Consider the following 60,948-nt stretch of genomic DNA (forward strand, 5'->3'; position numbering starts at 1 on the left):
TTCCATATTCTTCACCTTGCTTTTTTTTTTGGAGTGTAATGGTAACTGATAACATTTACAACATGAAATTTGGATAATTACTGAGGGGAAATTTGGCCACCACAGCAGCGGATAAAACGCTGACAATAATGGAGAAAGATTATCAAAACAAATAATTACATGTTTCCCCCGAAGCCCTCAGCAGAATAACCCAAGCTATTGCAGTGAAATTCACGGTAGTTTCCTGACTCCACAGTAAAGGCTACACTGCTGCTGTGGGATTTCCTCCAAAGCTCATCCCACAGATAAAGTGACAGTGTTGGGAAAGAGTGATTAGAAATAGATGGGATTTCTTCCAGCCTTAGTTTTTGAAGTTTGTCAATAGGTACCTTTCCAGAGAAGCTGATGACAAAGAACATGGAGCAGCAGAAGAGGATCCAGTATTTCACCAGCAGCCCTTTCACCCCTGAGATCACCATCGCTACGAGAGGGGACGTCTGACCTTCCTCCGCTGATACAGAGGGCATCAAGTAGAGAAGGAGAAGAATTGATGTCAGGATGATTTACATGAGTAGTCTACACAGATCATACAATACTTCAAACTATCTGTCTCTAACACAGTAAAAAATAATCTCGATTCTTTAATAAAGAAAAGAGAAAATAAATTACGTGGTACGACTTTGACTTCATCTAGAGATTCCTCCTTCAAGCTCTGCTCCTCCTGTCTCTCCTTTAGCTGCTGACGAAACATCAACCAGAAGCTGAAGCTGTAGAAGAGCTGCAGCACACACAGTGTATCATGAGCACCAAACATGTAGAGTAGAGTAGAGTAGAGTAGAGTAGAGTAGAGTAGAGTAGAGTAGAGTTTGTGTAACAGCATATATACAACCAGGTGAGTAAAAAGAAGTGTTAATGTGGGAGATTGTATGTATGACTAATGTTCTCACCACTGGTCCAACATGTGGTATTTTCATGCAACAATCAGAATTAAAATCAGAACATAAAAATCTAAATCAGAGTCTGATGACAGTAACTGGGATGATTTCTCTTGTTGAACACACACAATCCACATGAAGCACTATAAGTAATTAATGAGACTGTATTCAAAGCTTTGTTTCTTAATTTAACGTAATCTAGAACTACTGACTATGTAAAAACAGGTGTTATGTGCTTTAACACGGAGGAACTAGGCTACATCATGCTTTATCTGTGAACTTTCAGCAACAACAACACACAGTCTCTTTTTTTCAGTCACCTTTGCTCCAAGGTGGACACAGGGCGCAGGGTGATAACTGTTCAGGTCGAAGTCCACTATGACAGCCGGGGGGAGGCCCGGGTACAGCTCGGCCCTGCTCAGACGCAGCCCGCTCAGGAAGCCCAGCACCAGCAGGACGGTGCCGTACACCGCCAGCACCGGGGCGGACATCATGGCGTACCGCCGCCGGTCTCTCATCATCCAGATGATGCAGGACCACACCAGCAGCGCGAAAGTCAGCCAGTTGTTGTAGGTGATACTCCACACCTACAGATACAGAGGTTTCATATGGGGACATTATTGCAGCCGGAGATATATTCCTGCACTAATGATAACTATTGTCTGCCAATTCATTTAAAGTTTCACCTCATTTATTGGTATTTTGTTTAGATAATGTTAGCTGGTTAGCAATTAAATTGTTTTAAATCTGCTCAATTAGACAATGTTGCTAATATCAACATAGTGTATCAGCTTTTTATTACCCAAATTTACCCAAAACAGTGTGTTTATAGTTAACTGCTGTTATTTAATTAGTTAGTCAAAGAAAACTAATCACCAACATTATGACACAAATGCTTCTAATCTTCATTGTAAATTAAATATATTTGGGGTTTTGGGCACCTCCTGGAAATTGTGATGTGCACCATTTACTATAATAAATTAATTTAAAAATAATTAATTCACCTATATTGAGAAGACAGTCACATAAATGTATTAACACATCTACCTGACAGTGGTCTGGAGTATTTCACTGTATGCTGCTTCTTTAATAGAGTTTGTATAGTAGGGATGGTCTCATATAAACGTGGCTTCACTTCACTGACCCGAAACTCTGTCCACTAATTATATAATTTTTTGTATTTTATACTGATCTGTACCTTCTTCTTCATTCAGTCCCTCCCTTTGGTCGGCTGTAGCTTATAACTGAAACATACTTACCTCATTCGAGCTTATCAACAGTACTTTCCTTTTACCTGTAGGCCTATTGAGAAACCTACACTACACCTACACCAGAGCCTATTAAATATATAGTTGCTAAAATACTCGAGGGACAAACTCAAAAGCTTCATAAATCAATGTAGTTTACCATCATGATGATAAGTGCGCTGACGTAGCTGTGTTTTTGCACCAGCCGTCCAAAGACGACCAGGCCACTCGGGCCTGAGGGGGGAGACGAGGCCTCTGTCGAAGTCCTCAGGTCTTCTTCACACTGCTCCATTTCCCCCATTTCTCGCATTTGTTCTATTTCTCCCTCGCCTTCTGTCTCTAGCACGAGAGAGAAAGTTAAGGATGAAATGAAAGAGTTTAGTAAACAGACCAAACAGACTCAGAACCCGAACACAAGGTGCACGTATTGCTGAGGTTTCAGAAGAACCACACACAGATATAATAAAAATCATGAAAGCAGTGACGTTACTGTTGTTGCTGAGGTCATGTATTTAGAGATGTGTAATGATTACCATTAGAGGGTGAGTCTTTGCCTTCATACTGTGGTGGAGGGTAACAGTTTGTGTACTCTGCCACTCCTAACAGAGAGCCCAGATCGCTTGTATCGTGCCAGGAAGTCCTAGTCATTAAAATCATTGGCTGAGGAGAGAGAGTGCATCTTATTGTGAATTTAGACCAGTATTCACACATCCCGCGTTATTACCATTCAAAAGCACGATTTCTCTTGAAAACAATATCTACTAATCAAATGACATACCTCATCAGGTAGATAGGTTTCCTCATCTGTGCTGCTTAAGAGCTGAAAATAGAGAGAATCTTAGGATGGGTATGTCTTTAAAATATTGCAAAAGTTGAAATGAAGACTTGTGTAGGTAAAACTAGAGTAAAAGTAAAGTAAAATAAAGGTAAAACTATGATGTCTGTGTTTTATTTTCCAAATGTTACTATTATCTAAACCAACTAACAATGAGCACAACAGTAGAATACAGATCACTGACATAACACATTAGCAAAATAATCAAGAAACATGTTTGTTGGTTACCTCCTGCGTGTCTCCTGAGACGTAGATGACCCTGGAGAAGCTTGGAGGAGCATCTGGACTTTCTGCTGGACTCTCCTCACCATCAACAATATCCTGATGAACACAACTGATATTAAAAGCCTGTTGTGTAAGTTTATATTGTCTAAATAACTGTGAAGTTTATGTCTGCATGTTTAGTGTGTAGAAGTATTGACAGTGGTTGAAGCAGTAGCAGCAGAAGGCACAGCAGAAGTTGTAGTTGTAGTATTGCAGTTGCCGACCTCCTTTAGCTACGAGACTCTGAAAATTAACATATGTAGGTTCTGCTGAGTGGTGCAGGAGATTTTGTATTCATTATTTAAACCCTCACCAACCCAAGGAAAACAAATAGAGAGATGGCAACCCAGCAGTGGAGGTGCAGGTTTATGTTTTATTGTACAGTAACAGCGTGGTACCAGCAGGAGTTGTAGCTGCAGCAGTGCTACTAGTAGCAGTAATGTTTGCAGACGTTGCAGAAACACTAGTAATAAGTTAGTATAAGTGGCAGATTAAGTATAAAAACACCTGTTGAAGCACCAAGGTTACAGCCATCTAACATCTGCCTCTGAACATGATTTCCCTGTCACACATACAAACACACACACACACACACACACACACACACACACACACACACACACACACACACACACACACACACACACACACACACACACACACACACACACACACTAACCTCCTCCGTGATGTGGACCCATTTGTGGAGCAGAGCCACCAGTGTGTAGTAGAGCAGTAGTAGAACCAAAGGGTTGATGAAGTCAGGCCAGCTGACATGTGGGTGCAGACAAAGAGTGTGCGGTTCTGAACTGTTGGTTCGGATCACTCCCGTCATACCAAACAACCTGAGACGGGTGGAGGGGAAGGAAGAATGAAAGAACAGATGGTGGGAATAGGAGGAACGAAAATAAATATGAGCAAGTGAAAAATAAACCAACTTGGAAGAAAGTCATGCTTCTTGCATGATCATGCTAAAATATGTCAATTTTTTCTAGCTCCACAGCCTATACTATATAACATAAATGCAAACGTAAAGCCAAAACAAAAATGAATGACGCAAAGTTAATTAAAATGGTCCCACACTAAATAAAAACACATTTATTCTTTTTCATAGGGTGCAAGCCAAAGACTAGTGTTGGAGTGCAGACTCAAAATGGATTAACTTGATGGCTTAATTTTGAAATGTTTGTTTGCATTCAGTAATTAACAGAATAAACAGAAGCTGATAATTTTTATTTGCATTGGGCTGAGACTGAAACCAACATGACATTGCTGATACCTCCGGTTTAATGAACCAGTCTAATATTTCAGTCTAATCCTACTTAATTAATCGCTTCTCTACCTGGCGTAGACGTCATCTGGTGGCACAAGCTGCTGGGACAGAGGCAGCTGATAGAGGTAGAGAGCCAGCAGGTGTCCTCCGCTGAAGATGGCCATCATCACACACAGGGAGCTGAAGAGTAGCAGACTGATGGAGCGGCTGAACACCCACCACCAAACCAGCCCGAGAAACAGCCCGAAATACACACTTGAGGTGAGGGAGGGCAGCATGATACCTGTGCACACACACACACACATACACACAGTCAAGTCAAGAGATAAAACGTATCAACATTTTAAAACAACAGTACACCTGCATGCTCACACCAGCTGCTGTATTGTACCTGCCAGCCCCAGCAGTAAAGTCACTACCACTTTCCCTGCTGTGTTCATGATTGCTGACAGCAGCAGCCTCAGGCCGGCTGCAAACACAATCAGCTTCTGGACAAACTGGGGTGGCCCCGACTGCACCGGCATCGTAGTCACATCTGAGCTGTCAAAGGACGAGCCCTCTGTGTCGCTTCCTTCCTCAGACTCTGTGTCAGAGGTTTCCACTTCCTGCCAGACCCATGAAACAATCAGATTGATATCACTGTATTTTTAAAGTAATGAAAAGTTGTAAGAGCTGCTGAGCATCAGAGTTACCTCAGGGTCAGAAGGTGGTATTCCGTTTTCATGGAGATTGACTTGGGGCACAGGGCGCAGTAGTTTTTTGCACAGCCTCAGTATGAGGAGGGAGAAAAACAAGAGGCCAATATCTGGAGCCAGGAGACGCACAATGTTCCCAGCGTCAACCGAGCTGAATCTGGAAAAACACACAAAGATTTTTATAGTGTTGATCTCCATTCACTCCAGAAAGGTGCTGAGACTTCCTTGAGATAGAAATCAAGGTGTGCTCCTGTACCTTACAATGCCCAAATGGTAGAGAACATCTTCCCAGGGGTCGCTAACTGTTAAGAAAAACACATGGTCATCAAGCTGGGAACAAAGCAATTCTCAGTTCAACCAATAAATCTTTCAAGTCCAGACTGACATAATTTTACAAAAACACTGTTTTCTTCTCTAAGAAGTGTTACAAATTAGTTTTTACCATGCGGAGGGATGTAGGCGAAGGGGATCTGCATGAAGCACTGCAGGCTCAGGAAGGTCAGACTAATATAGGCGATCAGCCGCAAGAACTGACCCGTTTTACCTGAATAGAGCAGCAAATGAGAGAAACCAGGAGGGAACAAAAGTTACCAAACTAATTTCAAAGTCAGGTCTTTTTGATAAATTCAGAGCAAATTATATATCTTGACAATGTACTAAGCTAGAGTTAGTTCATTACACACACACACACACACACACACACACACGCACACACACACACACACACACACCGTAATTGATGGACCCGGTACTTCTCTTCAAGACATTTTTCTGTAAAATATTGTCTCCTAGATACTTGGCAGTATTTTAAATTGAACTGGTTCTGTCTCTGTGTGAGCACTTTTAAAGATCAATATGCTAAAGTGAGATATGTGAGTCTGGGTATTCGAGTACGTTCTAGTTATGTAGCTGGAATATTTAAGCAGAGGTTCTTTACAAAACAATGCTCTATAAGAGTCAGTCAAAGTCATTCATCACAGGTCCTCCAATGGATTGCTCCCATCCTGTTTCAAACAGACGGATGGCACTTAAGGTTACCTGAATGTTGAAGCAAGAGTTATGGCCGGTAGTGAGTCCAGATAACGCTTGGTGACTGCATGGAAACAAGTCCCATTTCAACACTTGCTCTAGCAGCCTCAGTGTTTAACAAGATTACAGCCATAAGGCGGCTCTGTGAGGCTATGCTCACATCAGGAAGCTAACATCCTCACAATCATAATGCTAACATGCTAATGTTTAGCAGGTTTCACATTAGCTCATTGTAGTTATTTTCTGTTTAAGTAGATTACAAGAAGGAGCAGATTTAGTATTGCTTGGCGGTCGTTGCCCTAAACTTCTGATAATTCAGTGGATTTTATTTTTTGGTCCTGTAGAGGAAGTGGATAGAAACCTAGTTTAATGTGGTTTGGCCCATTACTAAGTCTTCAGTATTTAAGACATTATTCAAGGTCATGGTTCAACTCAAATTAGTTAACCCGGCACTAGCTCGTAGTTACTAAGAAAGTAGGAAAGACTAAAGACACAAACAGTAGTAGTAACAGTAGTAATAGTTATTGCACCGTGCAGCCCAATCCAGAAGTGTTTGAGTTAAACTGCCTTTAAAACAACCATAAACTTACATTTCATAAAATGCACCTATCCAGACAAAATAATAATAAATGTGTGTGTGTGTGTGTGTGTGTGTGTGTGTATGTGTGAGAGCAGAGCCAAAAATCCACAAATGCAATACATTTATTCAGTTTCATTAAGGATAAGAAGATGCACCCTTTTATAATCTCAGCCTAGAGTTTGATGCGTCTCTAAAGGTCGGAGTGACACAAGCATTAATAGCTGATGTGGCTCAACATTTGCTGAGCCAGCATATGTGCGTTGTTTCACTTAAACCTCCCAATAAGGGAGTTACATATTTACGGACACATGCTCTCCCAAGTAGAGGTGGACGTACAAGAACCCATGAAACAATTGCACACAGGATGTGCACACACTTGACCACTTAGCCCAAGGAGAGCGGGATCATATAAAGGAGATGAAGATAACTGTGGGATCTATGGAGCCTTCAACCACAGGCTGAAAGGCAAACAGTTTTAAGCTGGAGAGATGTAAAGTAAGGAAGAATAAATGCTGTCAAAATGCTGACATCACATCTTTTAATTCTTCACTGTAATTACCAGGCTATGTATAATTGATTTGACCGTTCCAACCACATCCCCTTTACAAAGTACTTTGAGGGAGGGGTATAGATACTTTAATTCATCAGAATGGAGAGATCAATACAAAGAAAGCACATGCACATGCAGTAAGCACACATACGGACACTTTTTGTCTCAATATAATCTCTCGTGCTTTATCTCCGCTCCTCTACCTCTTTGTTTCCACATCAAACTTCAACCTTAAAAGTTTATTTTAGTTTTATTTTATTTTACTCATTTCCTTTGCTTAGGCTCAATTTTCACCACTTAGTTTATAGTTCAGCAAATTAATATTAAGTTCATATTATATATATATTTTTAAATACTTCACAAGATTTAAGCTATTTTATACTATTAATAGTATTAGTATAATATCTTGCCAAAACAAATGACTAAAACTTGGAAAAGAACCTAATGAATTTAAAACCTGGCATCGTGTAGAAGTTTGCATCAAGACTTTTATACTCTGTGTGTGAGAGAAAAAACTTTTAAAATCCTAAATATTATTTAATTTGCCTCTTGATCCAAATATGATTTAAGTTGTCTCTGGATCCCCTCTCACCTTTCATGGTGGCCAGGGTGGGGTTCGGCAGCAGCGGCAAGGTGAGCAAAAACAGGAAATACACCACTGACAGACCATTGTAGCGGAACGAAGTACCTGAAGTGCAGAGGAAAGAACACACATACTTCATCTGTTTAATAGAAATCACTTATCCACAGAAAACTATTTTTTATCATTTGAATCTATTCTATATATCAAAAAAAGATCATTAACAACAAAATAAACTCTAAAAGAAAACAAATAAGCAAATAATCTATGTAGGTGTAACCTGCCTCTCTCCTAATTTTGAATAGTTTCAAAATATAAATTAATAGTTGACATGATGAAACTGGAAGTCCTCTGCAGTGACTTTATCTTCTATTCTAATGTTGGACACCAGGTTAAACAAGTGGACATAAAATTATTAGTGACAAAGGACATTTGTTAAATGAACTTATCACATCATATTTATTTTTCATGCACATTTACGTAACATAGCTAGATAAAGCTTTTTTTCCACACTGTATATCATATTAATTCTTTATCTGCTTGAGGGCTTATTGTATTAAACTTTCTATAACTACACTATTACCATTGTTACAGGGAAAAGTGTAGATGACTTGTGATTAATTATATTCTGTAAAATTAGATTATATTTGGTAACCCAAAAACTTAAAATTGAACAGACAATAATGTGACACTGAACAATGCTTAGCCAATGAGAGGTAGGTAGGGTTAACAATTAAACATCACAAAAACAGTCAGGAACAAATAAATACAAGAAAGGGAAAGATAGTGATGTATTTATTCATCACAGCAACTTGTAAATATAAACATTTTTCCCATCAGCAAATCTTTTTACCTTTCCAAAATTAAAAATTATTATCTACTGTAATACACGTATGCCTAGTGAGCAAACTGAATTTGTGTGGTCAGCTTTACAGCACATAGTGGCGCACATGGGTACAAACAGACCTCAGACAACATCTGTAAGACAAGAGTCAAAGTTACACTTAACTATTTTACTCACAGTAGATACAACAATACAGGTAAATCTTCTGTCTCAGAACATGCTGCTTCTTACAAAACGCTGGCTTGATTGCAACTCTCAAGACTCAACTCATGTATCATAATCACTATAATCATATCACTAGCTAAACTACAATAACTCCCAACCCATCGGTACACCACTGTCAATATAACCCGTCTCCACTAAAGGAAGGAATTATGCTGAAACCATACAGAAATAGAAGAACCACAGACAGCTTGTGGGGAAAGGATTAAAGACCAGTTGATCACATAAGAAATGGTAGCAGTCAAATGTATCAACGGTTTACAGTATGGCCTTCAGACCACAGCTCCTGTCTATTGAAAACAAAAAATAGTGTAATATCTGGCATTTTCTTAAGTATTGAGAGTGAACTGAAACAGGCCAACTAGTCTGAAGACAAAAGACAAATTTTTCTGTTGGTGCTTTACTTTTTCATCTTCCTGAGCAGTTTTAGCTGTTTGTAAAACACTTCATTGTACACAAAAAGTACAACAGAAATTGTTTTATTTAGCAGGTTTTTAACATGTACAGCATCTCCACAGGACGCCTAAAGATTAGTCTTATTCTGATCTCAACATAATAAGATCTGAAACTGCTGCAGAAATATTATTTCTATCAGTAAAAATACATATGTATGAAATTATTAAACATCAACTCACCAGTCAGCAGGAGCAGAGGTAGTAATAAGTTATAGAGCGCCCCAACCACGAGGTCCCCTGCCATATCTCCTTCTCTGTGTCAGAGACACCCACACTGCTCCCTTCAGACACTATCACCTTCTAGATGTCCACACAAATAATTAAATGTCTTTTGGCAATGTGAAGTGAAACTCCAACCTGCTCACACATTTCTCAGAAGAAAATGTATGCAGCCTTGTTCAAAAGCATCCTCCAATGCAGCAGTGAAAATACAGGAAATATAGTTTGAGTCCAACACTTGGAGAGGATGTCCATCCACTGACAGGCAGCACTGTGAACAAAATTCACCAGAGAGAATCTGGACTTAAAATTGTGTGAAGATGATGACTCCCTCTGCTCTTTGCTTGTGTCTCTGTCACACCCTCCTTTCCCTCCCTTACCTCTCTCTCTCTCTCTCTCTCTCTCTCTCTCTCTCTCTCTCTCTCTCTCTCAGACATAATGGGTTGTAACCCAGCATCTCTGTTACTATGCTCATATTGAGGCTAATCTCACACAGGAGAATATCCGCTATCATTATATGACTAAAAAACATTCTCCCATTAATACATAAAACCAGAGCAACAAACAACAGCAGCAGCAGAGAGAAACAATGACTTTTACACACAATGTTATGAAAGCTTTCACTGGGATTGAGCTTTAAATAGTTTTTAGAGTGTATTAAATGTTTCTGCATGTGCATACAAGCATTGTTGCATTATGTTTAAATCACAGTCTAATTTCTTTATTTCTGTAACCCAGACGGATACTCATACAGCACTGTGTTTGTCTCCGCACAGCCGCGTCAGGCTGGCTCATCATATTTGTGCTGTGGGGTGAAGGGAAGTGTATCTAATATTCATGGCTGTGAGGCCATTAAGAGCTGGTGTGACTACAGAGGAATGATCAATGCAAGGATTGAGACTAGCAAAAACATTAACTTCTACTCCAAAATGTTAGAGAAAAAACTGCAGCATTCTCCAAGGAAAATGTAATGTGATGTTTTTGTGTGTCAAATTACTTTTTTTCCCCCTTCACAGCATAAACTAACAACATTAACCTGCTAAAATAGCAGCTGTGACTGTGTCTGTATGAGGCACGACTGTTAGAGCAGTGAGTTTAGGGAATTGGTTAATTACTGTTTTATTACCATTGTTAAACAAGAGTCTGTTAATTTAATTAGTTACCATTTCCATCAGGATTGGATGCTGTAAAGTGTATTCAATTGGAAGATAGGGAACGGCTAATTATTCGGTGTTGTAATGTTTAGTGTTACTGTAAACCTTAATCTTAAAAATGAAATAAGACAAGTATTGTGTCTTGAATTTCACTCAGTAGTGGCCTGAAATATCCAAATGTTGTTCTTATTGACGTTTTGGAAGTGAGCAAAAAACCTATGAAACAGTTACCAGATAAAATTCAGATTTCAGGTAGATTGAATCCTCCCTAGAGCTTTATAAAACATAAAATAAACTTTTATATTCTCTAAAGTTTGAATTCAGACTCATTCAGAGACCTTTATGTTGAGGGTGTAATCAGCTGAGTTGTAAGTATTAATATTTACTGTATAAGGTTACAGAAAAGCCATATTTCTATGCAGACAATTGCGAGTAGAGTTCCAATAATTAGCCAATTAACTTATTAGTCAGTCGACACAAAAATAATCAGCAACTATTTTTACAATCAATTAATCAAAAGTTTCCCAAATTCCAGCTTGTTATTAGAAGATTTGCTGCTTTTCTTAGATCTTAGGTGATGGTAAATTGAGTATATTTAGATTTTTTATTTTTTATTTTTTAAAAAACAAGCTATTTGATTGAGTTTTAGAAAATAGTGATGGGCATTTTTCACATTTTATAGACCAAACAACTAATAATTATTAATGAAAATAAGTTAGTTGGAGCACTACTTGCAGCCAATGTATGTAATGACAAACACTTTGTGAACAAGGTGGTGTTAAAAAGAAGCAATGTTATGTTAACACGGTTCAAATTAAGAAGAGAAACCATATTAAGAGGAAAAGAGTTGGCAAAAAAGGAGATTAAGTTGTTTTCTTCTCAACAGTTTTACCAAAACATCTAATATATTAATTTCCATTTAATCATCTTAACACCAGACAGTCCTAACCTTGTTAACTAAGCCCAAACTAAACTAATAAATTCCTTGTGTGTATTTGTCTGTAGATTATCACAGATGATGTTCCTCTGTGGGCAGATAAACCCTCTGACTCAATGAGAGGAAAACACACACATTCAATTACTCCTCAGCAGTAGATCTGAATTGATTATGATGAGAATGAGTGCTGAGTAGGCAGCTAACATTTCATGACAGTGCAGTTAAAAAGAGCTGCAAGCAGACATGCTGAAGAAGGGTCTTGAGTGGTGATGTTGGGCGAGAAAGTGAGTGTGTTTGGCTATTTATGAGACCAAGGGGAGAACCATAAGGGGAAACTATTTACAAAGTTGTTTTCACTTTCACACACAAGTTTTCAGGATTATGGTCAAAGCTTTGGTTTAATTTTAAGGTCAGAATTATGTTAAGGTTACAGTGAGTCAAAGCTTGATCAATAATTTGTGCTCTTGCTTGTGTTCAAGAGGAAGTGCGGAAGCGAAGGTCTGAGAATGTAATCAGCTTTGTTTAAGCAAAAAATGGCTAACTGGCTCGCTGACGCATGATTGGGAAATTCTTACAGTTTAGTGGCCTGGTTTGAGTGCCGAGCCAATATTGATCTGTGGTAGGAATTATCTCACACCAGTTCCTTTAACATTTACATATGGTCATTTACATATGGTCATTTAACTCACACCCCTGTTACACTTCTTCCTGCCACCTTCAACAACACAAAACTGTGTCAAACCTCTTAATACAACACACTAACAGTGTGCAAATTGAAGTATATGTACCATTAGTATGCAAATGTACCAAAGAAAAGTCTGAGAATGCAAAGGACACATAAGAGAAGAGGGAAGAGCAGAAGCCAGTATTTGGACATTTTAATTGAAAGGCATGTTTTGTCTTAACAGTTAAGTGATAACGTGTTTACCACAACAAAGAGCTAAATAGGAAGCAATAAAGTTCTACAAAGGGCCACTGCAATTTACATTTTTACCCTGTATGCTGAAACTAATAACAATACAAAGCATAGGCTGTGGATATAAACACAGCCACAGAACTTATGTTTACAAAACAAGCACGGCGGTGGAGTGAAGGAATGCGATGGGGAGACAGCTGACGGTTGGCTGATGGCAGATTGTGATTCAAAGCTCGAAGTTTTGACTTGTCTTCACGATCAATTTGAGACTTTTCTTCGTTACGCATATGCAAAGAAAGGTTAACTTTTCCAGGTGTGTGTCTTGTAGTCCCCCTAAACTCAAAAATATGTTGTTCTTCTTGTTCCTACAGTGTGATGTTTGAATGATGGATGTGCAGAGTTTGACACTACAAGGTTGTTTTCACATTCATCTGCTGAAAGTGGAAAGTATCTGTGTTCATTGAATCTGATTTTTAAAGGGCCTACGAGCATGATAGTTTGGAAGTCAATCATAGTCCAGTGTGCAAACACTGAGAATGGACTTAACAATGAAGGAGGAGACATCTTGTGTCCAGAATGAAAACTTTAGAAATAAACAACATTTGTATTTTCTTAGATTCCTGACTTTTTAACGAGGTAGAAGGAGGAGATGCACATTATTTGTCCAATGATACTATCTGTGTACATGTCTGGAGGGGAATTTTACTTCATAGAGCTGATGCACAGACATATTTAGAGAGAGACGTGGCAGTAATGTTTTTCATGCTTGTCTAACAGATGGGAGGCTGCTCTACTCAGAGATTTTGACTGATTTGGCCTCAAGCTCCGGAGAGCACCAGGTCATCACAACACTCACTACCAAAGCCCACCGCAAAACCCGAGGGACATCCAGGGGATTCAAATACAGAGCTTTCCACGGCTTTTAGTCTGCTCACAGATGCATTTCACTTTTAGACAAACTATGCTACGCTGGTCCTCTGTCCTGCTTTTGGCCCTGGTTGATTGTCTGGGTGGAGTTAGAAGGTTTGGCTATGGAGGAAATAGATCAGCTGCTTTTCATTATAGGAACAATGATGCATTATAGTTTACAGAAGCTTTGTTTGCTTCAACAAACAACAGATTTACCAAAGGCATGTTAGTGTTTTTAATAAGGTCACAACATAATACATTTTAAGATGGACAGTCCACAATAAACAGTAAACACCTATTTAAATCCAGAAATGTTTGTCACAGTCCAGAATAGTTATTTTTTAATTTATATGTAGAATATAGAATTATAATTATGTTATTCAGCAATTTACTGCCAGAAAATGGCTCCTACAATCAACCTATATCATAATAACACATCAGGAATGAAAGATTCATTATTAAACATATCATGTGAATTAATGTCTGAGAATGATGCAATTATTTGGTTTGACAGCACTGAAATCCCAACCTGCCTCTCAGAGTTAGAAGACTGATGCCACCTAGTGTTTAACAGACCTAACAGCAACAGAGCCGATGGGCTCCTATAACATTTATCAACCTTTGAATAAATATCATAATCAATATCATAATTAATTTGAAGAACTATGATTTCCTTTAACATTTATAGAATTTCTAATATAGCCGAGAAAATGTAGGGAAGCTTCATTAATTGTACAAATATACATTTTATAGGGTCTAAAGGTAATTGTTAGTATTGTATTTCAACAGTTATATTTTACAAACAATTACACATTTGTTCATTCTCAGAGGTTGATTAACTTCTTGTTGATACCTTGTAATATTTCTACGCATCAATAACATCGGTCAGTAATTTAGAGCAGAAGATTAAAGACATGAAAACAAGTAAATATTATATTTATTATTACATTATACTGTAAGGCTGTTGTATCGGTATGCAATAGACTGTTTTCCTAATAAACAGTTTTTTGTTGTTATTGTTGCTAACCTGCGAGGTCTGTACATTGTGAATGCACAATGACGCCTTCATGCATCCACACAGAATGAAGCTCCTGGTTTCAGGTTTGTACTGTGTGCAGTCTCCTGGCTGTGTCAGCGGGTTTCCTCCAGGTGCTGCTGTTTCCTCCCACAGTCCAATGACATGCAGGTTGGATAAATTGTAAACTTCTGCAGCACACACCTATGTAAGTGTAAATGTGTGTCTGATTGTTTTACCCTGTGATAGATGGGGCCTGAGTGTAATCTGCCTCACATCCAAAACATAGATGTACACTGTGAACCCATCATATTTACCCATGTGTCCTGATACCAGTTTGAATATAAAAGATACAAATTTCTGCCCACATGTATCTGTAGGAACATTTCTTATTGTTTTTTTGTATTAAAGTGTGTTTAAAAACTAATGCTACTACAACTTGAATTCAGATTGTACAACACCATTATAGGTTCATTTATATCACTAATTGTTGTAAACACAGCTAAACAGATCACTGGGAAGCTCATTTGTCATCTATACAGTCCAAATCCCATTATATTATGAATATCCATTCATGTAGCCTATGTCACTGTGTGTGTGTGTGTTGTGTGTGTGTGTGTGTGTGTGTGTCTGAGATAGAGAGAGAGTTTATGTATTATTTGTTGCTTTATTTGCATTATTTTGCATTATCGTGGTGTCCTCTGTGACAGGCCGTGTAACCACCTCTGTGAACCCCCACCCCCTCACCCTTGCCCGGCTGCAGTACATGTCTGTCTGCTACCCTCCAACCCGTGTGCTGTGTCTTTCTTTGAAGAGGGCGCCGTTTCCTCCGCAGAGCGTCGCCGCTGACGCTGCTCCGCGCCCGGGCAACGTGACCAGGCGAGCGGCCTCTCCTCTCCTCCTCTCTCGGTCCTTCCTTCCCAGGGTTCAATGAGCGCCGTGTGGCCCCACCCCGTCTCTGTTCAGCGCTGTCTATCTCCTCAATGCGGGCTAGTCTCTCTCTCTCTCTAGAGAGAGAGAGAGAGGAGAGAGAGAGAGAGAGAGAGAGAGAGAGAGAGAGAGAATTGGTTATTCCTGTCTTTCACCTTCCTCGACCAGCGGCCGGGAGGGGAGCGGCCTCCGCGGTGGCAATGTGCTGCTACAACCCCGCGTCCTATTTTATGTAAATGCACATGTAGTCTCAAGCCTGTAGCCTATTTACCCACCTCGGATTCAAGAGGAATATATATGTATATGTATGAGTGTGTGTGCACATATATAGGCCTTATCTAGGCTATGACACAGAGGCTGACAGCAGGGGTTGATTATTCACCTGCAACAAACAAATACATTCCGAGGGATTTTCACATCTTGGTCACGTTATCTTTTTTTCTTTTCCTTCTTTTTTTTTTTTTTTAATTATTTTTATTTTTAAATCTTCTTGAAGGGATTCATCGGAGCCGAGCCCTGGGAATTAAATATAATCATATATATGTAGCGGCCCCATGGACTTATTGATTAAGACGCAGAGTTTCAAACGGGTGTCAATTTATTTCTTCCTCTCAACGAGCACCATGAACACCGTGAAAACTACAGAATAAAACAGAAGAAATACAAAATGCTTCTCTGTAGTTTCACAAATAATTCGCACATAAATCATGTTCACATATTAATCATGTTTACACCCAATACAAATAATTTTAACCAACTAATAACCAATATGTACGGAAGCGTATTGCATTCACTTGAAAAACATTTTTTTTGGCTGTTTTTCGGAGTAATTATTTGTGTTTTTCTGAGTAATTTTTTTTTGGTTTTCCAGAGTAATTTATTGTAGGTTGGTTTTTCGGAGTAATTTTTTTCTGATTTTCTGAATACATTTTTTTTCCTGTATTTCTGACAAATTTTTTACTAGTTTAGAGAGCATTTGAAACAATAGGGGTCCTTTACTGAGAGCTCTATTTAACGGGGTTTAAGACACTGGGAGATAGTCCTGTCTTTAAGTCATATAGATGGTATTATCATTAGTTTGTCGACTCTACGCAGGCACCTGAGGACTTTGGGGTTGTTCAGAAGGAAAGCCCATTCTGATCTGCTAGACATAGCAATATATACATAGCAAAATTGACCCGGTACGGTAGATAGTTGAAGATGGGGCATTATGTGCGGGCAGGAGTCACCATCGGTCCATGGGAGTCACTTGCAGGTTGGAGGTTCTCGCGGGAGTTTGAAGTATCTCGATAATTCAGAAAAAAAATTACTCCGAAAAACAGGAAAAAAATTACTCAGAAAAACATTTTTTTCTAAAAAACAAACCAAAAGTTGTTTTGTTTTTTTCAAGTGAATGCAATCCCCCTTTGTAAATATGAAATATGAAATGAAATATGTTTTTAAGCTATTATGACAAATGTATCATATGCTTCTTTTAAATGAAATACAATATATTATAATTGTTCACAGAAAGAATATATTGCTTTTATCCTGATGACATGTGCAATTAACTCATGAACAAATGAAGTAATGACATTCTCTTTTTCCTTAAACAAAATCCCATCTGATAATAATACACACTAATTAAAGAGTTTCCACCATCAGCTAGCTCGACACACCCTCACAGTTCAGAGCTCTGAGAAATAACAGGTACGAACAATACAAAAATAATAAAGTAAATCACAATGCAAACTCTTTCCTTGCAGGATTCAAATGGATGAACATGATAAATAACTAATGTGTTTACAAGTTCTTACTGTTCCTCCGACGATGCGTGAGCGCCACATTGTGAAGAGAGAGTAGCAGGAAGTTTATCATCACAAAAACATCAAAAAAAGAAAACGGCGCTCTTTAAAATAAAAGCAGAACAGACCACAAGGTGGCACTGTAGAACTACAATGTCTTGTTAACGCATAAAAATAATACTGTGTAGGAGAATATTAATGCGATTTATCAGACATTTACACTCCCACCAAATCCTAGTACAATGAATGAACAAATACACAAATGAATGAAGTAAATGAATTGTACAGGATTTCTTGACTGTATGAAATGAATAGCCTCAAGTTAAGCTATCAGAGGTGTAACTATATAGCATCATGGATAATAAAGCAGTGTGTAGTGTTGTCAATCGCTTTCTTCTAATCAGTTCTCAAGAAGGAGCACCAATTTTTTGATTGGTCTCTCAATAACTGAGGGCTTGGAGGGAAGATCTTGTTTTTTATGAGGTTTCCTCTCCCCAACTTTCACTTTAACTCGACGAACTAAGCTATCGCTACTTTGAACAGTCTCAATCACTTGTCCAAGTTGCCACTGATTTCTTCTTTAATAATGACAATATCATTCACTTTGAGGTTGCGCTGAGGTAAGTGCCATTTCTGTCTCATGGATATGTTCAACAGATACTTCTTTTTTCCAGCGGCACCAAAACTGTTCGATAAGATACTGAACTCTTCTCCACCTCTTTATCGCATACAGGTCCTCTTTGAGAAATACTCCAGGGGGAGGAAGAGCAACTTTAGATTTCATCATAATGAGGTGATTCGGTGTTATAGGCTCCAGTGCCTGAGGATCATTGATTCCATCCAGTGTTAATGGGCGGCTGTTAACAATAGCCATGGCCTTATATAGCAGTGTTCTGAGGGAGGCGTCATCAAGTCGACCTGGGCACTGTGCAAAGGTGGCATTCAGCACATTTCTAACAGTTCTGATCTGGCGTTCCCAGACACCACCTGCGTGACTGTCAGAGGGAGCATTGAAGACAAATTCGCACTGCTTCTGAGTCAGGAAGATTTCCAGTAGCTTAGTGTCACATTGTTTAAGTGCTTCCTTGAGCTCATTTCTGGCACCAACAAAATTAGAGCCTTGGTCACAGAGTAGTTGTTGAACAGCTCCTCTCAGGCTGATGAAGCATCTCAATGAGTTGATGAATGAGTCTGTTGACAAATCTTTGAGCATTTTGATATGAACAGCTCTAGAGTACAGACATGTGAAAATCAAGCTGTCATTGCAAGGATGTCATTGCAGTTTTTGACTTCCGTTGCAAGCACGTGAATTGTCCTGACTTCAGGATCACCAACGAGTAATTCTGATGGAGCTCTGGGTGTAAGATGTAATTCACGCTCCTAGAGTAACTTCGGTCCTCGCAGCCAGTTTGTTGAATGAATGTCTGAAGCACGAAGACCTCAGGATGCGTGATCAGCCGGGTTTTCTGCGGTGTCCACATAGTGCCACTGACTGGGATCACTGTTATCCCTTATCAGCTGAACACGGTTCACAACAAATATGTGGAACCTACGGGCATCATTGTTAATGTACCCAAGCACAACTTGTGAATCTGTCCAGAAAACCTCTTCATCCATCTTTATGTCAAGTTCACCTTTTAACATGACACTGACTTTTGTAGAAACCACAGCTGCCGCGAGTTCTAGTCTCGGGATACTTGTGACCTTTGAGGGTGCAACCCTTGCTTTTGCCAACACGAGACTGCAATGGACTTCATCCTTGTCATTTTTGTACCTGAGGTAAGAACATGCACTGTATCCCACGCATCCGGCATCCGAAAAATGGTGCAACTCTACTCTGACAATGTTATGGAAGTCATATGGGTGGTAACATCTCGGAATTGAAACCTCTTTTAACTTGTGAAGACCATTTATCCACTCCTCCCACCGTGGCCTCATTTCTTCTGGGAGTTGATCATCCCATCCGATGCCTCTGTGACACAGCTCATGAAGTATACGCTTTCCAGTTAGACTGAATGGAGCGATGAATCCAAGTGGGTCATAAAGAGAGGCAATGACAGACAGGCAACCACGCCGGGTTGAAGGCTGATCTTTCAAGCTGATGTTAAAGCTGAAAGTGTCAGTTTAAATCGACCATTGAATGCAGAGTGCACGCTCTGATAGGGTTGGATCCAGTCCTAGAGGTTCGATGGTTGCTGCTCTTTCTGAGGGATCTAAGCAGGCGAGGGCTGCTTCCTCATTTGAGTTGAATTTATGAAGGCGTAGGCCTCCTGTTTTGCACAACTCCTGTGACTCAGTGATCAGTTACTTGGCTTCCTCGACCGATGGGACGCTGACTAGCCCGTCATCAACATAAAAGTTTTTCTCCACAAATGTTGATGCAAGTGGATAGGTAGCTTTGTGTTGCCGTGCCAGATGTTTTAAGCCAAAATTGGCACATCCGGGAGACGAGGCGGCTCCGAAGAGATGAACTCATCATCCTGCATTCCTGTGGTTCCTTCTCCAAATCTCCACCTTTCCACCAGAGGAATTTCAGATAATTCTGGGATTCACGAGTGACGGAGAACTGATAAAACATTATTGCGATATCACAGATGATCGCTACGGCCTCCTACCAGAGGATTGATAAGATCAGGCCCAGTTAGTAGAGTGTCGTTTAGAGAAACACCATGGAATTTGGCCGAACAATCGAATACGACTCTCAGCTTGTCTGATTTTCTGGGGTGATAGATGCCGGTGATGCGGAAGGTACCACTCCGTCTCTCCCTCAGATGTTGTAGGGGCAGGCTCTGCATCACCCTTGTTAATTGTTTCTTCCATGAGTTTTGTATTGATCATAATATTGTTTATTGGGCTTTAATTTCTTCTTAAGACACTGCAGGCGAACTGTGGCTAGCCTCTTGTTGTTTGGTAGGTTGGGTCTCGGTGAAGTCTGATTCTAGGGCTTTTAGAACATCTGTCCCCGATTGAATTGGCAATTCTTTTACTGTGAGCCGATGCACAAAGCTCTGACTTCCTTGTCTGTCTAGGTGGGGGTTTGATGAGCCTATGATACCCCATCCTAGTTCTGGTCTCTGTGCAAACGGTTGATTTTTGTCACCAATGATAACCTCAAGAGGAGCTAGTGCTGATGGACAGTCATATCCAACCAGGAGCCCTACATCACAGTCTTGAAGGGGTGGTAGGTTATCTACCAAGTGTCTGAGATGAGGCCACAGTAATGCTGTTTCCTTCGTTGGGAGGTAAGACTTGTCCACTGGGATAAAGTCACGGCTGTAGGCCTGCTGTACTTGGATGTGGTTCTTAGAGTGCAGTCCTCGAACTTGTAGACCATGGACGTTCTTGCTAGATATGATTGTGTCAATAGCCGTCACACTATGTTTCAGTTTTACTGGTTGGGCATCAACATTCAGTTTGTCGAGTACATCTTCTAAGACCAACGTTGAGTCACTCTGTGTGTCCAGTATTGCATATGTAAGTACTTCTCTGTGTGGCTCTTGTATTGAAGACACAAGGACTGGGACGATACTTGAGGTAGCAGAAGCATGTTGTGTTGATGTATGGGATACGACCTTGTGTGTTTCCAAGCTTGCATGTTTTCCTGTGGAAGTGGAGCTATTCGTTGTTGCTTCCACAGGTCTTTGTTTTCTGTCTTCGTGCAAGCAGGTTCGGTGACGACGGCTGCTTATGTTGCATGTGTGTCGCCTCTTACAATCTTTGGTTATGTGACCCTTTCTCAGGCACCCAAAGCAGAGTCGATTTTCATGGATGAATGCCTTTTTGTCTTCACCACTCTTTGCTGCGAAGGTGGGACACTTGGTGATGTTATGAGCTTCACTTTTACAGCCGGAGCAAGGTGATTTTGGTTTACTGCCGTTTGTTTCTTGTTTCTCCTGAGCGAAACTCTTTGTTTGTGTATTTGTGTTGAGAACTTTGGCTCTCTTTGGTGATCTTTCATCTGTGGCCTTGAAATTTATCAACAATGGAGAAGCAATAGGGTTACAAGCTATCCGTGCCTCTTTGCTCAGGAACTTTGTGAAGCATGCAAGATCTGGATAGCTTCCAGATGTGTCAAGTTCCTCTACAACAATTCGACTCCACTTGCGTACGATCCATTCTGGTAGTTTTTTGAACAACTTGTGGTTTTCCTCACAATCGTTAAGGATAGCTAGTCCCTTGACGTGTGGGATCGCCTCAGTGCAGCCTTGGAGGAAGTCAGTGAACTCTTGTAGTGCTAGTGGGTCGTTTGTGTTGATCTTTGGCCATCTCAAGAGCTTATCTTGGAAAGCCTTTTGTATGATGAACGGGTTCCCATATCTGTACTGTAAGACTTCCCATGCTCCATTGTATGCGTTCTCTGAATCTCGATAAAAGAAACCTTCTACAGCTTTGCGTGCCTCTCCAGCAAGATAATTTTTGAGATAAAAAATCTTCTCACTTGGTGGGAGGGTTTTTCTGTCAATAAGAGCTATGAATGACATCTTCCAATCAGTAAACCGTAAAGGGTCACCACTGAACGTGGTTGGTTCAGGGACCGGCAAGCGGTTCATGCTTAATGAGCTGGCGATTGCTTGGGCTAGACTGACAGACTCCTGGGTCCTTGTCAGAGTTTCCATTCTGTAGCAAGCAGAGTTAGTTTTGTCATTAATCTTCTCATCATGGTTCTCAAAATCGTCCTATACTCTCACACGAGCTGCTGCTATAGCAACGTCTTTTGCTGCTTGTAACTGCTGCAATTTTGCTCTCTCTTGTTCCAACTGTTGTTGCATTTCCACCTCTTTTTGGTTAATTTCTGACAACATTTTTGCCTATTTTATTCTATTTTGTTTCCATTCACTCTCTAACTTGTGAAGATGTGCTTGCTGTGCTTGGATTTCTTTCATGGCTTTTGATTGTTCCAGCTTAGCCGCAAGCTCTGCTTTTGCATCTACTCTACTGCTGTGGGAACTGGCTGAGCTGGAGTGGTTGCTCAATCTCTCCGGTGACTCTGCTGAGCTTACCATTTCAGTTTTGGTGTGGCCAAAGACAGACCCATATTCATCTTTGTTTAATGTTTCTCTTACCCTTTCCTTCTAAAGTTGGTCATTATAATCTTGATTCATTGTCTCTAGACGGTTACTTATGAGGTCACAAATTTCTTTTGTTAGCGTAACACAGGCATCCATTTTTTTTGCAATCTCTGGTGTGGTGTTACTGTTACATAGGATAGGTTCATACTGCTACATAGGATAGGTTCATACTGCTGGCCTACGTTATCATGCTTTGCTTGAATGTCTTGCTGTAATTCATTAAGGTCTTCTGATGAACAGAGGGTTTTTAGTTTTGTCCAAGTCTCCCTTGCTACCAGCTTCCAAGAGTCATAGGTCTTGTTAAAGGCTTTCTCACGTTTTTTGGTGTCTTGGTCATGCATCTCTTGGCCTTTCTCTGTTTGCTTTCTTTCACGTGAGCTGGACCTGAATGGTGTGTCTTAAGGATTGTCTGTCTTCTCTGTCGGGAGTGACATCTTGTTTGTTTGTGCTGCTGCTTTAAGTCGAGTGTAATTGTCCTATTGTCCTATGCCTCAATTTACACTTGTAAACTGTAGTTATCTTTTACCACAGAGTAATATTTATGTCAAGCATTAACAGATTATGGACACCCAAAAGGATTTTTAGCATAAAACAGTAACAACAAATTGTCAGAAATAAGCGCTGCAAGCATCAATAGCTAAAGCACTTCACCCTTCAAACATTTTCATAAATAGACATGACACAAGCACATGGGCCAGTTTTCTTGAAGTAGTCACCATTTTTAGAAGTGTTAGGAACTGAGAATTAGCTCGCAAATTATTTTGACCTTACAATACCATGTTATTATTTAAGTCACTTCAGTTATGCTGTAAGCTCGCGTGTGTAGAAATTGTCCTTTTTCAGCCTTTTTGCTCCTTGGCATCCAGTGTCTCTTTTTGCATCTGTAGTTGTACCTTAAGCATGCCGTCCATTTTAAGTCTTGCCTGGGTGCAGAAGCTGGATGCAAGCAAAGTAAACTGGCTGGTTTCAGGTTGGTAGTTGGACCTCGGATGTGATGGTGTCAGCTTCTCACCAGGGGATGGCAGGGCTGGTGCAGCGATGAGTTTTCACTGTAGCGGCCCCTTGGATTTATTGATCAAGACGCAGAGAGTTCCAAACGGGTGTCGATTTATTTCTTCCTCTCAACGAGCACCATGCACCATAAGCATCATGAACACCGTAAAAACTACAGAATAAAACTGAAGAAATACAAAATGCTTCTCTGGAGTTTCACAAATAATTCGCACATAAATCATGTTCACATATAAATCATGTTTACACCCAATACAAATAATTTTAACCAACTAATAACCAATATGAAATATGAAAAAAAATTGTTTTTAAGCTATTATGACAAATGTATCATATGCTTCTTTTAAATGAAATACAATATATTATAATTGTTCACAGAAAGAATATATTGCTTTTATCCTGATGACATGTGCAATTAACTCATGAACAAATGAAGTAATGACATTCTCTTTTTCCTTAAACAAAATCCCATCTGATAATAATACACACTTATTAAAGAGTTTCCACCATCAGCTAGCTCGACACACCCTCACAGTTCAGAGCTCTGAGAAATAACAGGTACGAACAATACAAAAATAATAAAGTAAATCACAATGCAAACTCTTTCCTTGCAGGATTCAAATGGATGAACATGATAAATAACTAATGTGTTTACAAGTTCTTACTGTTCCTCCGACGATGCGTGAGCGCCACATTGTGAAGAGAGAGTAGCAGGAAGTTTATCATCACAAAAACATCAGAAGAAGAAAACGGCGCTCTTCAAAATAAAAGCAGAACAGACCACAAGGTGGCACTGTAGAACTACAATGTCTTGTTAACACATAAAAATAATACTGTGTAGGAGAATATTAATGCAATTTATCAGACATTTACATATATAGTGTATCGGTGCGCAGTTCTGGAGGCTCGGTGGTGATGTGAGGGGCTGATAACACATTTCAGCAACAAAAGCGAGGGGCAGGGAGAGAGAGAGAGAGAGAGAGAGAGAGAGCAAGAGAGAGAAAGAGAGAGAGAGAGCAAGAGAGAGAGAGAGAGAGAGAGAGAGCAAGAGAGAGAGAGAGAGAGAGAGAGAGAGAGAGAAGGCCCTTTGGAGGAGAAAACACAGCAAGGAACAGCCATCACAAATAAGGAGGACAAATCGGGGGGGATATTGGATCGTGTCGGAGTTGGAGGTGGTGGGGGACCCAGCCGTAAAGACAACCGCAGTGAGTTTGGAGCTGTTTCGGGTTGATTTGATGCAGCGACTGAAAAGGAGCCGGATGACGACGGAAGCAGAGAGAATATCACACATGTAGCTCGTTTGGGTGTAAATATTATTTTCCTTCCTCCTGTCCTGCTGGGCCCCCCCACTTCTCCCCGACGAAGACAGCCGTCGGGGGAGAGACAGAGAAGCAGATAGAGAGCATAAGTGTCCACCTATGGAAGTGTTAATCATGAAAGGAGACGTGGAAGCGAGCCGCGCCACAGCACGGGCGAGGTTTTCGGACACGCCGAGTTCGGCTCCTTGTCACGGGCAGCAGTGAGACGCAAGACCCGGGCTTTTTTTGGAGATGCAAATTAGGCTGTTTATTCTGCCTCCGTTTGAGGTGAAAAGCCGATTTTTGGTGTCTTAGCGGACGTTGTGGATTACAGTTCGTACACAGTTGACTAAGGGGGGAAAAGGAGTGGGGGAAAACAAAACAAAAACTATACTGCATGTGAAGGAGGAAAAAAAAAAAAAGCCCGAGCAGGATTCAGCAAACTGAGAAGGCGGCCTCGGTGTCGTCAGCAACAGTATCCTGCCCTTTCTCTGACAGCAAAATACGCGTTATGGACACATAATTTGTACAGTGCTGCACCGCGGACGGTTTTTTGGAGCAGGCCGGGTTCGTTAAAGGGTGTGAATGTGGGTGACATTGCTGCTAAATCCGCATGTCAAACGAGGGATCTAGACTAGTTTAGTTTATTTATTTATTTTTCTTTCTACATAACCCCCCCCCTCCTCCTCCCTCCCCTTCGTCCTCCTCCTCTTCCTCCTCTCCACCTCCACTTCTTCTTCCACCACCACCTCCTCCTCCTCCTCCTCCTTCCCCTGGACCCCCTTTTTTCTTTTTTCTTGCGGGAAGATGGGTTGTTTGGGCAACAGTAAGACTGAAGACCAGAGAAATGAGGAGAAGGCACAAAGAGAAGCAAACAAAAAGATAGAGAAGCAGCTCCAAAAAGACAAACAGATATACAGAGCAACACACAGACTACTACTTTTAGGTGAGTTTGTTTTATTTATTTATTTTTTGCTTTCTATGCTTTCTGCTTCACAGGCAAGTCCTCGGTGTGCACAGCTGAGGCTCTGCTTCCTCCCTGCATAACCTTCTGGGATGTTGTTTTGGGAAACATTGTCAACACTGTGACTTTGCCATTGCATAAGGCTAAAATGCAGCACTGTGTTGGGTTTTCAGCATGTTGCTGTCACATTGACAGACTACCACTACCAACACCAAAACATGCTGTAGCAGAGAGTCCATAGGTCGGTGTGAGAGTATACTAAAGTGACATAGAGGTAAATATGGTATATTGTGGGTAAACCGCTGTCAGTGGTCATCATAGGATAAATAGCCCCTCAAAACTAGTTTTATATAGTTAATTTAAGCATGATTGTTTTAACAGAACGTATTATTATTCAGCTGTAGTAGCCTGGGACTACATATCATACTCTACAGTGTTCATCCAGCATGTAGGCCTTAAAAGTTGGCTGCACTGACACAAGTTTTACATTACATGCCATTTTGTGGGTGTGTTGACCAAACGGTGTCTTAAGATAATGTGACTGTAAGGAAAAACACACTGAAACCTTAATGTGGAAATGAACATGTGTAAGACTCAACATGTGGTGGTGTGTACTCAGAGAGTGAACTGGAGGTGGGCTGGGTCTCTACATTACATAAGAGACAAATAAGAGTGTCTAACTTTTCCCTGCCGTGCTCTGCTCCTATGTCCATTCGCAGGCTCACCACTTCTAAGAAGCCGTGGTGTTCTTTGTAAAAAATCATAATATCTGATTACAGAAATGCCAGTGAGAGCGCGTATTGTACGACACGCCTGTATTTATGTTGGGGAGGAAGTCGTGGTGACTTTAGGAAAGCAGAAGGACAGGAGGACCCACACGAAAACAAAAACAATGATGTCTGCCGTAAAGTTACCTACTTTTCAATTATATGATCTAGTAGTTTGACGTTATCGCAGACCTGTGGACCTGTTTGGAGGAGATGTTTAAACAGTGGACAAAGACAAAGGAAGCCCAGAAAAGGCTCTCTATCAAAAATGTATGCTCTGCCTTGTGCTTGGTTTGTATCCATGTCGGGAAAGTGTATCTGAAGTTATACAATCCATATTCTTAACGTAAAGAAATAGCAGTGAAAGTGGCAGCCAGGAGCTAAAACAAGGTCAACTGTGGTGTCAAACTTTGTGCTAAGTGCAGGTTTCATACACATGTTGAGCATTATCATGTCTGTTCATCAGGCTGAAGTTGTTGATCATTGGATTATGATGCTGAGTCTAATTGTAACCTGCAACCAGAACTACACTGGTCATTGGATTAACTAGATCACCTAATTAAAGTGTTAATGGGCTTGTGGTCCACACTAACAGAGTTTGTTTCACTTTGAAGACTCACACCTACAAATGGGGAGATGACACAAATATGTCTTGTATTAAAGGGTAGTAAAGTCCCCAGTTGACAAAGTGACACTTTTACAGTCTAGATCCTCAATACTCAAGCTATGGTGACCTTAAGGTAACATTCAAAATCAATCTATCAATCTCTCTTTATGAATGTAACATTTTTTATTGAACTAAAACAAATATACTACCTAAGTTGTATGCATCTGCACCTTGCATGAGGATAAGTGAATCTCATAAACCTCGCAGATGGCCTAAAACATTTATCCAACAAGTTACTTTCTTACATTTTTATCATATTTCCTGTCATGTTTTTATAGTATGTTCTAGATACATTCTTTCTTTCTTTCTTTCGTTATTTGTGGATCCCCATTAGCTGTCAGCAAGGTAGCAGCTATTCTTCCTGAGGTCCACACACAACTAAACATTCATACATAATCAAACATATAATACGTAGCACATTTCTAGATTACCATGTATTTAGCAAGAAAAAAACGAAGCATATTTTTTTACATTATTGAGATTATTGTGAAGTTTTTATTCGCCACAAAATTCTGTCACACAATAAATGAAGTGATGATGGTGCAATTATTACAAGTATTTGAATTGACAGTGCAATTCTGTGTATCACCACAATATATGCAAATGAAAGGGACAAACTTGAGTGCACAAAGCTCAGTCAATGCTTGTTATATGATAATGTAAATATACAGTCATCTTGTATTTAACATTGACTAAAGGTTTTGCATCCTGCCCCAGAGATCATTCACATTGTAGTTGATCAGAGTTCATGACTGTTGTATAATTTACAATCTGTATCTGCATTACAGTGGCAACTTTTCTCCTTGTCTCATGTAGATCGATTTACCACTGATGTTATCAGGAAGTTCAGGTTATAAATCGCTCCGAGCCAACCAGATCTAACAGCAGCCGTGCTACAGTAGCTGTTAACATAACACACGTGTTTTCTGATTTCTTAACCTCTCCCACAGAAGAGAATACAGGTAGATTATAGTGTCTTACTCTGTATCTCATCTGATGAAAGTTACACACAGTTTTGGTAATGTGTGTTGCAAAAGTCACCCAACTTGGGTTCACGAAGGTCCTTTCACAATATAAACACATTTTTGAATTGACATTATTTTTGGAGATATGACTTTATGACTCTTAAGAAACAGCTGTAGTATGCAACCAAAATCAATTTCTGGTACAATTCCTGTTGTACTTTTCTATTTAATGCAGTTCTTTTGCCAGATGTTATGACGTTTCTGCTTCATCAGACGGTGTGGTGTGGGAAGAGACGGGTTTATGGGAGAGAAAGCGGAGAGCTGACATTGTGACATGAGGTCATCAGTCAGATTTGAGAGCATGATGTTACGAGTTCATGGTATCCGCTGTGGCTTGCAGAGCCACCAAAATGCCCAAGTCCAAGACTCTAATACCAAACTGTTGCATACTGCCAGTCAGTCAAACCACTTTAAATTGACATTGTCATTAAATAAGTGTAACAGTGTTGGTACATTTAATCACTACTCCAAAAGTCACCAAAAACTCTTCAGGGGCTCCAGTTCACCTGTAAGGAACACAAACCACAGCATGTCTGTCTAAACATGCTCCGTTGTCACATTTTGAGGCTTTTGAGGTTTTTATAGATTTAGTTTGACATAACCAATGTTGTCTTAAGATGAGACACATGGCTGTACAAAGATTATATATAATAATATAGACACACTGCATTGTGAATATTATTTATGTATTGGTTTATTTAACAGGGATGCTGGACATAAATACATATTGCTTTAAATGGGCCTGAGTTAGCCAAATGACCATCTGTAATCCATGGACAGATGTTACACACCTAACAATGAATTTAAGATTAAAATTAAAGCATTTATTGAAATATATAATAATAAAAATCATGTTGGCAAGATAAATGTAGCCTCACTGTCTGCACTTTGTTTAAATGACTTGTTGATGTTTTTGCAGATTGGTGAATGTTTCAGCTTCATACTCTGACTTTTATACCAAATACCACTTTATTTTTGATTTCACATAATCTGTAGAAAGTATTTGGATCCTTTGCTTATGACATCAAATGTATTTGATTCAGGGAATGTTATGCGTCATGGTTAATTAATAAGATAAAGAAGAGGAGACAGAATTTAAAAAAAAAAAAGGAAGATATTTAAGGTCTGAGACAGGAAAGGCAAGGCGTTGAACTGTGTGAAAGAGCTGCAGCTTTTAAATGTTCAACTTTAAGCTGCTCACTCTTTGTGCAGTTGGGCTGCAGGTGTGACTTTACAGATCAGCAGATGTGAGTTTCATTCTCACAGCAGAGGCACACAGGCCATCCGGTCAGCATACAGCTGCCTGGCTAGCAAAGCTAATTGCAGCTAGTCTCTCTTAATGCCTTTCAGCAGCATTAGTTTAATCATTCTTGCATTTGTGTTGACAGCCTAACACCACAGACACAACAGTGATCACATTTTCCTCATAGGACATAAAGGCATATGATGAGCTTCTAAACTTCTATTTATTAGAAGAGAGTTGTGACATCCTTGGAGGGATGGGACTGAAAATGGATGACTGGCAGTGTATTCTAAACTAAACTGAATCTGACGAGGTGTCAGACTGCTGCTAAATACAGCTTAACACCTAAAAACACACAACAATTTTGTGCCTTTTTTTTTGGTGTCATTTGTTTAGTGGTACAAGTTGATGCAGTTGGAGGAACTAACAATGTCTTTAAACATTAAAACTCAAGCTAGTTATAACTTTGTGGGAGTAAAGCAAATACACAGTTTGCAATCAATCACATGACATTATTGTGTATTGGTGATGGTCATCAAGGCAGAAGCTAAAACCTTCGAGTATACTTCCTGTCAGACACTAAAAATGTAACACTACCACCTGTTTTTGAAGGGAAATGTTGAAACTTGCTTTCTATGGAAAAATCAGTCACCATCAAGTCTAAAAATGTAATCTTGTGATTGAGATCACAGTATCTAGTGGAATAATCCAGTTTATTATTTCAGCCATGACCATGCAGCACTGTCCTTGCCTCCACTCTCAGTTTTCCCAAATAAAGTCACAGTCATGTATGAAATTTTCTGTTTGTTCATTGAAGGTTTCCTGTATGTCAGAGTAAGGCACAGCTCATGAACATGAAAACCCTTTCAGTCAGGTACATTATGGGGAATAGGACTACTGTACACGTGCTGTAAAGTGGTATTTCAGACAAATGTGTGCAGTCTATATCCCAACGCTATGGGTGTGTGTATGTGTGTGGTTTTGTTTCACATGTCAACAGATCCTTAATATCTCTTTTTGTCCCTCTCTCTCAGGAGCTGGAGAGTCAGGAAAGAGCACCATAGTGAAACAGATGAGGATCCTACATGTCAACGGCTTCAATGCAGAGTAAGTATGATATGATTAAGCGCCTAGCAGTAGCTGAACATGAGCGTGTATCTAAAGTCTGTTCAAGCAGTATCAGCTGAGTGCACCAGATGATACCTCTGTCCCATTTCTGGGGCTGCACCCGGTCTTCTGGAAAACCCAGTCCAGGCTGAATCTGCATCTCCTCTCAGACCCTTAAGCCCAGTTTGCACTACATAGTTTTAGCCCTGATTTTCTGCTCGCAGACTATATTGGGAGATCGCCGACAAATGCCCCCAGTACGGAGGCAAATCATTGTGCGCTGGCGTTGTATGAACTGTACAACGATGTGACCTGCAGGCTGAGCAAGAGCTCACCGAGGCCAGAAAAGTATCTTGCAGGCTAAGTACCTGGTCGTGTCCGAGACGACTGGGGGAGCCATGCAATGAGCTACGCCCAGTGAGAGCAGACACAGGTAGCCTCGCTCTCCAGCACCAGACAGGGAGCAGCGAACAGTTAGTTACTTTGGTAGCAAATAAAAGATACCAACACACACATATTGGACAGTGAATTAACAACGTTATGAGTTGCTGTGTATCTGACCCCCAAACAGCATTTATTTTAGTGAGAAAAAAAAAATTTCGCAGACACCAAACTTATATTTGGTGATTCTCATCTTTAAAGTCAGAAATTGACATTGTTCATCTCAATGAAGCTGCAGGGAAAGTCCCACTAATGTGGTAAACCATGGCAGGTTCCATGATGCCTCAGTCCACAGTAAGAGCTGGGACATTCAATTTAACACAACATACACAGACAACTTGAAAATAATGCACTAGGTTAACAGCATATACATCAATATAACCTGTTTTTTATCTGTAACTCCCAGATCATTAACAACATATCCAAGCTGCCAACAAAAACAAACAGTGAATTACTATTTAAATCATGTTGGGGCATTTTCATTGCTCAGCTTTATTGTGTTATTGTGTTTTCACTGAAATCTGTCTACTTGAATGAAATACCTATGTAATACGTTGTGGTCATGTGATAAAAGTTTGAGTTGACTAGAATTAGCTTTATGCTGTGGATTGTCACTGTTGACAGCCCTGTCAACCCATCATGATTTGGATCTGGTTTATGAAGTGTGGACTTTTCTTTGGGTTTATATGTTGGCTTTTTGGATCAAATAAGACTAATCAGCCAAAACAGTATGAATTTATTTTATGGTGATTTGACCAATTATTCTCCCCTCAAATAAAACCCGTGTGTTGTCTCATAACTGGGGCTTTTATTTATGCGATTTCGCAACCTGGTCAGACTGTTGTGCAGAAATGGATGTTTGACCTCTGAAAAATAGGCTTACTCAAGCCTGCAGCGTTGTTGGTGACGTATTTAATATGATATGTCAATATTGGCAGGTAGAAATGATTGTTGATTGTTTTCATTGAAAGTGAGCTAATCTCTCTGCTGATAGCTGGCTAGCTGCTCCATGTTAAATGAACATACAGTAGATGCTAGTTAAGCCAATGCAATATAACCACAGTAAGGAGAATATTGAGTGCTGAATTAGTTGAGTCTAGTTGTTAGTATGGTTTTTATTTAACTCCATTGTGACGGGGACTATATCTTCCTGTGAGCTTCGTTGAATGCATGCAAACGAAACTCAGATCGGACCGTAAAACTAGACGGTGCCGATCAAATTTAAATCAAGATTCTGTTACTGCGTTGCTCATTTCTCACCTCAGATGTTTTCAGAAACATATTTTAGTCTTTGTTTAGCTGTTATGCAAGAATATTTGTGCCCAGTCCATTCTGGTTGTTGTAGGATTTCCATCTTTGGTCATGTTGCGCCATTTCTTGTAATATGCAGACAATATTTGCATATTTCTACTGCATAGTCAGCCCAGTTTTATGAAAAGACCAACAATGAAATTCCTCTTAAAGCTTAGAATAGAACAGAATATCTTGTCTGAACATGTAACAAACCTTCTCTGCAAAAATAAATTGTCACAGAGGGCAACCAGGAAGTAAGGTTGAATTGTGCTTTCTATAATGCCTCCATGTCACACCAATCTGGTGCCCCAAACACAGTAAAAACAAGCAGCTAGAATAATTTTTTCAGATACTATTTTACCTATTTAACATTGTTCTGTTTTTGTAGGTATAAATGTAATGATTTGTTTTTATAATAATAATATAATATAAACTTTATCTATAAAGCACTTTTCAAAGCACAAGTTGCAAAGTGCTTTACAGAACAAGATGGTCACACAGTCAAAAGCGTTTGAGTATAAGTAGGTTTTGGGGAGTGATTTAAAAGAAGTTACTGAAGTAGTAAGTTCTACTGCTGCAGGGCGTTAACGAAAAATGCTTGGTTTCCTTTTGTAACGAGTTAAGGTGGTCCTACCTGAGTGGGGGAAGGCAGCAGCTAGGCTCATAGAGTGTGAGTAAATCTATGATGTAGGTAGGAGTGAGGCCTTGTAGGGCTTAAAAAGTAATTGGTAAAAGTTTAAAATCAGTTCTATACCTAACAGGTAGCCAGTCTCTAGCATTGTGAAGTTGAGAGCGATGTGGTCTTGTCTCTTAGAATTTGTCTGATGGAGATGGTAGATGGCCTTTTGGTTGAGTCCCAGATACAGGGAATTACTATAATCTAGTCATGACGATATAAAAGCATGGATGATTTTTTCAAGATCATAAGATCAATCTTATGATCTTGAAAAAGATCTTAAGATCAAAGTAACATTTGCAATGTTCCTAATTTGGATACCTTGCTGCTTAGTATGTCAGCAACAAAGCAAAGTCAAAGATCACACCCAAATTGTGGGCTGAATGCTTGATGTTGGAGGACAGGTTCCCAAGACAGGTTTTTGGCATTCTTTTGTTGTCAGTTCTTGAATTTAGTCTCTAGACAAACTCAAGTATTTCTTCCAAAAGATTACAATTCTGCAGCTCTCTTTTTCTTGCTTTTTGGTTTCTGGATCACATCCTTCACTTGTGCTTGTTTCAATAAGCAAATCGTGTGTGTGTGTGTGTGTGTGTGTGTGTGTGTGTGTGTGTGTGTGTGTGTGTGTGTGTGTGTGTGTGTGTGTGTGTGTGTGTGTGTGTGTGTGTGTGTGTGTGTGTGTGTGTGTGTGTGTGTGTGTGTGTGTGTGTGTGTGTGTGTGTGTGTGAAAGCATCTTTGCAAGGTTAGACTAGAAAATCAGCACCTAAGGCAGACAAGAGCGTATGACCCAGCGCGTGACTCCACAACACTGAGCTGTGTGTGTGCCAATATATGTGTGTGTGTGTACAGGTGGGTGGGTGTCTCATTAACAAGACACACACCAACACATACAGCATGACATTGTTTGAATTATCTGGTTGTGTTGTTTTTTTTATAGATCCATGTATGGCTCCGTTGTTTTCCTTGTGTGTAGTAAACTGAAGTGTATATATATATTTTGCTCCATATGTATGTGTTTGACAGTTTTACTTTTAATGTTCAGTCATATGTCATCTTTTAAGTGTCTAACAATGGATCACCTTTGTTTTTGAACATCTGCTAAAACCATAACAACAGGCCAGTTGCTTGTGGGTCTCCACATGACAAGCATAGTAATATGTTTTATTAAGCCTGGATCCTGAGGCAGGACATAAATTTACTTATTTGGGACTGAAAGGGTTCAATAACGCCTGTGATGAAAGAGTTTGGGTGAATGGATTGAGTGTTGTGGTAACCTAAAGGTCAGAGTAATTGGCTTGTGACCAGAAGACTGCTGGTTCCAATTGCTGGCCTGACTTTGGTAAAAGGAATGAATGACTGACTCAGCTCCTCCTCTCTATTCTTCCCAACTATGACTGAGCAGCCCTTGGGCAAGGCATGTAACTGCCAGCCTCATCACTAGAGCTGTTAAGTGATCAGCAGCTGAGGGCCGTGGATGCGTGGGACAGTTTTCCTCTACAGGAAAAGCTTGATTATTTTCATATTCATTTCAAGCCCTGTCCCTGTCATCGGCTCAACATCTAACTGTTAATTCTCTGCATTTATTCCCCTCAACGTATCCCAGACGTCGTCACTGTAACGTGTTGTGTCATGTCTTCTTGTCCGCTCTATAACCACACACAGGCATGCAGTCGTACTCTCAACTGGACGAGTGCGCAGACACACACACACACACACACGACCATGTGATTTTTAATGACTATCAGGTTGAAAATGTAAACAAGGCCTTCTCAATCTCCCTCCTAACCCAATAAACTCTGTCTTACCCCCTCTTTCTCTCTTTCTCTTGTGTGTCTTGGTGCGCAGTGACCTCACAGGCTTCTTGGGCTCTGTTAGTATTACACAAATTGTATTGTCAAGTCTGCACATATTTTTTAGTCCAGTACATGAAATGATTTTAGTGGGAACAGCTACCTATTATTTAATTCAAGCCTTTCTGGACCAAATTCTGAATTGGATATGTAAAATGTGGATTTTGTTTCGAGGCTCTCTTTCCTTGTAGCTGTTACCAGATTCTAGTAACTGTAATAGTAACCACTTTTTATGTCTGTGTTACTGATGCTAGAGAGTAAATGTTTTCATCTATAAAGGGCCAAAAGTTATAGTATATCATTGCAGTGACATATTAGCTTGGCCCAGGAAAGGGTATGCGCCTGTATATATGTGTGTGTGTGTTTAAGTTGGAGCATGGTGTGAGGGAATGCATTCTCAGTATTGACCTGTTGTGTTTTAGCCGGTCAAAACTTTAGTCTCCATGTTAGCGATTCTTGCTCGTTCACGTAAGCTTGACGAAGAATCAGAGTTATTGAGAAAATGTCCTTGAGACAGTTTCTACAGCCTTTGACTGTAGATGGTGATACTGACATTTCTGCATCTGCATGTCTAAACTAACTAATAACTTTCTTTGTGTATGTATGAGGCACATTATGTAGAACTAGCCTGACTATGACAGAACAGCTCCCCCATGTGGACACTCTGCACCCTGCTGTAAGAGAAGAAACCACTTCCATCATGGTTCTCCGTATCTAAAAACCAGATCCATCATGCAGCAACATGTTGTAAAGGAAATGTGCAGCCTTTGTTTTTGGTAACCAAATGGATGAGTTGAACTTTAAAATGCAAATTGCACTGGTCTAAAGAAATTGATAAACATTTGCATGGATTTTTTCTAGTGCAGCAGTGTCCCTTGTGAAAAAGTAAAAACTGGCACAGAACAAAGGGGCCCATCTTCCCCTTTGTCACTGACATAGAACTATTGTAAACACAATGCGCTGTTGTCCTGGCAGGCTCAAGGTGAAAGATAGGCTAACTGGCTCTCTGGTTGCCTTTATTAGAAACATTTCTGTCACAGAGAGTCCAAATGTCTTCCTTCACAGCAGACAGACATAATTTCTCTACCACGCCTGCCAATGAAGGTCTGTTTACCCTTCGCAGATCAAAAACAAACTCAATGCAGAACACTGTAGTGTACCATGTCACGGTAACATGGAACTCCCTCACTGTATTTTTTTTTTAAACCTCACTAAAACAATTCTTGCAAACTAAACCCTCTTATGTGTTCAAAAGAACAGCATGCCATCTGTGATGACTGGCGTCCAATGGAGGCTCATGAAGTGAAGTTTACTCACCACGTGGAGTACTACTCCTGCCTGTAAAAACAGCTGGATAATGTCTTCTGGGGCTCTGGAGGAGCTTGTTGTCACCCCTTTATTACCCCTTTTAATATTGTAGTTTAAACTTAAAAACAAGTATCAGGAACCACAGTGGGTGGTGGGTCTGTTGTTCATGGGCCCTCTAATTACAGAGCGAGAATAAGTAAAAAGGCAGTGGATATCAATGTACCGTTATTTCCCTTTCTTTCTTTGTATTTCTTACTCTGTCTGTATGTTACTGCTGTACCGCAATAATCTATAACACGATTGTCACTGAACTTGTGTGTCTGTTTCAGAGAGAAGAAGCAGAAAATTCAGGACATCAAGAATAATATAAAAGAGGCTATTGAAGTAAGTGGTGTTTTCTTCTATTATGCAAGAGCAAAAATGACATGAACACAGCCAGATACTTTTATTGGGATTAATTGAACTGTTCATACAGGATAAGCATCAGTCTTCTTTTTTAATAATCAAAAATAATGTCCATCCTCTGTCTTTCTGTCATCCACATTTAAATGTATTTTGTTTGATTTTGTGTGCTTGTGACAGACCATAATAACAGCTATGAGCACCCTGACACCGCCGGTACAGTTGGCGTGCCCAGAGAACCGGTACCGGATCGAATACATCCTCAACCTCGTCAACCAGAAGGACTTTGAGTTCCCATCTGTGAGTAATACAATATCAGACCCGTTTGATTCAGGTGTACGGCTGTAGCTGATATAATACATTTGCAACAGGTGCAGGTATCTACAGCTGTGAGTGTGTTTCAGTAGATGATAGTGGGTAATAGTCCCAACATCCCAGGTGATAATCCCTTGACACAGGTAGCAAACACTGAGGTTTTCTAATGACCTGATGGGTAATATCTGTGTGAGTTTAGTATTCTCAGTGGGACATTTCCATTAACTAATTGTCCAAGCCAAGAGACTTAACCTGGAAGTCTGGGAGTCTCACTGTTTATCCACAGGCACCTGTGGGGCCAGGCTTAATTCACTTTTCAATTCACTCAGTCTCACGAAAGAATAGAAGCCGTTGTTCATTTTTTAGTGATGGGAATTCATTTTGTTTAAACGTCCTGCTACCATGATACTCAGTATATGTTGTCACTGAGGCATCGGTCTATCTGCCTGTCTGTTTGTCTGTCTGACCAAATGATAACATATATTTAAAGTTACACCACAGGTCCCCTTTTATAGAGAATATGATTCAATATTGGAAATACTTGATGCATAAATTTGCTTCCCTGACAATGGTACAGTTTCTTGAACAATCATATCAGTGTTTTTGAATCACAAACTATATGTACTGTTTTGCAGACAATTTTCAAAAGTCCATGTCTGTGAGACTTTCTTTGGTATCATGGTGCAGATGGAAGTGTGGATTCATTTGAACAGTCTGTCAGTGTAGGAATCTGGAGACCTGAGAGCTGGCAGCTGAGCAGTTTTGTTTTCATAACCTCTGTTTTGTTTTTGTTTGTTTTTTAAAGAAAACGTTAACCAGATGTCCACTCAATGATCATTTTAATTTCGACTTTTTTAACTGATATTCACTCTGATATAAATTAGCTAAAACACATATAAACACTGGCGTGGTCTTTTAATGCTTTGAGGCATGTTTAAATGTTTTGACTTGCCTGCTAATTAATGCATTAATTGACATAATGACCTAATTAGCACAACTGCTTGTGTTTAATGTGATGGTGATTATGGAGGGATGTTAGACAGCTAAAGCGCCTCTTGTTTCTTTCCATACAGTCGTAAATGACGACCTTCACCAAACAGGGTTAGCTGTCCTACCCAAACTAGCACACACACACACACACACACACACACACACATCAACCTAGCTGAAGTGTCCTTGAGCAAGACACTTGTTGCGTACCAGCTTCAGTGGCTCTGTTTTTAAGCGGATGTTGCACCGACCGGCTCAGGGGGATTGATATTGTCACATCTCGTATCAGAGGATTCAGGTTTTCCTCAATTGTTGTAATGTAACAGCTACTGGAGAGAGAAGAAAGAGAGGCAGTGATACAGAGAGAGGAAGCAAGGAGCAACAGAGGAATAGAGGAAGCATTACTTAAAGAAAAGAAGAATGAGGTTTTTATTAATTTTTTTTCCTTTAAAGCGCATGACTGAAAATAAAAGAGCGCTCTGTTTGTAAACACATGATGAGTTTGGTGTTATGGAGGACGGCGTGATAAAAGGATTTTCTTACATATAAAGAACGATGCAGCCGATTTCTCTCACTAACGGGTCGTTGACGTTGCAATTAATGACACATTTTCCAGGTTTAGTGTTAATTTGAAGCAACTGAACTGCAACGATACAATTAATTGATCAGGTAATCAACAGAAAATTAATCTTAAATATTGTGATGATCGATCAATTGTTTTAGTTATTTTGTGAAGCACAAATGTCAAACATTTGCTGATTTCTGCTTCTCAAATGTGAAAATTGTGAAAAACTGAATATATTTGGTTGTTTTGGACTAAAACAAAACATTTGAAGACGTCACCTCGGGCTGTAGAACATTTATAGACAGAACAATAATTCAATTAATCAAGGCAGAAATCAGAAGATAAATCGATAATGAAAATAGTTGTTAGTTGCAGTCTTACAAGGTTATGAGGTTTTCTTCATGATGTTCCTGAAATTAGAACTGAATAAACAAAAGTCTCTTTAGCACAACTTAACCATAGAAGTTTAACAAAAGAGGTAAAAGGGAAGAAAATAAGATTTATAAAATCTTGGTCTTAATTTTAGAGATACAGTAATGCCTGCTTGGATGTGGCCGTTCTATACTACAATCTAGCAAACGGGTTTAAAATGGCTCAGAATTTTAACAACATTAATTTAAATTACTTCTTTGGAAATAAAATTGAAGGTAAATGTTAAACCTTTCCAGGCATTGTAAACATCTGTTTGATTTCCAATGCATTGGATGTTTATAATTGACATTTGGGATATTTTAAATAAGATGACTGGGTTGGACACTGGGATTGTGTAAAATGTTATGATGAATGATACAGAAATAAAGAAGAAAAGAAGAAAAATTAGTAAAAAGTTACTTATGGAAGACGCACATGTATATTTAAGTCAAGTGACCATCTTCATCAGATACGTTGAGCGATTAATTATTTATTTACATGGTGGCACTAAGCTAACGCTCTTATCAGAGTGATTTATAGCGGGTGAGCAGACAGCAAACGAATGTCAGCGACATTTCATTAAGATACATCAGCTGTTAAAGGAATCAAATCTGTGAGTTTTCCTATGCGGGATGCTCTCTTTAACCACTAAATCATCCTGCTGCCCCAGGAATTCCACTCATGCTGAGCTGTTGGGAAGCAATTATTTGTTTACGGTTGCTGTTGGGCTTTACTTGTTTGGTTGCTTGACTTGTTTATGACGAGCACAGCATAGTTTCCAAGTTATGAACCAGGATGGCGAAAGTGTATTCTGCCTCTTGTTGGGATCTCCACAAGAGACAGGGGCACAATGTTGATACCAGTGTGTTTCTGTGTGTGTTTCTGTGTGTGTGTGTGTGTGTGTGTGTGTGTGTGTGTGTGTGTGTGTGTGTGTGTGTGTGTGTGTGTGTGTGTGTGTGTGTGTGTTCAAAGAGATAGGTGTGTGTTCATGGGAGTGTGATATTGTCAAGTCATCTGGTTGTCTTTTATACTATACTTGTATTACTAAGTATTGGATAACTTCCTACAAATCATTACACATAGCAAATTGATCCCTCCATGAATCCATTTCATTATAAATCAGTAGAATTGCAGGAATGTGTGTGTGTGTGTAAGTGTGTAAGAGTGTGACAGGCTCTCGTCCGTGTATTCCCGCTCTGGAACAACGAAGTAGCCTGTTTCTGACATTAAATTATTAACCACAAAGTTCCTGTTAATTCACTTAAACAGGCCTCCACATACGTACACACTGCTGAGTCACTCCAGTTGGTCTATACTTGATCTTCATCTGCGCCTTTACATCAGCGTATCTGATCTGTTGAAGGTTGCAACTAATGACTATTATTGAATAATCTACAATCATAAAAGAGAAGAGAAGCAAATCCTCGTATTTGAGAAACTAGCCAATGTTTTGCCATTTTGCTCAATAAATGACCCAAATGTTCAATCGATTATGAAAGCAGTTGTTGATTATTTTTGGATTAATTGATAGATCATTTCACGACTGGTTTTTCCTAATGTCACATAGTTAATCAATTGATTTCTTTCATTTCAATATACTCTGAGCAATGAATGTCTCCCCAGTTTTGTTGCTCTACATTGATGCATATTACAAATATTTAATATATGTTTACTCACAGGCTGGCATAGACAGATTTTTAATTTGTAGTTGTGAGGTTGTTGAGTTGTTAGGTAATATGTGATAGATTAACTTTATCAATACCCCAAACTTTTCAATAATCTAGCTCACATGCCTGGAACACTGTGTTTTCAGCAACTTTCCAAGATCCTTGAAACGAAACAGAGGACACCTGTTGTTCAGTCGGTACAAATAATGCAAGGAGAAGTGAAGTGGTTAATCCATGCTGTGTCCCAGCGTCTATAGTGCCTGTATATAGTGTCTCTCTTTCCCTCCACCACTATTTACCTTTACAGACATGTACACAGGCATCGCCCAGGCACAACGTACACTGCATGTGGTGTCAACAAAAACTCTGAGCGCCCGGTGCCCTCAGACACACACATCATGGACGACACAAAACCCTGTCCTCCTCTCTTTCTTCTGTCATAGCTGTCATGTATGGTGTAAGATGCACAGTAAATTATACAGAATGTCTCCTGCTTGTAGAACACTGCAGCAGATGATTATCTAATCAACCAAATGTTTCAGAATCTTGTACTTAAAATACACTATTTAAAGTTTTTGACCCGTGCTTCACATGTCAGCCTGGTAAACACACAAACACCAGTAAATTACTCCAGTTATCCTATTAAGCAGCCAGAATGAATAAGATGCTCTTCTGTGACTCGGACAGTTTCTGCTTCATGTCATTCATGTATTTCTGTTTTCCCAATTCCTCCTCAGGAGTTTTACGAGCATGCAAAGACACTGTGGCAGGACGAGGGGGTCAGGGCGTGCTACGAGAGATCCAACGAGTACCAGCTAATCGACTGTGCACAATAGTAAGTAGCCATCTGCCAGTACAGCTACGTGGTGACATGATCTCGACACTGAGATACCAGGAGGTTATTAGGTGCACCAGTATAATTTAATGCAACAGCTTAGCAAAAAGAGATTGTATTAGTGAAGCTTATAATGTTACGTTTTTATTGGCACAGTGTCGGAGAGGTGTTCAATCCAATTGCATCTTTACGTCCATGAAATTACACATTAGGGTAATTTCCTTAAAGTGATTTGGATTACGCCTTGTGGTTTAAAAACAGAACAAAAAGACAACTGAGAACCAATTTCCCCAAGGAAACTGGTCAGCAGAGGGGAGGTAAGTGCTGCCTGGTGGTGTTTATCAAACTAACTTTATTCTGGTGTCAGACCTGCAGTGCATTGATGAGTTTGTCTCTCGTACATCAACACCTGATTGTGATTGATTTATCTGTATTTTACTTTCCCCAACTTGTAAATACTCAGGTGGGGTAGTGTGCCTCCAGTATAAAACAGATTCTGCGTTTTTATATGCTATTTTTTATTTCTGGTATTTTACTTTATTATTATTATTATTATTATTATTATTATTATTATTATATGCCCTTTCTTTTCATACATTTTTAGAACTATGCAAGTAGCAACTGTAGGATACCGCCACAAGCTTTGTGCCCATTAGGTAACTTCAGAGATATGTGAAGCAAATGTTTTTACATTTTACGCTGGCACACATTGAAAAGTCAGTCACAGGAGAAGCTCTTCTTTGTATTTCCTTCCTGTATGAACTGACAATATTAAAGGACCAGTGTGTAGGATTTAGTGGCATCTAGCAGTGAAGTTGCAGATTACAACCATCTGAATACGGCACAGCCTTTCCGAGCGTGTAGAAGAAACTATGGTGGGTGTGAAGCAGATAAAAAAAACACACAAGGCCCCATCTACAGCCAGTGTTTGGTTTGTCCGTTCTGGGCTACTGTAGAAACATGGTGGTTCAACATGGCAACGTCCATAGAAGATGACCCGCTCCTTTTTTACATAAAAAACAACAATTCCTATTTTTAGGTGATTTATACACTTATGAAAACATTCCTACGAAATAAATCCTAAATGTTCCACACTGTATGTTGCTCCAAATCAGTTTCCATCCGTAGTGTTTTTATCAGCGGTAGCCTCGAGGAATCTCAGCAAATATTCAAAGCCGAACCAACACAGCCTGTTTATAAAGCTACTGAGGCAACATGGGAATCAGTGATGTCAAACAGTGGCAAATCTCAAGATGGCTCTTATGTCTCTGATATGTGCAAGAGCCACTAAGCTGTTTCTTTAGTAATGCTCATGTTCAACATACTGGAATAATGTCCGATACAGTTTCAAATATGTGCACTTGGCACTATGTCCTGTGTTTATCTAAGCCCAACACTGCCACCTGTCTTAAAGACTTTTGTTCTTTTGCTTTTTCCCCAAGCATCTTTCCCCCTGTGTGTCTCCCCAACATAACCTTGTCGTTGTTGTATCTAAATGATACACATGTATTTATACAAATCGCACTAGGGCATCTTAAATGCATTTTAACACAGAGTTTCTAGTTATTATTTCCAAAGCAAAGGCAGGTGAAAGCACAGGGAAGTGAAACATAATAGTGAAATAGTTTTCATGTAACAGCAGCAGTTTGCAGTGTTTGGGAGCAAACATGGCCGAGGCTGAGTCATCCACAGATCAGAGGATTTCTAAAGGAAGGGAAGGGGTGATGTTTGGGGAGGATACCTTCGCTGCTCAGCTGTGGACTATGAGCCTGTAGCCTGAACTGCTTTTTTTTTTTTTTTTTTTTTTACATGTAAATCACTCTTACTTGCTTACTTATTACTTGCATTTAATTTAGCACCTAATGGTGGTTAGATGTTTTTAAATGTTTACACGGGTAGAAAGTCTCCCCCCTGTTTCTCCCTCAGGTGGTTGAGATGGTACAGTCCAGTCTTTTGTTCCGTCCCTCTTCTCACTCACACATCCAGCACAAAAACACAAACTCATCCTGCTACTGCTTTCTTTTTCTCCCCTGTCTATCTTCCTTTTCTCCATCTATCTGTCTGTCTCTCTGTCTGTCTGTCTTCTTTCTGGAGCTACTCCAGCCGCACTAGATTGGGAGCTGATAGACTATTAATAGCGCCTGTGGTTGGGTCTCCATGGTAACTGTGCTGGAGGCCAGGGCACTGGGGAGCTATTTTTGAAATCTGCTCTGTAATGTCAGACAGACGCCACTATGCTTTCATTCTCTGTCTCTCTCTGTCTCTCTCCTTCTGTTTTTTCCCCTCGTTCATGTTCACTCTCATCCCTCCTGTTCTCTGTCTCGATGTCAACTTACCTCTATCTATTTCTTCTTAGTCCATCTCTCCGTCCCCCAGTTTGTCTTTTGTCTTTCAGGAATAAACAGCTTCTTGGCAAAGTAACCGGTAGATCCTCTCACTGCTGCTCATTTCCTTTTCCTGTCACCTAGTTCATGTGTGATGCTAAAGCTGACTTCATGCCTGTGTGTAGTGGATGATGAAACTAACTAATTAAACCAGCAGCAGGAAGTTCATAGCTCCAAATGGCTTCAAATGGTAACTTTATGAAACAGCTTAAGAAACTTCAACTCCCAAGTATTAAAATTGAAATATATTTTCATGCAATGACATGGTAGTAAATTGCACCCATTGAGATGATTTTGACCATTCTGACCAGTCTGTGATGTTTTTAAGACATCCAAAGGTGAAATAAGTGATATGTTGCTTTAATTTTATTTTTAGCTTTGTATAATCCACCATCTCTCCAAATATAATATACATAGATTACTGGTTTGGTTGCATTTTACATTGATGGATCATCTAAAGTTGAAGTGAAGGTGTTTGGCAGATGGTGGCAGATGCTACAAATGCTCCCACCTAATAACTAAATGTCAATAATGCCGTTTCAGTACATAATACAGCAATAAATGAATAATAGTGCCACACACTTAAAGCTATCAGTGTTTGCTTATGGAGGCAAGCTGGATTTCTTCTTGCACTGCACATCAGTCCAAATAATCACTTCTGTGATGTTTATTCCCTGTTGTTGTTGTTGTTGTCATCCTGATCATGTCTAGGTATGTTTATTAGCTTTTGACACACATACTGGTGCATTTAGACATACTGGTCAGTGCTTTAGTGCTTTCTTTGGCTATTGAATGAGTAGGGAGGATGCATCTGCCCTGAAGGTCACCCACCCAGCAAAACACAATATCATTTATGTTGGTTTCAGTCACACTGTCAAAAGTTTGTGTTAGAGGCTTTTTCATGCCATGTAGAACCAATCTGCTGTACTTCATATGATATCCCAGCAGAGATGCTATGTATGAATATGAATGAACCTTTTATTTAACCTTTAACTTAAAAACACATGATGCTTTTTAAACATTGGAACAAGTTGTCAAAGAGATGTTGCTCGCTGCACAAAAGTGACGTTCGAAGTTCAAACTGTGGTACCAGAGCAAATCTGTCTGCAATAATGGAGCCACTATCTGATCAATATAGTTGTCTTATTTGTTGTTTTCTTCTTCTTCTCTCCTCAGCTTTCTAGACAAGATCGACATTGTTAAGCAGAGTGACTACACTCCAACAGATCAGGTGGGTGAATCTCTGCCACCTCAAAGTTAATATTACTCACACTTCATTATGCATGTATATCTATGTTTCCTATAGAGGTATTTCAAGACAAAGTGGGTTAGAAAATGTGGTTTGTATCAGACATTAATGAGCAAAAAACAGAGCTGTGTTATGTTATTTTCACTTTTATAGTCAACATTTTATTTTTTTTCAGACTATCAAAGTTAAATCTTATGTAGTCGTTGTACCAAAGTTGCCCTATGCAAGCCTTGAAATAGGGGCAGGAAATAAAAATCTTGTGTCCCAGTTTCTCTTAAGTTTTTCACCTGATCCAGAAAAAAAGGACACAGAAGCAATTTGTAGAGTGTAAAGCTTGCTCCAGATTTGCAGAGTAATCATTCAAGATCCTGTAGGATGTCTTTATGGTCTTAGAAACCGTTTTGTTTTCTAATAATAATATAATGATATAATAATTTCTGTTCTTTCTACCAGGATTTGCTGCGGTGCAGAGTACTGACTTCAGGAATCTTCGAGACAAGATTCCAAGTGGACAAAGTTAATTTCCAGTGAGTAAAAACTTAAAATAAAGGGGCAGTGAATTAACATGTATATAAAAACTGACTCATGGACCAGCCTAGAGAATCTAAGATGTACAGTTTCTCCACATGATGGCAGTATTTCACCTGCTTACACTAATGTTTGATTTCCACAGTATGTTCGATGTTGGTGGTCAAAGAGACGAACGCCGGAAATGGATTCAGTGCTTTAACGGTAACCGTATTCATTTCTGCTTCCTCTCACTTCCCTCACCTCGCATCTTTCCCCCTCGACTGCATCTGACGTATCTCTGCATCTCTCTCGTCCTCAGATGTAACGGCCATCATCTTCGTGGTGGCCAGTAGCAGTTACAACATGGTGATCAGAGAGGACAATCAGACCAACCGTTTACAGGAGGCCCTCAACCTCTTCAAGAACATCTGGAACAACAGGTGAAGAGAGACAGATACTCTGCATGTTGTTTCCTGACGCTCTGTAGAAGTAAAGATGATCGGGAAAATGCCTTTCTGTGTGTTTACACTGATTCCCACTTTCACAATGACAAGGAAGGAAGAAAGCTCTCTCAGAACATCAATGTCTGTTTGTTTTTTGGCTTTTTGCAACTGTAGACAGACAATGTTATTGATCAAGCTCAGTGTCAAGGCTGGGAACTTTTTATGAACTGGCCGGCTTTTCCTTTTGAAAATGATTGCATAACCAAGTGCTGGGGTTTCCTAGCAACAAACACAGCATAACACCAATCAAGGGTAGATCACGTACTTTATTTACAAGTTCCTGCGGTGTGTAAGCAAATAAAAGTTGCAGAACGGCGGAAAATTACCAAGATCTTTGGCAGCGTGTCTCGCATCACAGCAGGCATGGTGGTCACTGAGTTTAATGCCTCAGTTAAAATGTATTTATCCTCGTACTGAATCCAGACTGTCAAAACTTACTCCATCCTTCATATTGCGGGTTTCAATTGTGGAGGTCGTCTGAACTGTTTAGACTTTTTGCAGTTAATGCGGACATACTTTGGGATAATAATTTAACCAACTCCAAGCAGCGATTTTCTTTTTGTGTCCCTTCACACTCAGAAACAGTTTAATGGTTTAATGTGTGATGTTGATTCATAGTTGATTTGTGATGTTTTCTTCTCTTCAGGTGGCTGCGGACCATTTCTGTCATCTTGTTCCTAAATAAACAGGACCTGCTAGCAGAAAAGGTGCTGGCTGGGAAGTCCAAAATCGAGGAATATTTTCCTGAATTTGCTCGCTACACCACACCTGACGATGGTGAGCAGTTGTACAGTAGTACAGTTTTATCTACTTACACTTTTTACCTCATACAGCCATTTATTTAGACAGAAAGATGTCTAAACACTGTCCATATAAAGTAGCTGTAAAGATACAGCTGCCTTTTTTGTAAATATCTCCTTTAGACACTGCTTCTTTATTTTTGGAAATAATCTAATCATTGTTTGTAAAGTAGGGTGACCAGACGCCCCAAACTGCCTCAAATAGTCCCAGCTGGAAACTGTTCTCTGAAAAATACCAAGATGTCCCAGTTTTCCACCACCACCTGTGCCAAATATGTCCCAGTTTTTAAAAACCCCTTGCTTGTCACTGTAAAAGTTTCCTGAGCATGCAGAAACATCCCAGTGCTTCCACAGGGATACACCAGGACACACTGATATTTCTGCTTTTAGTGTGAAGAAATGTGTTTTTTTAACCTATGAAGCTCTTCATTTAAACAAATAAAACCTGTGAGGGACAGTGCATTTGGTGTCATTGACCACAAGAGGTCATCCTTGATACATACCTGTCATTGATGTTACATACATATTCACATCATAGTGTATTCCTGCTTACTAATAAATGTAAAAAAAAGCTAGTCTTTATCCTGGTTGTTGTATTTGAATTATTGATATCTGAAAGATTGCATGTTATAAGAAATTTGGTGTCATTGGCCTCTCTCTCCTCCTCCAGCGACACCAGAGCCTGGAGAAGATCCTCGTGTTACAAGGGCAAAGTACTTCATAAGAGATGAATTCCTGGTAAGTGCATAGGCATAGGTATGCTTTTATTCTTTACAGTATGTAAAAGAGTGTAGAGGGTAAGTATGTTAATAGTCTGTGTCATTGTTACGGTGAACGAATCCCCTAATAAGACCAAAACCAGCAATCAACTAACAAGTGTTGTCTGATATATCATATTCCTCTGTGCCATAGAGCTCCATTGTTCCAAAGCTATTGAAACGCATCAGTGAGCCACACTGTTGCATTGGGTGACATGTGTCTTCATTATGATCAGCATCGGCACTGTAGTTTATTTTGAGGTGATCCAATATACACTGACCTGCTGCAGCTGTAAAAACTCACTTGAGCACAAAAAGTGTATTAATTTGCAGCTGAAAATAGTGCCCAACGGGTGCACTATTTACTTGTGTTTGCTAAAAACTACTTTTTGTTTTTTTAGTTAAACTATATAATTGTGAGATATTTTGTGAGATATAAGTGTGTCACAGAGAGGGTAGGAGAATTGGATAGTGAGAGACGGAGTAAACATTATTTGTTTTGGTCTTTTTGTTGGATTTGTTGGCTATTGACAAGAAAAAAAAAAATATATAATAATTTTATAGGCATAACCAACAGGGCTCCAGCACAAAATGTAGGTGCACCCAAAATTTCCATTGCGTTGCCTTCAACGCCTTTTAAAGTTTTGATATGAAACGTTGTTGACCCGCTCACAAATGCACTATTTCCGGCCATATTCTGACCGCACTGCTGACAGTACACGCAGTGTATTGCATTACGTCCTTTGTTGTACCTCAGTCAGGGAAATTGTTTCAGCCAGTCCTGTCTGAAGGAATATATGTTGACCTTTTTAATTTGGGTCTCGGAGCCGGGCTCTATCCCAGACTGGGTTGTCTCCTCCTCTGGTTCCGAGTCTGATGCTGTTGCTGAAGGACCGGGGCTCGGTATCTCACCAGGGACCGAGAGCTCCATGTCTTGACGGGATGGACTCTCAGTAGTGGGGATGGATGGGATTATAGTAGTAGGGCTGGTTGTAGGCTTGGTTTTCTTAATGAAAAAACTTTAAATATTTCTGCCTCTTTTCATTTTCCCTCGTTTTGTCGAAGTCTTTTATTTTTCCGTTTCAGTTAGTCAGCTACTCTCACGCTCAGGTCGCGCGCAATTTTTAACACACGCAATTTAGTGGAGTGAACAGGACCACAGCCAATCAGAGGCAAAGACCCGCCCGAGCTCTGTCTCTTATTGGTTTAGAACACGATATGATCCTACCATGAGTGTGTGAGTTCGGTCACAGGAGAACACAGAGAGATGATGCGCTTGCGTCAGGTGCACCGGTGCGACCTAGAAAAATGATTAGTCGAAAATTGGAAACAGTTGCTGCTCTTGGAGAAAACATCAACAGTAAATCAGCAACTCTGTTAGTTTGTAACATAGTGAAATAGTTATTTCATCTTTTCCTTTGTCAATCTACAGAGGATCAGCACAGCAAGCGGGGACGGGAGGCACTACTGTTACCCCCACTTCACCTGCGCTGTCGACACGGAAAACATCCGCCGTGTCTTCAACGACTGTCGAGACATCATCCAGCGGATGCACCTGCGGCAGTACGAGCTGTTGTGATGGGAGAGGAAAGGTGTTCGGCCAAAAACACAAAAACACATCGGACTATGAAAAACCCTGAACCCTGAGTCTCTGAACTCCCCTCTTCCACAGAAGTGTGTGAGCTCTTGTGAAGGAATGGGGGCCAAAACACACACACACACACACACACACACACACACACACACACACACACACACACACACACACACACACACACACACACACACACACTTATACACTTACACACACACTTATACACTTAGAGACACACACACTTACACTTGTACACTTACACACAGTAAACACACCCTGAACCCAGAACTTCCCCTGATGCAAACTCCCTACCTGCAGTAGACAGAGCTATTTTGATGGAAGGGCTTGAGGGGCTAACACATTAACGGATTTTGATCTCCACTTTCAGCCATACTCCCAGTTCCTCAACTCTCATCATATATTGTCCCCATACACGTTACCTTCACTGTTCTCCTGAGTTGCCCAGGCTGGACTGTATTCCCTGCAGTGTGGAGGGGGTGTTGAGGTCAGGATGAAAACTGAGAGCGCTACTACTTCAGTGCAACTGGGAAAGAAAGAACTGCTGAATTACTGCAAATAGAGAATAAACATGTCACAACAGATCAGCTGAACACTGTATTTAACAAAAAAAACACAAGCACTGTGCTCAGGACTTGACTCAAACCGTGTACACCAATCCTTCCTGTCACTTACACACATCCATAAATCCAACCACGGGATCTGCTTGCACACTGAAACGTATCACACCTGCTTTTTACTGGACTGCACAACCGGGGTGGATCCGGAAAAGTACTGATCCACAGATGAGTGGCCGGCTCGTTGAGCTGTCAGCACAGAGCTTTGAGATTAAACAGACTAAGTGACTGGCTGCGCAGCCGAGCCCCAAGGAGCAGCGTTACCACAGACTAAACGGACCAGGGCGGGCGGGTTGTGACCGGTCAGTCCGCAGGGGGTGGGCGGGGGGTTCACAAAAAGCAGGACCGAGCCGATGTGAATTTCTCTGATGAGTCTAGACACATTTGACAGGGACGACGACAACAGTCCTTCAGCTTCTCCACAGAACTGTTTTGCCACCTGACTTTGCCTTGTTGGTAGTGGAGCAAAATGTGAGGAGGATATATTGAGTTTAAAACAAAAAAGAAACAAAAAAAAAAGCCAACTTTTATGGAACTTAACTATCGGAGGGCAGAAAGCATCCTTCTACAGTACAGTACCATATAAGTTAAAGAGAACTCTCATCTTGTCATGATTGACCCTGTTTTACTGTCTCCACAGCTGTTTTTGTCTGTGTAGACTTTTGTGCCATTGTGCCCTGTGCGCTCTCTTTCTTTATCTTTAACCTTTCTGTCTCTGTCATTCTCTCCTTTTTTCACCCCTCTTCTTTCTCCTCTAACCATTTCACTCACTCTCCACCTTCACATTTTCTCCTCTCCTTGCTCATTTGCGCCTTCACTCCCCACCATCTCCTTTCCATCTGCACTCCTACCTTCCTGGCAGTGCTTTTTAGTTTTAAGAGAAAATAAAATATAATAATCCTGGAATATAAAAGAAAAGAAGATTACAACAACAAATGGGACACTAATTATTATTATTTTTTACTCATGTGGTCAAACTGCCTGCTCGCACCTCCCTGCCATTCCTCCATCTTTCCTCTTCTCCCCTCCTTCCTCCCCCGACCTCTTGCTCCTTTGTATGTCTGTCTTTACTTTACTGCTGAACTATTATTCTTGTACAGACTGTAAAATGTATTATTTTGTACAACTTTATTGAAAAAATAACTTTTAGAAGATCCCTGTGCCTTGATCACGACTGTACGTGTGTAATGAGCTAAAGTGGGTGTCATACTGCGCTGTATAGCTTGGCCAATCCTCTCCTAACTCCCCGCTTCCCTCGCCACTTCCTCCTCCTCTCTCTCTTTCTTTATCCCGCTGTCTCCTCTGTCCTCTCACTCTCTCCTCGGGGACGGAGGACAACCATTCGTAGCTTTTGTAGTTTTATTTCTCTCCCCTATCCTCCCATTCTCTCTTTATGATTTAAATGTCTATTTTTGAATCCATATACCCCAAAAAGATAAATATATGAAATGTATATGGGTTTTAAAAAAAGTATTTTATTAGAATCAAATGAACCTTGACAAATTGTACACTTGATAGTGTGCGTATTGCTATAACTTAAATCCTTTCAACTGAAGTTGTGTTCAGGTTTCTTTTGTTTTCTTCCGTTGACATCTGCAGAGAACATTTTGAAGGGGTAAAGAAGAGACGACAGATGCAAAACATTGCTTGTTTCTACACAAATCTTATTCTTTTGCTAAAAAAGGCCAAAAAAATTACAAAAAAAGAAATTAATTTCAGTTTCTTTTCTGATGAAGGGAGTGGGGGAGGGGGGGGGTCCTCCTTCCCAGCCTTGCACAGCAGAGGCGGCCTGTACAGTATTAGCATCTCTCTCATTTCAGTGCCCTAGTCTTCATTTAATGTGTACATCAAATTATGGGTCTCTACTTTCTGAACAGAAGCTCTAAGAAATAAAGGTTTTTTTTTGGTGCAGACAGCAACAGGTCTGTCATTACACACTCACAGGCAACTCGTTCTCACATAAGCTGCATTTTTGAAATCTTATCCCAAGTTTTCCTCTACAGTCGGACGGGTTGGTCGTAAATACACGCCAGAGGAAGTGGAGTTTCCTCTTCGTTCAACAGTAATTTCCTCTTCAGATACACCGAGTCTGTATTTATTGTGATGACGATGAAGATTAAGTTTCTGATAGGAGGCCCTCTGGCTTTGAAGCTCAGCAATGTGGATACTTGGGATGAAAGTGAAATAACAAACTCTTCTAATTCCCTATAAAATGTAACTGATGTGCCTTTATCCTGCATAAAGGTAAAAAAACGTACAGTCTACGAGTTCAAATATTATTCTTGCCATGACTACAATTATAAATTAAACAGTTGAAGGGAATAATTTTATCTGAAATGAAAATTTGACAATTATTCATTAAACACAAACACACAAGTTAATCTCCATTATTTACTCACAAATTGTTAAAAATAACTTTTTCAAGACAAAAAGTTTATTTAACCCAGAAGACATTTGTTCTCTAATCTCAGTTTTTCTCCAGAAAGCCCAAACTACAGGAGATAATTCACTCCGTGTTTCATCTGATGTGGAGGAAATGTTGCTTTAAGTATACAAGAATACGCTTTAGGGTAAAGACGCACTGTATGCTGCAACCTAGCCACTACCTTACATTTATGTTTTATGAGAAGTGGAGTATGATGGAAACAGAAGCAGCAGGAGCAATAGGATGTCTAGGATGGAAGTGATTTATAGAAATAAATGTAAACTTTAGTCTATTATTTACTGTAGATGTAACACTACATTCAGATGCAGCTCCATTACTGATTTACTTTGTGTGAACCTGCAATAACCAGGGGAGCAGACGTAGACTGCATTCAGATCAGACACCATGACTGATCTGTCCGCAGGGCTCTGTTCGAGGTGACGATACTGAAGACAAATGAAACAATTTTAACTGTAGCTCATGAGGTAGTTGCCAAAGGGATTTAAAAGAAAAGTTGGGGGCTAGAATATCAAATATACTGTGTTGGTGTGGTTTTAACTTCTACCAGGGAATTTCTGAGAGGAAGGCTGTTCTTGGAAATAACACTAAACAGAAAGAAAAAGGTTTAATTCCAGGAAATTAATCATGAATCATGACTGCTGTGTCTAAAAGAAACAAATTGATTGAAAACAGCAGCTCGTTCATGATTCCTGTGAGACTCTGTGGTTGTTGGACTCAGACAGAGGACGAAAGTTTGATCCCTCATACTTTTGTACTATTGTGTGTTTTTCTTCTCGGAGGTAGTGAGAGTCAGCTGGAGCACTGGGATGGATCTGACCCCTCAACCTGAGGGAAATGTAGGGGTGTGCTGAAACCACTGCTGTGTAATATGTAGATAGAGTGTGTCTTTAAAGTGTTGGGTAAATCTAATGGATTTCTGACTTTTATTTGGTGCTATGATGATAATAATACAACTTTATTCTGTTCATTCAAAGATATGAAAACATGAATGATAAAACACTAACATAAACAAACAGGAGTACATGAATATAGGTGGGGTTCAAGGTATTGGAGGTGTCCATAGAGGGCTGTGGCTGCTATTGAGGAGGACACTAGGGTCATGTCCTCTGTTATTAAAAACAGTGGATATTTTGTACTAGCAGTATTTTTATTGTCAGCGTGTTTAAATTTGACCTCCTTTATGTCAACAAAATACATAAATAAAGCTTTCAGCATTTCTCCCACAGAGCGACACCATATACCATATCCCTGACAGTATGCAGAGGTTTGAAAACAGCATTCAAATCTTCATGTTGGAAAGATAAATTGACAGAAAGTCAAATTCAACAGTGAATAAACCAAATATTTGTGACCTTTCTTACGTTATGGTGGGGGGCGTCTATCACTACCTCAGTCTACAGCTCTGGTTCATATTCGTTGATGGTTTTCTGATTATATCCTCCCTGCAGCGTTAGTGTTTTAAGGGTTACCCTAATGAACGGGTGTACATTGTCGGTGTCATGGTGACAGATAATGTTTATGAATGTAAACGTCAACGTTCAAGATGTGAACGTTTCTTCTTCCAACGGTCGAACAAACCACCTGACATCCCGCAGCGGCCCCGCCCCTCGCATGACGTCGCCCTCCTCCTTCCTTCCCGTCTCTCGCTCCGCTGCTAGCGCCGTTAGCACTAGCAAGTTAGCCTCCAGCAGCTGTCGGTGGCAGTCAGTCCGTCAGCCCGTCAGTCCGAGTGGTGGTGCATTTGTAATCATCCTCCTCCTCCTTCCCTCCCGTAGAAAAACCGTGGACGGCCGGGTTGTTTCTTCGGGAGCCAGCTGCTTCACCTCTTCGGGCTACCTGCGGTAAAATATTGTTGTCCTCGCCGTGACGACAGGAAGAAGCCCTGGGACATGGCCAGACCAGAACAAGTGCTGGTGCTAGAGCCACAACACGAACTCAAATTCAGAGGTAACACTGAAGCAGAGGGCAGGGCCGGGGGCTAGGCAGCTAACCTGGGAGACCTTAATGATAGCCACTGTCTCGATTTCTGCATTTAACCAGCTGGCTGACGTTTGCTGATGTGCCGTCATTTGTTGTTGTTGTTGTTGTTGTTGCTGGTGGTGGTAAAAGACACGGGTAAAGCTCGCTGTAGTCTGCGGTGTGTGTGTACGACAGCAGCGGCGATGACAGGTGAAACGACACTGTGTGCGACGATGCTAACCAGCTAGCTACCTAGCATTCAGCTAACCCAGCTAGCTAGCAGGTGAAACTGCTAGCTGGCTGTCATTGCAGCGTCAGGGCAGGCCCGCCGTCCAATTTCTCTATTTCACTCATTCGCTCGCTATGCTTTGTCTTTTCTCCTTTGACAGCATGTGCAAAACGGGGATGTTATCTAATACTTGACGTACGCCCTCTCTCCGTCTTGTTGCTAACACCCGGTTGCCAAGAAGAGACTATTCTAGCATTTTCTACGACCAGGGTGTCATTCCTCAGCCTTATTACTATGCTTATTTCACAATATGTAAGCTAGCAGGCTTTGGTTGAGAGCTTTGGCGTTTACTTTCACTCTGCAACCTGAATTCCTTTCCAGCTTTTCTATATCCAGGCGTAATGATTGTGAAAATACAGACTGAGCTGGTGTGCCGAGGATAATGGCTATATTCTGACATAATTGCCTTAGGGTGTGATATTGCTGTAGAAATGGGTCAAGTGATGTCCTGAGGTGATGGGATAGTGGGTTGTTCACTGATTGATTATTGCAGAGCTTTGGATGCAAAGATAACCCAGGAGAAGATGCATACACCCACTCAGTTACTGATGCCCAGTGCCTCTGATTAGAGCAGAAAGCACAGTGAGGTTGTTTGTCCAGTACACATTTATGAAACCAGTGTTCAGTTGTTAAGAGGTTGAATAATCCAGTCTGCAGTCAATGTCAGTAAACATGAGGGCTGCTTTGAGGGTGATCTACTTGCTACACAACCAACAACGTGATATTAACACTTAAATGCCACAGAAAAATGCCCATTTAGTAAGTTTATGGCTGAGGGCGGGGCATGAATAATAAAGTCCCTGCCTGCACACTTCACTGCTCTTTCCACTGTTTTAATGTTTAATGTGCAATGTTTACGGCAGGCTCTGTGGAGTCCCTGACAAACACTACTCACATATTTATTCTCACAGACACACAACAAACAAGTGCCCGCTCAGTTTTGATTTTTTTTTAACCAGGAATCTAAACCATGCATACACATTACAAATCCTTGTACACAAACTAGTGGACATGTGTTTAAAATATCAAACGCACACCCTTGTTGAGCTGCTGTGTTGTTTCTCTGTGTCTTCCCCAGGCCCGTTTACAGATGTCGTCACTGCCACTCTGAAGCTCACCAACCCCACAGATAGAAATGTGTGTTTCAAAGTCAAGACAACTGCGCCTCGCAGATACTGTGTGCGCCCAAACAGTGGCATCATTGACGCTGGAAACTCCGTCAATGTTTCTGGTTAGTAAAAATGTTTGCATCCCCTGAAAACCACACAGTGTGCACATCCCATTCAGAGAGCCGGGCGATGCTGATACAGATATCGGTATTTTTGACTTGGTGCCTTTAATAATGTGATTTTCTGTAGTTGTATTTGGTATCTGGGAAAAAAAATCACTACAGCTGTGGGTCTAATGGCTGAGCAGGAGAAGGCATTTATTGATCATTTCACCCAACAGCAACACTAAAATGAATTCCGAAAATGGTATCATTTCACTGTAATGCTGGCTATTACGCAAGGAGAAGACAGTTGAAGCTATATCAAGCTACAGTGATAATCAGAATCTGACATGAAATCTAGGCCCATATCATTAAATTGATATAGTTCCAGGAATAGAACAATAAATGCACAACAACCAGCCAGCTTGTATTGTGTTTCGGCACCAAAATAAATCTTCTAGCCTCACTTCTACAGCACTCGACCACTTGAGGTTCGAAATATTGTTTGACAATCATTAGGAGGCATATCTGTAAAATCATTGCAGGTGCCAGGTAACTATAATCTGCACAAAAAGATTGAAAAATACTCACACAATGCTATCTTCTTCCAAATTATTTGAAAATAAAAGAATTTGGAATGATAGAAAGTAGTCGGGTTGTTAAATTGGAGAAATATCATCATTATTATTATTATTATTATTATTATTACAACAGCTATCATGATACAGAGTAGGTATTTGTATTGAATCTAAAATAATGGTCCCACGCTCTTGTCATCTGCATTAAACCAAACAGGATTTGTTACATTCCCTACAATCAGAATCATTCCTCTTCCGTGGTTAGATGACCATACAAGATATGAAAAGTGAACATTTCAGCAGTAGTTAGTTCATGAGGAGTAAGCAGGTCACCGTGTAATCCAAATCATAAACCTGACTGACGTCTTTTCCTTTGCAGGTTGTGCAATAGTTGTTATGGGGCAATACAGGAAGTTAGTCTTTCCCTGATGTTCCGGCTCATTCTGTCATTGTTTTTGTCCACAGTTATGCTACAGCCTTTTGACTACGACCCCAATGAAAAAAGTAAACACAAATTCATGGTGCAGTCCATGCTGGCTCCGTACGACATGACTGACATGGAGGGAGTTGTGAGTACTAGAGCATAAACTATGATTTCTATGTATTTTTATTGTTTTTGAGGTAAAAATGTATATTTATTTATAATTTAAACTACGTGTCTGTTGACCTGGAGTTTTTCCTGCTGAACCACACTGTAGACATCTGTATCTTTCAGAAACCTACACCACGTCCAGAATCCAAGTATGAACTTACACTGAATGTTCTTCCTGTCTGTCTCTCTTTCCCTCTTGATGTTCTCGTCCACAGTGGAAGGAGGCAAAGCCTGAAGAGCTGATGGATTCAAAGTTGAGATGTGCATTTGAGATGCCTCTAGAAAATGACAAAACTGTAAGTCTCACACTTTGGTTAATGGGCATTTGTTGTGCTACTCTTAAGCATTCAGTTATTAAGTTTTCTCACATCCCCATCAGATCTACAAACATGGAAATGTTGCATCATGTATTTTAGATTTTAGATCTTAGAGTAAAATCACATTAAAACACATTCACATTGCATGTTTCCTTTAGTTTTTTCCCCAGTATTTTCTCAGTGTCCTACTCATTAGCATAACACCTCACTGTATCACCCATTACATGCTTATTTATTTATTCATTTATGATTTATTTGTTTGGACTTTCATCTCACTCCCTATCATGTGTCTGCACGTCTCTTCGCCCCCTTCCGTCCCCTCCCTCTACTCTCACCTCACCACCCTCCCCCACCCTCACTCTCTCTCCACAGCATGAGAGTGAAAGCAAAACTGTGTCTTCCTCTGCCTCCTCTGTTAAGACTGAGCACTCCGCTCTGCCCAAGTCGGCCAGCGCCTCACTGGATGACGGAGAGGTGAAGAAGATCATGGAGGAGTGCAAGCGGCTGCAGATGGAGGTGCAGAGGCTACGGGAAGAAAACAAACAGATAAGGGTGAGGTGCACAAAAAAAGGGATAATCTGTCTGTTTTCTTTCACCCTTTTATTTTCTACTGAAATGACAGAGGAAAAAACAATATCATTTAAATGAAGGCTACCTTAAAGCTAGAGTCAAATGTGTATTTTGTAGCGTTTGACAAGCGCTGCACCGTATGCGCCCGAAAACTGAGCAACTGTCCTAAATTTCTCTTAAATCATCCCAATCATTGTCTGAATGCAAATGAGGCTGCAGTTGAAGTAAAAGCTGCTCATATCCAGTGACATTATGTAACTTAAAATATTCAAATACTCAAAATATTTTATTATATATATTTATATTATTTATTATATAAGTTTTTCTGATATCATTGAGCTATAACAAATTCAGCACCAGTGGCTGGAAGAATGTTCATCTCTTTCAGGGTTAAGTCCAACAGCTTTTTAAATGATTAAATTAAAAGTTAATGACCTTTTCTTGCCTTTGGCAGAGCTTTAGTCTGAAGGCTTCTCTCTGCTGCATTAACCAGTGTTGCCAACTTTTTGCAGGAGAGTAACTTTTGGCTGCTTTCAAAAGTAGCAAGAAGTCAGTAAATAGCATTGTACGATAAACATTCGAACTTTCTAGAAAATACATTTTCTGTAAAAAAAAAAAAAAAAAAGAAAAATTCTACTTCATTTGAACTGTTACCTATGGGCTGTGGCCAAATTAATGTTACAGTTAAAGGAAAAACTGTCAGTAAAGTGTTGTGAGTTTACCGCCAGAGACTGTAACTGCTCTCCGTTGAAACCGCAGCAAAAACTCTGCTGTGGGCAGAACAGCCAAGCGCTTCATGAATGATCTCCTACCTGTAATGAACCTGAGACACTTTATCATGAACCCCGCATCATTAAAAAAGGAGGAATAAAACTAGGCCTACCTGTAATTTATATGACCGCTTGTGAACTGTCCTGTTTTGTCAAGTGTTTGTTTGTTGAGCTGTTTTAACTGTTTCTCTGACTCCTCTCTCTGTATGTCAGGAGGATGACGGGCTGCGGAAGAGAAAGGTGACCTCAGTGGCCGCTTCTCACTCCTCTTCCATGGCGACCTCGGCCATGAGGGACGAAGGCCTAAGCATCCGCATCCTGGCGCTCTGCGTGCTCTTCTTTGTCATTGGAGTCATCATTGGCAAGCTGGCCCTGTAGAGACACAGACAGACAGAGCACAGTGACGAACGGACGGATGGCGTGCTCGGGAAGACACGTGTCAATGACGGCAACGGGGATGTCTCCTGGGTTTATGTTGATTTCTCTTTCTTTTTTTTTTAACATTTAAGGCAATATCATGATGGTTTGTCTGGATGGAAAATAATTTAATGTGTAAAAAGAAAACGAAAGAAGGCGATCCCAAGTTAAACCATGAGTGCGAGCGTTTTTGTCACAGGTCTTGCCTTTTTCTTTCTTTTTTTTTGTGAAATAATCACCACCTCTGATCTGTTCTTTCCGTCCATCCCTCCTTCCTAAATGATCTTCCGCAACTTGCACAGATATCAGTTAGTGGTGTGTGGAAGTGGCTTCATGCTGGCTGAATGTCTAAAGTCTTTCATTTATTCTTTATTGATTCTCAAGTCTTCAAGTTCCTCACTCACATTGTCTATAAGAAAGCTCTAACACTCCTCTTCTGATAAATTTCTCTTCCACTTATTACTGAAAATCTGCTCAGAGAGGTGAACACAAGTGATCAGTGAATACTTTTTTTTTTTCCTGACTCAAACTCTATGTTTTGTCTTCTAAACATCGCCTGTAGAAGCCGTGTGTGTGTGTTCTTGATTTTGCCTCTCCTGCAAGAGGGCTGATGTGACTGCGTGTGGATGTTTTTATGTGAGGAGACCACAAACGGTGAAATCACAGGCTGTTTTAGAACGAAGGAAGAGGGGTGGGTTTGAAAACAAAACTGTCATCTGAACAGATTTCCTGTACGCAACAGAAAACCGGGGGTGGTTGTTAAAAAGATAAGACAAAAAACATTTGATCAGTTAAGTCGCTGACCAGACCAAGGAATCAGTAGAAATTAATTAAAACAAATATTTAGGGTTATTTGTTAAATTATAACTCTCATAATAAAGAATCTATGCTACACAGTGATCTAGTTCAAACACAAAGTTGGAATTGAGTTGAATACATCAGATTTTCCCAGTTAACACTTTGATTTTTTCGAAAATTACTTCCTCAGGTTGAGAGAGAGGCGCTAGATGGAAAAGACAAAAAAATCCCCCCCCTTCAAGCAGAATGAACTCAGACATTTGCAATATATAACACAGTATGTAACAATAGTTTTGGCCACCTTGTTTAATTTTGCCCATGGAGTACTGTATTCGCGTCCTCTAGTGTATTTCAGCAGATGTTTGCTTTTTCCTTATATTACCATGTAGCCACGATGCTTCTGTTGTTTATAATATTCAAATGCACTATATTCAACTGTCCACTCTGCAGTCTGCATGAAATGACCTGGATTTATAATTTTTATTATTATTTGTTTGAGTGTTGAAGTTATTTTAGCAAAACAAAAAAAAAATCTGTCTTTTCAAAAGGGACCATCTTGAGTCTGGTTTATCAGTTTGTGTGTGTTTTTGTGTCCTTTCGATTATCTTTTTCTTTTTGTTTCCTGTTGGGCTCTGGTGGTTGTGAGATAACTGAGACAACACAGCTGTATTATCTCGACTATCACATGACCATCTAAGCAGGTTGTTTAAAAAAAAAAAAAAAAAGGAAAAAGAATAAATATCTGTACTTTTCGTTGCCTGAGGGAGCTCGGGGAGCAGAGAAGTGGGAATGTGGGCGGCTGGGAGGAGGACTGACCTGTGAATACACACTACATCAAAGAGAAAAAAAAAAAGGCATCAGCGCTTCAGACCACACATGCAAAGATACAGTCACACAACAATGTAATCACACAGTAATTGGATACTCTTTTGTATGTACATAAAAATAAAAAAGACTTAAAAAGATAACTGGCAAAGTTATTAACATACTGTAGTAAAGGAAGAAAATAATTGAACAACCACCATGGATCATGTAGCATCATAATGAATTAAAATACATAAACCCCCAACTGTCTGCTTCTGTGAAAAGTTTACTCTTTTTTTTTTATCATTTAGTGTGTGTATGTGTGGTTGTGTAACAGAATAGTAAAACAAGTATCTGGGGTGCAGAACCACTGAACCAGTGCTGTTATAGAGGGGATATTCAACTAAATGTTAGTGCTCTAAGTGAATTAAAGGAGCACCCCACTGACTTTACTCAAGATCAGGTTACTCTTCACAAACTTTAATAATGTCTACTGTGTCTCTGAAGGGAG

The 60,948-nt window shown here is 40.1% G+C and overlaps 4 protein-coding genes across 6 annotated transcripts in view; 2 read left to right on the forward strand and 2 right to left on the reverse strand.

Annotated features, from left to right (window-relative positions):
- si:dkey-11f4.7 (piezo-type mechanosensitive ion channel component 2) overlaps positions 1–9,733 on the reverse strand; it is a 31,652-nt gene extending 21,919 nt beyond the window's left edge. Inside the window, exons 1-15 of the mRNA XM_051425774.1 lie at positions 9,669–9,733; positions 7,980–8,075; positions 5,671–5,772; positions 5,485–5,530; positions 5,226–5,385; positions 4,925–5,138; positions 4,603–4,816; positions 3,940–4,105; positions 3,225–3,317; positions 2,940–2,981; positions 2,695–2,821; positions 2,322–2,476; positions 1,235–1,501; positions 649–757; positions 369–490 (exon numbers count right to left, since the gene is read on the reverse strand). Coding sequence (XP_051281734.1) covers positions 369–490; positions 649–757; positions 1,235–1,501; positions 2,322–2,476; positions 2,695–2,821; positions 2,940–2,981; positions 3,225–3,317; positions 3,940–4,105; positions 4,603–4,816; positions 4,925–5,138; positions 5,226–5,385; positions 5,485–5,530; positions 5,671–5,772; positions 7,980–8,075; positions 9,669–9,732 — 1,977 coding nt within the window. The 5' untranslated portion in view covers position 9,733. The remainder of the gene's footprint in view (positions 1–368; positions 491–648; positions 758–1,234; positions 1,502–2,321; positions 2,477–2,694; positions 2,822–2,939; positions 2,982–3,224; positions 3,318–3,939; positions 4,106–4,602; positions 4,817–4,924; positions 5,139–5,225; positions 5,386–5,484; positions 5,531–5,670; positions 5,773–7,979; positions 8,076–9,668) is intronic.
- A 4,111-nt stretch (positions 9,734–13,844) lies between these two features.
- Positions 13,845–24,243, reverse strand: LOC127377717 (uncharacterized). Its single transcript, XM_051425830.1, has 2 exons — positions 17,365–24,243; positions 13,845–15,637 (listed from the first exon to the last, which is right to left on the reverse strand). Exon 1 carries the CDS (start codon positions 21,966–21,968, stop codon positions 20,220–20,222), a length of 1,749 nt encoding a protein of 582 aa, XP_051281790.1. The 5' UTR covers positions 21,969–24,243; the 3' UTR covers positions 13,845–15,637; positions 17,365–20,219.
- A 276-nt stretch (positions 24,244–24,519) lies between these two features.
- Positions 24,520–51,242, forward strand: gnas (GNAS complex locus). Of its 2 annotated transcripts, XM_051425833.1 has the most exons (13): positions 24,520–25,317; positions 25,538–25,676; positions 30,431–30,503; positions 36,399–36,453; positions 36,652–36,771; positions 41,157–41,254; positions 44,815–44,869; positions 45,341–45,414; positions 45,561–45,619; positions 45,717–45,837; positions 46,547–46,677; positions 47,371–47,438; positions 48,891–51,242. In XM_051425833.1, the coding sequence occupies exons 2-13, from the start codon at positions 25,538–25,540 to the stop codon at positions 49,035–49,037; spliced, it is 1,140 nt and encodes a 379-aa protein (XP_051281793.1). In that variant the 5' UTR covers positions 24,520–25,317; the 3' UTR covers positions 49,038–51,242. The 2 variants fall into 2 exon arrangements, with proteins under 2 accessions (XP_051281793.1, XP_051281791.1); XM_051425831.1 differs by having other exon boundaries at positions 24,521–25,676.
- Positions 51,243–53,756: 2,514 nt separating this feature from the next.
- Positions 53,757–60,702, forward strand: LOC127377721 (vesicle-associated membrane protein-associated protein B). Of its 2 annotated transcripts, none has more exons than XM_051425839.1 (6): positions 53,757–54,080; positions 55,460–55,612; positions 56,635–56,738; positions 56,977–57,057; positions 57,499–57,630; positions 58,632–60,702. In XM_051425839.1, the coding sequence occupies exons 1-6, from the start codon at positions 54,023–54,025 to the stop codon at positions 58,794–58,796; spliced, it is 693 nt and encodes a 230-aa protein (XP_051281799.1). In that variant the 5' UTR covers positions 53,757–54,022; the 3' UTR covers positions 58,797–60,702. The 2 variants fall into 2 exon arrangements, with proteins under 2 accessions (XP_051281799.1, XP_051281798.1); XM_051425838.1 differs by having other exon boundaries at positions 53,759–54,080; positions 57,451–57,630.
- The last annotated feature ends 246 nt before the right edge of the window (positions 60,703–60,948 follow it).

Source organism: Dicentrarchus labrax, unplaced genomic scaffold, assembly GCF_905237075.1.
Source record: "Dicentrarchus labrax unplaced genomic scaffold, dlabrax2021, whole genome shotgun sequence".
In the NCBI taxonomy this organism is placed as follows: Eukaryota; Metazoa; Chordata; class Actinopteri; family Moronidae; genus Dicentrarchus; species Dicentrarchus labrax.

What these genes read in the sequence shown, in the direction of transcription:
- LOC127377717 (XM_051425830.1), bottom strand. Translation starts at nt 21,968, where the DNA reads ATGGAAACTCTGACAAGGACCCAGGAGTCTGTCAGTCTAGCCCAAGCA.
- gnas (XM_051425833.1), top strand. Translation starts at nt 25,538, where the DNA reads ATGGGTTGTTTGGGCAACAGTAAGACTGAAGACCAGAGAAATGAGGAG. An exon ending in AGGACTTTGAGTTCCCATCT is followed by an intron (nt 36,772 to 41,156) that starts GTGAGTAATACA and finishes ATTCCTCCTCAG; the next exon opens with GAGTTTTACGAGCATGCAAA. An exon ending in CTAATCGACTGTGCACAATA is followed by an intron (nt 41,255 to 44,814) that starts GTAAGTAGCCAT and finishes TTCTCTCCTCAG; the next exon opens with CTTTCTAGACAAGATCGACA.
- LOC127377721 (XM_051425838.1), top strand. Translation starts at nt 54,023, where the DNA reads ATGGCCAGACCAGAACAAGTGCTGGTGCTAGAGCCACAACACGAACTC. An exon ending in AAACTCCGTCAATGTTTCTG is followed by an intron (nt 55,613 to 56,634) that starts GTTAGTAAAAAT and finishes TTTTGTCCACAG; the next exon opens with TTATGCTACAGCCTTTTGAC. An exon ending in AAGAAAACAAACAGATAAGG is followed by an intron (nt 57,631 to 58,631) that starts GTGAGGTGCACA and finishes TCTGTATGTCAG; the next exon opens with GAGGATGACGGGCTGCGGAA.